At 39.1% G+C, this 72,089-nt stretch overlaps 3 protein-coding genes, 1 long non-coding RNA gene, 1 other non-coding gene and 1 pseudogene across 5 annotated transcripts; 3 read left to right on the forward strand and 3 right to left on the reverse strand.

Annotated features, from left to right (window-relative positions):
* The first annotated feature begins 15,379 nt into the window (after window positions 1–15,379).
* Window positions 15,380–17,600, forward strand: WTF1 (Ubiquitin carboxyl-terminal hydrolase family protein). The gene has a single exon (XM_028242773.2). It carries the CDS (start codon window positions 15,633–15,635, stop codon window positions 17,238–17,240), a length of 1,608 nt encoding a protein of 535 aa, XP_028098574.2. The 5' UTR covers window positions 15,380–15,632; the 3' UTR covers window positions 17,241–17,600.
* A 5,053-nt stretch (window positions 17,601–22,653) lies between these two features.
* LOC114298254 (uncharacterized) lies at window positions 22,654–27,737 on the forward strand. Its single transcript, XR_003641817.2, has 3 exons — window positions 22,654–24,878; window positions 25,612–25,723; window positions 25,892–27,737. It is a non-coding gene; the product is annotated as an uncharacterized LOC114298254 (long non-coding RNA).
* LOC114298257 (U6 spliceosomal RNA) lies at window positions 27,240–27,342 on the forward strand. Its single transcript, XR_003641820.2, has one exon. It is a non-coding gene; the product is annotated as a U6 spliceosomal RNA (small nuclear RNA).
* Window positions 27,738–28,155: 418 nt separating the features above from the next.
* Window positions 28,156–31,277, reverse strand: LOC114298244 (pentatricopeptide repeat-containing protein At4g01030, mitochondrial). The gene has a single exon (XM_028242774.2). It carries the CDS (start codon window positions 31,138–31,140, stop codon window positions 28,351–28,353), a length of 2,790 nt encoding a protein of 929 aa, XP_028098575.2. The 5' UTR covers window positions 31,141–31,277; the 3' UTR covers window positions 28,156–28,350.
* A 10,501-nt stretch (window positions 31,278–41,778) lies between these two features.
* Window positions 41,779–42,141, reverse strand: LOC145819454 (uncharacterized). The gene has a single exon (XM_082913452.1). The coding sequence runs from the start codon at window positions 42,139–42,141 to the stop codon at window positions 41,779–41,781; it is 363 nt and encodes a 120-aa protein (XP_082769578.1).
* A 21,001-nt stretch (window positions 42,142–63,142) lies between these two features.
* LOC145819455 (secreted RxLR effector protein 161 pseudogene) lies at window positions 63,143–63,811 on the reverse strand (annotated as a pseudogene).
* Between the last annotated feature and the right edge of the window lie 8,278 nt (window positions 63,812–72,089).

Below are 72,089 nucleotides of genomic sequence, written 5' to 3' on the forward strand. Positions count from 1 at the left end.
TTAATCCATCTTTACATCGTCCAGCAAAAACAATACTGGGGAGCCATAATTAACATCCATATTGAAATCAAAGAATACAAAATTAGTGAAGTCCTGTTGCCACCCAAATTACTGGCGTACTGGCAGCCCATTCCCATCACTGGCCTAGCTTGTGGCATTGCTCATATGAAAGCACTCCCGGTACTCTGCGATCTTTGCATTATTGACATCCATAACGATGTCAACCAACAACTTATGACGCATAGAGGGATGGAACTTTGTATAGAAAGATCATAACACAAATCAGTTAAAATTGTAAGACATATAAGGAAGGATTTGATTGACAAATGGAAATGAAGTGGTAGAATGTACCTTGTGTGGACCGGGGCTTAAATCAGGTTGCTGCATGAATTTGATGACGAACATCCCACAGTCAAATGTGCTACAAAAATAATTTCACATTAAATTTGTCATCAATGTCAGTAGGTTCGTTAAGTCAGTCATGCAACATACATATTAATGTGAGAGAGGGATTGTGGATTACTCGTCCAGTTGTTGTACTGGCCTCTCATCTAACATGCTGAGGTGGAAGCTACGCACGTCTGTAACATAATCATTTCCAAAGTGTAGTTGTAGCAAGTCGTGCATAGTTTGAAGCTGTTCCACAAGGTTGAAGTTGGTTTATGTAAAGGATGTTCAAGTTTGTTGTAATGTTGAGAAATGCACCAGAAAGACATACCAAAATTTTTGCCGCATTTAGCTTCCTTTTGTTCGGTCGATTGGATAGGAACGAGTCAAATAGGTAGGCTACACGGTCCACCATATCAATTTTAACGCACAACTAATGTACTCCTCTGTAATTAAAAAGCATGTAAATCTACACGCAAACACAAGGGCAGACCTTGTTTACAGGCCATGTAAACATGTAATGGCTTTCATATTTTCGTTTTAATATAACGAGATGAACATTGATATTACCCTCTGGCATGCATCAATCGCACCAGTGTATCTGTCATGTCCGAAAAATGATGTGACGATATTTTCATGGTGCAGAGGTTGCGTATCTTTATTTAGAATCAAAGTCTGCATGTGTAATGCATAAAGGTCATTGACGGAAACATTTGTCAAAATATGTCATACACAAAACACAACGTAGCTTTAAACATATATTTACCGATAGATATACGGGAAAGAACCAATCAGTATGCCTCCCGTCATTGTGTAAATCCCTCTGTCGATTAGTCAATTGCACCACCACCAAGTTGATTGGCTGGAACATTGTATGTAAGACACAAGGCAAGTTGATTAGAAAGGTTTCTGAGTTCAGGGGTACTGAAAAACGCAAATTCATATGTGCGCAACCAACACTTACAGTGACGGATAGCCACGACCCTGGTTTGAACGTGCGCATGTTATGTCGGGTACCAACTTCACATGTCTGTCCATGACGATTCATGGAAACAACAATGTCCCTACAAGCAATAATGATCCTTAGAACGATAGTTATTTCACAGTGGACTGTCATTTAAATTTGCAAGTACTAAATGAAATAATACATTTCATTTTTGCTATCGTCAAATACATAGTCAAGAAGTTTTTGTTCCTCCACCGATAACAACCCTTCGCTGTCCAACATCCTCAATGAGTCCTACAAAAATAAACAGCCAACTAACACTACACATTTCATAAAAAAATTGAAGCCTACATTACAAGGTCGGTAGTCATAAAAAAAAACGTGAAATGATGTATAAACTGTAAACCTCAGAGTTTTCCCAACTTGTGATGTTTGGTGTGGAGTTTGTTAGAAATGTGTACAAACATATGTCAGCAGTCATAACTGCAAACATGCAATTGTTTGACAGCTAGTACAATACAACACAGATGATTGTAAAATTAGTGATTCACATTATTGATGTGGGCATGAATTGGGTATTCAGAACTTGTGGGGCATTAAAGGCAGTATTTGTACCTTGTTCACCTTATTCACACCATCAACATCCACAGGTGAACTGATGTCGTCAACTCCACTATTTGTTTTGCTATCGATGCACAATTGCATATCCCCGACCTCAGTGGCTTGAACTCCACTTCCGCGCATTTTTCCTTTTCCTCTTCCTCTTCCTCTTCCCTTTGCACTTCCTCTAACGATTCCAGTTGCTCCCAATGGTTGGCCAAGCTTAGTAGGAGAAGTATGCACATCGCACGCCACGTTCTTGACGCCCACTGACTGAAGGTCAGGAGTGTATTTATCTTCAATTTCGTATGTTTCCCCCGACTGAAGGCCTCCGTTCTTCAGGTTGTCCCCACCTTCTTCGATGTTCAGCTTGTGCCCATCATGGAAATGACTTTTGTCCCTTGCCAAGGTTCCCTTCAAATTCTGTTGTTGGTGATCCACCCCTTGTACATCTGAAATATTACACTCCATTGGGTTAACTTCGTCAGATGGTTTGACCACGCCGTCGTCATGCGCCTCGACTCCAACAGCAGGGTCTATACCCTGTTTGTCCACGCCTGCTGGTTGTGGTTTACAGAATATACCTTCAATGAGGTGGTGTAGCATTTGCTTCAGTTCACTTAAATTGGTTTGTTCAGTGAACGGTTCATTGCAGCCCAAACTGAAACGTTGAAGCAGTTGCTTCAGCATTTCCTTCAGTTCAGCAACATTGGAGGAGAGGTTAATGATACACACATCGTTGCCTTCCACCTAATCATACATACACATTCGTGAACTTAGTTTTATAAATCATCTTCAAATGATGTGGCTTAACTGCGTCAAAATTGCGTAATGATTGGATAGATTACCTTGTCATTGTCAACAACTTGGTTGCCTTGGAAATGTCACAACATCTCCATTAAATCTGTTTGGTTGTGGAGAACTTGCTTCATCATTTCCTTCAGTTCGCGAATGTCGGACTCTAAATTGCTCATACGGGCATCATCGTACTGTCCTTTTTGTTGGTTCTTGACATGGCATGCATCCATGTCAGCATCATCGGCGTCGCTTTCGTCATTACTGTAATCAAACTCCACCTAATCATAGAAATGCATAAATGAATTCTGACATTGTATGTTGAAGACAAATGGGTTGATGGTGTGAAATGTGCACAGTGGTTGGAGTGTTTACCGCAATTGTTGGGAAATTTTGCTTCCTTCTGATACGTCGCAGCATCTCCTGTATTTGGGTATCACCCTAATCATGAAGCCAAGGCGTGGACTGCGTTGTAGCCGACGTACTTGTCGAGCTCAGACAAACACAATCAAGGCACAATAGCTGTGGACATTAAGGGGCACACCATAATTAATTTATTCTTCCCACAAAAATCAACTATATTCAGTAACAATGACATTCATTCTTCTCAATTTTGCAGCGGAACGCACATAGAATACCGATTTTGTTTACGATACTGTCAACTTTATAGGCACATATCATGCAATGTTTTTTGGGGAAAAAAAATGTACAGCAAACCAAGGACTTTATTGATGAAACCAAGAAAAAAAAGTTATGTACATGTTTGTATATATGAATGGCTGCAACCCAAAAGACCTTTCCCAGAATCAATACGTTTAGTTTGGTAATGATCCTATCAAGGTTTCTTCTGTATATTCTTCTTCAACTCTGCCTACAAATGTGTATAATATTTCCTGTGTCATTCTGTGTCTGATTGATTATTCCAAACCGATGAAGATCAATCAATTATGTTCCCCTCTTCGCAACGTAGGCAAATTGGTTCCTCTATTGAGGTCCGTCATACTTTTTGCCCTGTACTCTTTGTTCTTAAATTCATGACGGTGGTCGCAGAAAATATATTTCTGCGAGTACCATACTTAGTCAGGAAGAGTGTTATTTGTCGTACTCACAAAGTAGGTAACATTGTATGTCCCAATCAAGGCCAATTTGTTGAACCATGACAGAACAATGCATGAAACATATGAACCGGGGAATGGAAAAAACAATCGAGTTATTGGCATACCATTAGCAGGAAAACATATCCAGTTGCACCGCGATGACCTTTATACTTGCGAACACCATTGTGAAGGAATTGCAGTGTCAACTTTGCCCAATTACAAGCTCGCATACCATTCACGTCTTTTGCGGCATTAATGAACGATGGCTTCAAGGCGGTCATTGTAGTAGGACACAACATGGCCCCCAAGACGTACAGCGCAAATTTCCTCCGAAACTCGTCCTCCGCACCATTAGTCTCGGTTAGATAAAGTCTCAACTTGTTCAAAGGAATGACTCCGTTAATAACTCCAACCTCATCGTAGATATTGGGATATGTTTTTAATGACCCAGCCAACTACACGTTATCGCCTTCACACCGTATTCCCAATAAAACATTAACTGCCTTACAGGTGAGCCTGAGTTGAAGACCATGAACATTCAATGAACTACTGTCAAGATCGAAGTTCTATACCAACCATGCGCACAAGTCGTGATCTATACGTGTACACTTCATCCCCAGGAGGCCAACAAACCCAATGTCAATGACTGCCTGCTTTTGTGCTTCGTTGAACCGGTTAACTAGCTCAACAATTGACATCAATGATATGCAGAGTTGCCTTTTACCCTGCACATTTTTTACCCTTAAATTAATACAAAAATACGACCAACAATGTCAGCAAAGCAGGACCTAGCCAAATGCATTTACGAAAACATGAAGTACGTAATGACCTTTTCAGACTTCGGTGCACATGGTACTACTTTGGCGTGTTCCTTGGCGCTCGCCTTAGCCATTTCCGCAAACCTCTTTTTCTCAACAGAGGGGAGTGCCTTCCATCTTTCCCCAAGCTCTTTTCTATTCTTTAACCACGAAAGTGACAGACGTACAAGACAAGTAACAACTATGAGTCCAAAATAACTGTAACTACAACTTTATGCCAAACGCAATCCGCGTACATTGTTGGTAATTAAATAAGATTGCAAATACAAATAACAGTTGCAGGAAAAAGTCAGCGACAAAACGTAGATAGACTTTTACAATGAATTGAAATTTACGAAAACAATAAGAAGGTGACATTATTACATGCTACAATCCTACAAACGTGAAACAATCACAAGCCCACTACGACCATTCAATACAACGTGTGGATAGGAACCCAGCCATGTGTTTCCATCATAGTGTATTATAGAGAATACAGATTTCGACACTCACCATTTTTCGTCGAGTGTTGTCTGGCCCTTGCATTTCCTTCAATTGTTGCTGGCTGCATGCAAGCATCGTGAAGCTTATCATCACTAAATCTTAAATATGAATATATATATATATATATATGCAAGTATTTATGTCAAGCTGGCCCCGAAATTCGCATAACACACCTTTCGTACATCAGGGACTGAATCGACACCAATTTAAACATTTTCAGACATGCGGAACGAAACCAATTTCAAACATCACAAACTGAACTTCGACAAGACGCGTAGTTTCACTACAAAAAAATGTAATTCCAGATTGTCAAAATGAACAACTAGTACCTGTAACAAATGAATGGTGCAACTGGCCGTTTTCGACAAGAGCCAGTGATAGTGTCAGACATTTGGATATGTTGTTCAACAATTGTCTTCAATCTTTTTCTTCCCTTTTATGAAAAAGAAAATCATACAAATTAGATTAAAGGGAAAATTACAGGGGTGGTGTACACATTTTGTCCGTTGTCTAATTTGAATCGATGCACTTTAAACTTCCTTAATTCTGACACCCCATTTTAAATTTCCTGGACAATTTTGGTCAAATTGCTAATGCCGTTTGTGATTTTTATAACAAATATTGTGATGTCAATTGATTGAGATTATGTAAGTTCAATAAAGTTATAAGTTGACTACAACAAAAAGTACAGTTGCCACGTATATGCATATTTTCTGATAGAAAACAATGAAGAGTTGTAATCAAATGGACGTAATTGAAACAAAAGTTCACAATTGATGATGCAAAGCGAGGCCATTAAAAATTTGTGCAAAACAAATAATACAAACACAAAAATACATGGGCTGCTGTAAGAATTGATCCCAAAAAAAATTCAGCGTATTCCTTGGTGATGGATTTCGTTTGTTTACAAACATATGTACGAAACCAACTGGTAGCAAGTCTTGAAGGAGAAAACTAACATTGTTGGTGCGAGGTTACCAATATCCATCAGATGCAATGATGACAATTCCTGCAAAGTATTCCAATCAATATTTACAAGAACACAAACAAACGGCTGCAACATGTGGCTGTTAACCTGAAAATTTTACGTGAACATAGACAACAAAACGTAGAATTTCCCAACACATATATAGATTTTGAAACGGACAAAAGAAAGGACACACATCAAAATTTTGCATTTAGTTCACACAGCTTACAATTGAAATCATTATGTGTACAAGCGATAAATGCATAATTTCCCAAAAATTGAAGAGGACGACTACATTTTGTTTTTCATTTAGGGCTAAAGGACTACACGCACATACTTTTATGAAGGCTCGACTGCAAAGGACAAAGAAGCAACTTAACTATTTCATGACAGGGTTAAACAATCTGGACAGGATTCTGCTCTCACTGAAATTGGTGCTCATCCCAGGCACAAAAACCAGATAAAACCCCATCAAGTTAAGGGCTTCAATTTCCTACTGAGCAACTTGGTTGTAGAGAATCAAGGTGGTTACATCCTGGCCTACGCTCCATTACCTTGGGTTGCTTAGACAGTGGGCAGATCAGAGAAGTATACTTTTCCGGGCATACAAGCAAGTTTCTTCAATTATATGTGACAATGAAACAAGCAAGACTGTCGTTGCCTGCCAACAAATATTACTAACGTACCCATTCATTCTCATTTTGGACGAAGGTCATACTCCCACAAATGAAAGTACGCATTTCATGAACTCACTCAATAAAGTCCAGACAGCCCGCAACTCCTGAATGACAGCTACCTTTCTCTTCAAATGTAACTTCTATTCAACAGAAAGATGATAATTTCAAGAGAAAGGTAACCGTCATTCAAGAGTTGTGTGCAATGACAGGCAAGGCTGTCCATTTCTACGAATGAGATTTTCTCCATGAATTGCCTGGGCTTGTTGACTTTTCTGCATTTTTTCACCTCAGCCCTACAACAGTTCGTGAAGTTGAAGAACTGAACAACTTAGTTAAGAAGTTCAACATCACTTGGGATGGGAGCACACTCTATGTGCACGCACAGTTGAGATCTCTCCTAAAGAGTTCACCTACAGACACCTCAACCACAGAAACAGAGGGCATTGACGATGCCCGGATGGACCACATCTTAGAAAAGTTGGATATTAGAGAAGGACTGAAGGCAAACTTCTTCTTTAATCTTTTAGGCTTGTCCGAATCAAGTGGGCAGAAGGTATTGGTTTTCAGCCATCCTCTCCAGCCGCTTAAGTTGTTGGTAAGGCTAGCCATGAAAGTGAAGGGTTCGACTCTGGGAAAAGAATTGGGTGTGGGGAACGAATAGCTCTCTACAAAATTTGAAAATCGTCATCCTCATTTCAACTCTTTCAATTGGCTTTCCTATGTTTTAAGTTCAATACCGTCAACTATGCATGGACTTCAGCACTGAAACAAATAGTTGTTTCCTGTGTTACACGAACTCGGGTACGGGTGTCGGGTGCGGGTATGTATGTACAGGTCCGACTCATTAAATCTTACATTCAACGATACGCGGTGTGGGGAAAAAATATCATATTTTTTATCTAATATGTGACATAAAATGGTACTATATGTAACTTACAGTGTCAAAATGACATTTATAGTAATTTGACAATAATTTGCACATATAATAATTTTGTTATATACAATTATATAAGAAGTGTGCGTTGAAAAGTATCCGACACATATCCCATACCCTTATCCAACTCTTAGGTGTCCGACACGGGTATTTGATCTATTTTGAAGAGTCCGTGTAACACAGATTGTTTCTAAACATAAGTTCCGGCAATATAAAATCACCGAGTACTACAAAATTGAAAGCAGAATTCAACAAAGTGTGCTAGCCGTTGCGGAATCAAGATTAGTCATTGTTTGTTTATCGAGTTTCTTATTTTTGCTTTTTTGGGTACTCTAAAAAAAAATTTGTTTTTCCCGTGCCAACATTACACAAATTTTTTATTAAGCCTTCTTTGGTTATATATAACCTAACCTAACAAGTTGGCCATGTAAATGCAGAACACCTTTTATGCTTATTGCTAACTACTATGATACCTATGTTCAACTTACAACACTGATAGCAGAGGGAAGACTTCCTATTCGAAAGGGAGAAAATACAAAAATTGAGTACAGAACAGTTCCTATTGGGTCGATTTTGGGTAGCAGAGGGAAGAGTTCCTATTCGAATAGCACAAAATACCAAAATGGAGTACATAACAGTTCCTATTGGGTCGATTTCGGGTTGGGTGTGAAGGTATATGCGAATAAAAGAAGACAAACAAGGAGACAGAGAAAGAGAGAGCACGAAATAAAGGAAATACCAACAGGAGCAGACAAACTGACGGTGGTGCTCGATTAACCATTGCGGTTGTGCTCCAGCGACAAAAATCAACTTCAAAAAAGAATTTATGCATCCACTTCCATAGCTAGCCTTCCTGAGAACTTAAATGATTGATGTTCTCCAAACTCAAGTAAATAAGCTTTGTTCTTTCAATATGATTTTTGCCCTCAAATATTTTTGTCTGTAAAACCCTACAGCTACGGGGAAATGGAACAACGGAGAGACGGGGAGAGAGAAAGACAAACAGAGAGAGAGGGTCCAAGATGGAAGAGAGACGGACGGGCCGAGGGAACTTACACATTTTCTGAACACTTACAGCATTTTTGAAAATTTTATACTTTTTCTGACAACTTACACCTTTTTATGAAAAGTTACATCATTTATAAATTAATTTTGTTCATAAAAGTTACACCTTGGAACTTACACTTTTTGTAAAAACAAAAATTACACATTTTCTGATGTCCCTTAAAGCTTTTGTGGAAAAACATACGCCTTTTGTGAAAACTTGAATTACACATTTTGTGAAGTGACTTACACCTTTTGTGAAAAAACATATACCTTTTAAGAAAATTTACACATTTTGTGAAAGAAATTTTTTCATACAATTTACACATTTTTAAAACATTCACCTTTTCTGAAAACTTATATGTTGTAGTGAAATTATTTACACCATTCCTCAAAAGTTATACCTTTTGTAAAATATTTTTATTCCAAAAATTTACACATTTTGTTCGAACTTACACATTTTCTGAAAACGAACCTTACACCTTTTGCCAATTTACTTACATCTTTTGTGGAAAAACTTACACCATTTCTCAAAAATTACACCTTCTGTGAAATACCTTCTTTCCAAAAATATACATCTTTTGTTCAAACTTACACCTTTTCTTAAATCTTACACCTTTTGTTGAAAATAGTTACACCTTCTCTGAAAAGTTACTTCTTTTGTGAAATAAACTTTGCATAAAATTTACACATTTTGTGAATCGAAGACTTAGACTATTTTTGAAATCATTTACACCTTCTGTGAAAAACATAAAATTTTTTGAAAAGTTACACCTTTTGTGAAATAAATTTTTTCATAAAATTTACACCTTTTGCTAAAAACATACTTCTTTTCTAAAAGTTTACACCTTTTGGTGCAAATACTTACACATTTTTCTGAAAAGTTACTTCATTTGTGAGTTAATATTTTTCATAAAATTTACACCTTCTATTGGAAATCACACATTTTCTGAAAACAAAATTTACACCTTCTGTGACATTACTTGCATATTTTGTGAAAACATTTACACGTTATTTGAAAATTTACACCTTTTATGGAAAAATTTAGTTTCATAAAATTTATACCCTTTGTGAATCCTTACACCTTGTTTGAAAGTTTAAATCTTTTAGTGGAAGTACTTACACCATTTCTGAAAAGGTGTAAATATTTCCCCCAAAAGGTGTACACTTTCAGAAAAAATGTAAGTTTTTTAGAAAAAGGTGTAAATTTTATGAAAACATATTTTCATAAAAAAGTGTAAATTTTCAAAAACCGTGTAACTGTTTTCACAAAAGATGTAAGTTATGTCACAAAATGTGTAACTTTTGTTTTTAGAAAAGGTGTAAGTCATAATAAAAGGTATTTCACAACAGGAGTAACTTCTCAGAACGGGTGTAAGTTTTTAACAAAAGGTGAAAATTTTCAAAAAAGATGTAATTATTTTCACAAAGGATGTAAGTTATGTCACAGAAGGTGTAATTTTTGTTTTCAGAAAAGGTTTAAGTTCTAATAAGAGGTGTAAATTTTATGGAAAAAATTATTTCACAAATTGAGTAACTTTTCAGATAACGTGTAAGTATTTCCAACAAAATGTGTAAACTTTAAGAAAATGTGTAAGTTTTTAACAAAAAGGTATATATTTTATGAAATGTAATTTTCCATAAGATTTGTAAATTTTTGTAATGAAATTATTTTACAAATGAGGTAACTTTTCCGAAAAGGTGTAAGTATATGAGCGAAAATGTGTAAATTTTCAAAAATAAATTATTTCACAAAAAACTGTAACCTTCCAGAAATACTGGAAGTGTTTTCACAAAAGATGAAATTAACTCCACAAAACGTGTAAGTTCTGTTTTTTCGCAGAACGAGTAAGTTGCTAGAACGCAATCAAATTGTATTTGTGTTGTTCATGGTTTGATATCGATATAGACAGACAGAGACGAAGGGAGGGAGAGAGATGGACCGATATCGACAGACAGAGATCGAGATAGACATGGTTCGACTGAGAGAGACGGATCCAGATCGACATAGACAAACCAAGATCGATACAGACAGAAATCGACAAACAGAGAGAGAGAGAGACCGACATGGTTCGATAGAGAGAGACGGACCCAGATTGACACAGACAAACCAAGATCGATACAGCCAGAGATCGACAGAGAGAGAGAGAGAGACCGACATTGACAGAGAAGAGTCCGAGATGGACAAAGAGAGACCAAGATCGATAGAGACAGAAAAATCCTTTGATTTGCACCAGCGGCAGTGGCAATGTCAGTCGTCGGTGGGCAACGGTGGCCCGCGACGGTTGGGTGGTCGGTGGTGATAAAATTTTCAACGTATAGGTCATCGATAAAAGATAGAGCTTCTTTGGGAACTTATATCTTTTGTAAAAACGAAACATTCAACTTGATTGGCTCACAAAATTTACACCTATTCCTAAATTTTACACATTTTCTAAAAATTTACATATTTTCGTGGAAATATTTACAACTTCTTTGAAAAATTACACATTTTGTGAAAAAACCTTTTTCATAAAATTTATAGTTATTATTTCAAGTTACACCTTTAGTGAAAAACAAAACTTACATCTTTTCTAAGGTCATTTACACCTTCTTTGGAAAAACATACGTCATATTTGAAAAGGTTATACCCTTTGTCAAATAATTTCTTTTAACAAACTTTATCAACGCATATTTTCCATAAAACGTGTAAATTTTCAAAAAAGGTGTAATTGTCTTCACCAAAGATGTAACTCCTATTAAAAGGTGTAAATTTTTAAAAAAAAAAATTTCACAAAAGGAGTAACTTTTCAGAAGAGTTGTAAGTTTTTAAAATAAGGTATAAACTTGATGAAAACATATTTTCCATAGAATGTGTAAATTTTTAAAAAATGTGTAAGTTTTGCTGGTAGAAAATGTGTAATATCTCATAAAAAGTGTATATTTTATGGAAAAAGTTATTCACAAAAGCAGTAACCATTCAGAAAAAGTGTAAGTATTGCCACAAAAAGGTGTAACCATTCAGAAAAGGTTTATGTTTTTAACAATATGTATAAATTTTATGCAAATATTTTTTCCATGAAAGGTGTATATTTTCAAAAACTTGTATGTGGTTTCACAAAAGATGGAAGTTATGTCACAAATGGTGTAAGTTTTTTTTTTCACAAAAGGTGTAACTTCCCATTAAAGGTGTAAATTTTATGGAAAATATAATCCAGATTTCCATAAAAGGTGTAAACATTTTCAGAAAAGATGTAAGTTATGTCACAAAAAGTGTAAGTTCTAATAAAAGGTGTATATTTTCTGGAAAAAAATATTTCACAAACGGAGTAACTTCTCATAAAAGGTGTAATTATTTCCACTAAAAGATGTAAACTTTCAGAAAACATGTAGGTTTTTAACAAAATGTGTAAACTTTATGAAAACATATTTTCCATAGGTGCAAATTTTTTCACACAAAATGTAAGTTATTTGACAAAAAGTGTAAGTTCTGTTCTCAGAAAAGGTGTAAGTTCCAATGAAAGGTGTAAATTTTTTTAATAACATTCTTTACAAAAGTAGTAACTTTTCACAAAAGGTGTAAGTATTTCAACGAAAATGTGTAAATTTTACAAAATAAATTATTTCACAAATATGTAACCTTCCACAAATAGTATAAGTGTTTTCATAAGAGATGTAAGTAACTTCGCAAAACGTGTAAGTTCCCTTTTTTCACAAAACTTTTAAGTTCCTAAAATTCAATCAAACTGGATTTGTCTTGTTCAAATAATGGCAATGTGAGAGAGAAGGGCGTTTCGGAGGGCTTGGTCTTTCTCTCAGTAGAAGTCTGTTTTAGAGAAGACGAGTTTGGGAGGGCTTGGAATAGCGACTCCAAGTCCAAATCCAACCAAGTATGTCAATGTAAAAGAGAACCGTTTTTAATATAGAGCAAAGGACAAAGAGAGATAGAGAGATAGACTGAGATTGAATGGCATAGAGACCTAGATGGACAGTGGTCAACAGAGACAGCCAGACCGAGATTGACAGAGAGGGACCAAAATTGACAGAGATCGACAGAAAAGAGACCGACATGGACACAGACAGACCAAGATCGCTGGAGATAGACCGAGATAGACAGGGATCGACAGAGAGAGACCGACATCGACGGAGAATAGGCTGACATCGACAGAGAGAGACCAAGATCGATAGCGAGAGAGAAAAAAACCTTTGATTTGCGGCAGCGGTAGTGGCCGTAGCGGTCGCCATGGAAATGGTGATGTCAGACGACAGTGAGCACCGGAGGCCACCGACGCTTGAGTGGTCAGCGGGGGTCAGGATTGGTGGTGACTATTCTGTGTGCGTGTGAGAAAGAACAGAGAAAGTGTCGGTGGGAAATAGAGAAGTGGGGGGCCGATGGTAATAAAATTTCAAACCTTTAGTGACTAAACTGTTATTTGTCGATAAAATTTACACTAAACTAAATTTTACACTTTTTCTGAAACATTACACCTTTTCTGGAAAATTTTCTTAACTTATACCTTTTCGTCAAAATACTTACACCATTTTGTGAAAGTTTACACCCATTTCTGAAAGTTTATACCTTTTTTGTCAAAACACTTGTATCATTTTCTGAAGGTTTACACATTTTCCTGAAAGTTTATACCTTACACCATTTTGTGAAAGTTTACACCTTTTATAAAATTATTAATATATTATATTATTTAATTAATTTACCTACAAATGACCTGTTTAGCAGGTCACCAATGTGTAAACTTTCAAAAAATGTCGTATAACCCAATACATAAAAGGTGTAAATGCAAAATAGAAAGGGTGTAAATGCCTGGCATACCATATGCAAGGCACACCAAAGAAAAGTCCTAGAGAAAATGATTATATTGAATTTTAATATGTAAAATTTGAAGATGCAATTGATATAAAATGTAAATTACACTTTAACCACTTTATGTTTGGTCATTTTTTTATTTTGACTTTTAAAATTTGTTTTTTCTCACTTTGATCATTAATATTTCAATTTTTTTCTACTTTACTTTTAAAGTTAATTTCTATTCAAAATTAGACCCAAAAAAAAAAAATGGCATGTTAATTGACATATAACATAAAGGGATTGCCTTATTCCCAGCCCTATCGCTTCGCTACCATCGTCGACTCCTTTCCAGCCCCGTCATTGTCTCCTTTCTAGCCCATTACATTGTTGTCGTTGTCGTTTTCATTTTCGTTCCAACCCTTCATTCAGTCATCACCTTCATCATTTTAGCAACCATTCTCAATGACCCACCATACTGAGAACACCACCATCACACCTCCAAACCCTAGCAACCCATCACCATTGCAACTTAACCCGATTAACACCCCGCTGTGCGTAATTCGTAGAGAGAGAGATCTGTGTTTGAAGAAGATGATGGAAGTAGGGCTGGGCATAAGGTCATCTAATCCGCGAAAACTGCCCAACTTAAACTTACCGCCCCTATTCGGGCAATTTTGTATAATCATTAGGGTCAGATTCAGATTAAGATTTTCCTGTTTTGTGGGTTGCAGCTAGGTCGTTGGGTTTACCAGCACCCACACTCACCTGCCCGCATTTGTATACATTGTTTAGTTTATACATTTTTTGCAAAGTAAATGTGAGTCAATTGACTGTTTAAGGCCTCTGTTTATGGCATGTTTCCTTCTAAAAGTAAATTGGATAGATAGGATGTAATTTATTTGGGATCAATCATTTGGGAAATAAATGATTTCATGATAAGAAATATGTGATTTTATGGCCTAAAATAATATTTGAGGGAAAAAGTTCTAAAAAGAATATTTAAAAAATGGGAAAAAATTAGCCCAAAAATAAAATTTTAAAGGACATGCCTAATCTATAAACCGCTTGCACATTTGCGAACCTTATCCATACAAATCGCAATCTGCACTGCAAGCAGTTGCGGATTCAATTTTTCCTAAACCCCAAATATGTGGGCAGGTCCAAACTGCAAATCACACTGTCAAAAATCGATCCATGAGCATCCCTAGATAGAAGTGGTGTTGTGAGGGAGTGACGGGCTTGTGATGGCTAAAAGTCACGGCGGTATGGGCAACGATGGTTTATTTGCTACGATGATGGGACATGAGAGGTGTAAGGGGTGGTGACCAAAGAGGCTGGATAAGAGCAACGAAGGAAGGGGGTGTTGTGACGAGGAGAGAAAGAGTTGTGATCGGCGATGACTAGTTAGGCTTAAAGTTAGGTAGAGAAGATAAGGGTACTTTGGTATTATTCAAAATTTATGGTATGTATTGAGATAAAATCCAAAATTTCAGTTTGTATATGATGTAAATTGAGCAAAAATTAAGTAATGGTATATACTGCGACAATAGTGTTTAAATAGAATTTTTTAAAATAAAATAAGAATAATACTATATGTACTAATTAATATACTAATAGATAATGTGGTATAATTTTAAAAATTTTGAGTATTTATAATTTGCATAATAGGTGAGGCTAGTAATAATAACATAATACTAATTAGTACATTAATTAGTGCATATAATGCCACCGAAAAAATAAAGAATAATTTTAAAAATCTTAAAAATTCTATCAAAATTTCTACTAAATGGGAATAGATAGTAGAATTTTTTAAATTTTTGTTTGTAAAAATAAATAGTATAGGTGAAAGATACTCTTATTTTTTCGAACGTATGCCCTCCAAGTCCCTACGAAGAAGATAAGTTGATGTTTACAGGAAAAATCTGCTGGAAGGGTTTTTGCACATAAACCCTAATCACCTTCTTCTTCTACTCCCAAACCTCATTCAGGTAATTGTTCATCCTCATCTTCTCCAACTATTACATACATATCTATCTAATCTATGGTCACTTCTATCTATTTATAGTCCCTCTCTTGTATAATCCTACAAAGAGACTCAAAAATGGAGCCCAAACTGTTTTTACCTTCACCAAGAACATCACCATCTATTGCTTCTGTACCCTTCTTTCTCTCATACAAATCACCTCTTCTTGCAAACCCAAAGCTTTCTTCAAAAACCCGTATTTTCTTATCCACGAAAGCATCAGAGAAAACACAATTTCTGGGAAAAAGTTTGAATTTACAGAAGAAAATTGTTCCTCTGGGTAATGTAGAAAAAACCCATATTCGATCTGGGTTAATAAGAGCTGCTGTGAAGAGAAGAAAAGAGCTTCCCTTTGATAATGTTATTCAAAGGGACAAGAAGCTCAAATTGGTTCTGAAAATCCAGAAGATTCTAGTGAGTCAACCCGATCGGGTAATGTCGTTGCGTGATTTGGGTAGGTATAGAAGAGCTCTAGGGCTCCAGAAAAGGCGGCGATTCATCGCCTTGTTGAGAAAATTCCCTGCAATTTTTGAGATTGTGGAAGAAGGGGTTTACTCGCTTCAGTTCAAATTGACGCCTGAGGCAGAGAGGCTTTACTTGGAGGAGATGAGGATTAGGAATGAAATGGAGGGTTTGTTGGTGATTAAGTTGAGAAAATTGTTGATGATGTCATCGGAGAAGCGAATTCTTTTGGAAAAGATTGCCCATTTGAAGACTGATTTTGGGCTTCCTTTAGAATTCCGGGACACAATTTGTCACCGGTACCCACAGTATTTTAGGGTTGTATCGACTGGGCGAGGCCCAGCTCTAGAACTTACTCATTGGGACCCAGAGCTTGCTGTTTCAGCAGCTGAGCTAGCAGAGGAAGAAAATCAGACTAGGGAGTTGGAAGAGAAAGATTTGATAATAGATAGGCCATTGAAGTTCAATAGAGTGAAGTTACCGAGGGGTCTAAATCTTTCGAAAGGTGAGATGAGAAGGATTTGTCAGTTTAGAGACATGCCTTATATATCACCTTACTCTGATTTCTCTGCAATAAGGTCTGGTACATTGGAGAAAGAAAAGCATGCTTGTGGGGTGGTACATGAAATCTTGAGCCTCACTGTTGAGAAGAGAACACTTGTTGACCATCTGACTCATTTTCGAGAAGAGTTTAGGTTCTCTCAGCAGCTGAGGGGGATGTTGATAAGGCATCCCGATCTTTTCTATGTTTCGTTGAAAGGGGATAGGGATTCGGTCTTCCTCAGGGAAGCGTATCGTGATTCTCATTTGATAGAGAAGGATCGGTTGTTGCTCATCAAAGAGAAGCTTCGGTCACTTGTTGCTGTTCCACGATTTCCGAGAAGGGGAGGTTCCAAAACTGATGGAGATGGAGTGGAGGAAAGTGATGAGCGGGCAGAAGGAAGTGGTGGAGAGGATGAAGATGATTGGTCTGATATTGATGATGTAATAGATGATGCATTTGATGATGATGATGAGCAGGAGGACGGTGAAGATGGGGAGGATTACGAGGATGATTGGAGTGATGAAGATGATGATGAGGTGCCTCCGGACTTTGATGAAGATGGCGGAAATGTGAAGATTGGATTGAGCAAATCAACTAAAAAGGTAGGTAGCGTGACAGAGAATGAAGAAAAGGTGCTTCTTCCCATGTTTCCAGATGGTCGACCTAGAGAACGCTGGTGAAAGTGGTAGGAATTCGAAGAACGCCCTGGCTCCCCAGTTTTGGTATATACTCGAGCAAAAGGCCATTAACATTTTGCTGTTAGATTGTATTAGAAGAGGTGTTTTGTCCTCCTACATGAAAATGCAATTTCATACTTGGATTTTCTGCGTCGTTGTACATAAGTCCTGGATCTTCTCTCTCAGGTTTAAGGTGCTCAAGAATGAGACATTGTTGTCTACAAATATTCATGTCCTCTTGTTTTGATCTAACGAGATTGAATATGTTAGGTTCTTATCCATGACAACTCGAAACAAAACATGTGTGGCTGTTATATCTGTAAGCTTGTTTTGATATGCAATATAAATATGAGTTTGTCTTAATACAGCATATGCAGTAGAAATATCAATGTTTAGATTGTTTCTACTATCAAATTTTATTAAAAATGATTTCATTGGAACTGTGGCTGTTAGGATTGGATTGGTAATTAGTAATTGATCTGTTTTTTGTATAAACCGGCTGGACAACAGACCAAACTTCAAGGAAAAAAAAAATGATCTTAACTTTATAAATGTTAATTTACATCTTCCTATTGGCACCCTTTTCAGTTTGATCTCTTTTACTTGCAATCAAGCGTGCAATTGGCTTCTTCAAATCTCATCTCTAGCTTAAATCCTTATCTTTATCTTTATGGTATTTCTAGTCCTCCAACTCTACATTTTCTCGATTAATTTGTGATACCAGTTGATGGCTGCTTTATGTTCCACGCCTGTTGGCATAATGCAACACAGACATGTGACACACGGACACGTCAATTTTTAAAATGCAGGACATGACATGTTGAAGGCATGTTAAAATTTTATATTTTTACAATTTTATTATACATCATATATGAAAGTAATTTATTAAAAAATAACAAAAAATCTATAACCTATATAAAAGTGTGTAACAGTGGTATAACGCAGCTGCTTGCTTACTTTCCAAATCTTTTCTCTGCTTGGTTTCTAACCTTTTTCCTGCAGATTTTTGGTGAGACACATGGGATCGAAATCATCCACATATCTATAATCTATACCTATCCATAAGATACTATAAAAGCAAGAAAAAATTGCCTCTAACAGTAGTTGATCTAACGGAGGTGAGATGGCAACTTCACCCTTCTGGAAGATTGCCTCACAAGATTGCACCGTTTGGGGCTTCTTCGGCAAGCTCTGCAGAAGATGAAACTTCTCAAACAAGCCGGCTTGGACCTCTTGCCACCTGTGCTGATTCAGCTTTCTCCTGAGGCTTCCTCCATAAGCTCTTATATTTTAAGAGGTGTAATTGTTGCCTTGGTGCAAACTGTTATAAATCGGGTCAAGAAACAAACGAGGTATGCCATTTCTCAACTTCCATATTCCATTTTTTGTGCAATCCAATTCCTACTTCCATTATCCTATGCTTGATTGAAAATTGTCTTGGGCTCTCTATTTCTGAGTTTGGTTTGTGCTGATACATTTATGGTTTGCCATGAATTTCTTCTTCCTGTTACATCTTCTGTGCACCAACTGTTTGATGCAACGCCATGAGTTTGGTTTGTGATAATTTTCCCCAAAAAAAGGTAGCTACTGCTGAATGAAAACAGAGGGCTCAGTGTCATTAATCTGTATGTCAATTTATTTGCAACAATTGCAGTAGGTATGGGCTATTCAGTGAAGTGTTATATAGGCTCAGTTATACCTGGACAGAATTACGCACCAATATACTAGGAGTTCTACAAGTTTGCTAGAGATTATGTTTTCACGTATTTGAACATAAAATATTGGCTTTTGTCAGATGTTTGTGTTTGTTTTGATTGTTGACTATTGAGCATTTGGAAACAGTAAATGCTTTTACGGCTTTGGAATTTCTCGAAAATACTTATTTAAAAGAAATAAATAAATAATAGGATGAGTGTTGGTCACCATCTTACCCTGTTGGTGGTGAACATTCATGTACCTAGATAATGGTACGATGTTTAGTTCTCGTGCATTTACAATTGGGTTTCATTAATCTTCGATTTGCCATCTGCATAATTCTTCTACATTCTGAAACTGTAAAACCATTACAGTTGGTCATCAATGGGATAAGATTATATACCATTAAACCTTATAAATATAATATATATATATATATATATATATTTGATAGTACAAGACCAGGGATAATTTTTTATATACCATTAAAATTATATACCATAATATATGTTATGTTGAGGGCATTGTGAAATGTTGTAACTCTTCCTTTTCCTTTAAATATATATATTCAAAAGTGGTTGAGATCGAATTGATAATTGCTCATGTCTTGTAATCAATAGTACTATCTAGAAAGACATGTTGGCTGCCAAATTGTTGTGGCCTATAATTTCATGTTATATTTTTGTCTGGGCTAATCCTAAGTGAAAGGGTCAAGAAATATGTCATCAAAACTTCGAACTCTTAGGCCCATGCAAGATTTGAATTATAAATCTTTACATCATGAAACAAGCCTAATCATTTGATAGCACTTCACCAAGTTGGTGAGTAACGAAGCTGATAGCAGACTAGAAAGCTTCTCGCAGCCCAAGAAACAAACCAAGACAGAGTGGAAGCCGCTTTGGCCACCATCTGAGCTCATAGATGAATCCACATAGGCCAACATATTAGACCAGTAGCAAACAAAAGAAAAAACAGTTGATATGTGTAAGGTTGACTCCTAATATCAACTTATAGAACTCCACAGATCAATGCAGCAACTTGAATAAAAATAAAAAGAAGCCTAACTTTACTAGAATCAAGTTGATATTAATATCATATTATAGAATCAGGGTTCTAATTTTACTAGGGAGCTGAGATTAGACTAATGTAAGATAGAGAGGGTTAAGAAGAAGCCTGGGATGGGAAGAGCTGGATTGAAATTTGAAACTAAGAGCAGATTGGGTTCTTCTTCTGTTGACATGAATTATTTGGATATCCCTGCTGAAAATGAAATTCCAGGTATGACAGATTCAGTGATGTTAAATGCTGAAAAATAGCCTTGCTCAAATAGTTTTAACTCTTCACCCATGCAGCTGAGATTAGACTAATGTAACATAGAGAGGGTTAAGAAGAAGCCTGGGATGGGAAGAGCTGGATTGAAACTAAGAGCAGATTGGGTTCTTCTTCTGTTGACATGAATTATTTGGATGTGCCTGCTGAAAATGAAATTCCAGATATGACAGATTCAGTGATGTTAAATGCTGAAAAATAGCCTTGGTCAAATAGTTTTAACCCTTCACCATTGCATGGAATGGCCAGCCAATTCAGAATTTTGTGAAAAGTAATCCATATTTTTGGATGTGGAGAATTCACAAGGATCAACGATGCAAAATTAGTTGATGCACTCCAATATTGTTGTGGCAAGTTAGAACATTATGATCTTGTTGATGGAAGTATTGGGAAGATAAATACCACAGCAACTTATTAACCCACATGAAGCAAAAATCATTCAAATTGTTGTTTTCTCTGATTTGAAATGAGGTCATTTGGTTTACTGGAATCTATACTTGTCTTTTCAATGATAATAACCTCAATTCAGAATTATTAGAAATAAGATTATGTCATTTGCATTATTTTTTAGTTCTGTGATTCCATTGTATCTATAGAAAACTGTGATTGATGAATTGTCATGTAAGACTGCTGTGGAAAAAGGGGTAAGTTCACAGTCAAGATTGCCAACCAAATGGTGTTACTTTCAATTGAATTATATGACTATACAAAAACTGACTGATGAGGCTTTATGTGAAGAGAAGGTGTCAATCTTCACAATTTCTTTGTAATTCAACTTTGGCTTTGATTGCACTGTTGGTTGGTTCATCAAATGAACATTAAATGTCGTAGTATTTTGCAGTATGATTGCAATTGTACTCCAAACCAACCCCAGATAGTATTGCTAGGAGACTAGGGCAGAGGCTTCATGAGCATGAAAACAATAGACAAATGACGGTGCATGTTATTTTCTTGTGTTCTAGAACTATTTTCAGAAAAAAAACAGAGAGAAAATGGCCATATGAGTGCATCTTGTTGACTGATTGCATATCATTGACATACATAGGGTGGTTATGTTAAAGCATTATGCACGATATTTTCCAAGTAACTTTTCTTTATTAGCTTGGTTAGTCCGTTAATTTGAAGGATGATTCGTAGGTTGAAATAATTCCCAAAGGAAAAAATTAGTAGAAGGAAAATATGATGACTTTAAATACAATGATGCAACATAGAGGTACCTTACCTGCCAACAAAGTCGTGATCCTCATGTGCCCGCCAACAACATTGTGACCCTTACGCGCGTAGCGTGTGGGGATCAAACTAGTACATAGCATAACACTAATTACATTAAAATTTCATAACTTAAACATTAAGATATCATTCACGTAATTATTACATTCTAAATAATGCAAAATAATTATAGAAATTGTAATACACATGACATGATGATCTTATAAATATTTCAAGGCATATTTAGAATGCATAAGTTATGTTATCAAGAATGCAGGATATTGTTATTATGGAGGGATTCATTAGTATTCGGATGGTTCCCGAAGTGTTGGTAAAATGTCCAATATTAGAATTTGATTTTTTTAATTAAAACACGTTGAAGAAGTGTCGGATACATTTTTAGGAGTGTCCGAAGAGGGTCGGACACGACACGCGTTTTTCACAAAAGTGTCCATGCTTCGTAGTCAATGTTTATTTCACATTCAACATACACAACCATCAGAAGATACAAATGCACTGCATCTTGGAATTTTTTACAAGGTTTTTCCACAAACAAGGCTTAATGTTAAAGTCTAGAGATGAAGTGCAATCCTACTGTAACCACGGTGTTCTGTTGAGTGCTTAAATAGAAACCAATGAACAAAAAAAGAAATGCAACCTTCGAGAATACGTTTTGGTTGCCACTAAATTTGTTCCACCTTGGCTCTGTGATTCCGTTTACTATTGATGATCATGATGAAGTATTTATTCTATGAAACATCAGTGTCTTGGCATTTGGGGATATCCTGTTTTGCATTTGTTCTTGGAGACTTTTTCTACACGAGATAAGTTTGTTGATCGATCTCAAACGTGTTAGTGTGCATGGACAATGACAGTGATCGTCTAGAAGTTTCAAATTTTTGTCATGAAAATTAAAACAAATTAATGATAATTAGCATAAAGAGATATTTAAGCTTATTTTAACATCTGTTTCTCTACCCATTATTTTGGTTTTGATCAGGTCATGAACACATTATTGAGATCGCCATCTACTATCCCCACACGTGCGAGTAAACCACACACACACACAGACCATGAGATCAGTTAATATTGTTTTCAAACAGCCTATGTAAGAGCAAAATATAAACAATAGGCTATGTTAGATTTATCAGTGACAATTATATGCACCTTTTGGAAGTGATATTGGTTGTTGAACTCAGATGATGAATGTCTGACTGTCTAACTTTCACATCTGAGTTAGTTTAGCCATAGCTTTGATTTGTACTGAGTTTTGCATATTGGGTTGAGACCACCTAGATGATATGAGGCTAGAAATATATAACTAAGCTCTGTTTCAATTTTTATTTATTTATTTATTTTTTAATTTAATTTTTTTTTTTCTTTTTTTTTTTGGAGCCAAAAAAGTTGTGCCTGTTTGGGAATTAAGTTTTGAAGCTACTAAAAAAGCATTTGCCAAACTCAATCTAGAAGAATAGCCTGAAGAATGAAAGACTTTTTCAGATTTTATAGCACAATTAGTGATTCCTGCTCATAGTTTTCCTCATAATTCCAACCACTTTGTATCTCCTGTTGCATATTGCTGGCTTACTTGGAGCTCATGTCCAAAATCCAACTTCATTGTCTTATCTGCATTTTTTAATTTTTAATTTGTTTTTTACCAAGGTTAGGCAACGAGAGGACTTGAGCCATCGACACTCACATCAATGTGCGAATTATAATGCAATGTGAAGTTTAGGTAGGCTAATTGGGTATTATCCTATCTCTAAACCATTACATGTCTGTTACCTGCTTCCAAATCTTTCTTCATTTTTATATATATAATATATACACTTACAAGTCTTATCCTTAAAACTCTGTTTTCATAATTGTCTCAAGTGAAGAAGTCAAGCATCCAACCAAAGACGATCTTCAATACCGTTGTTTCTTTGCTAAACTCTCACGTCTGTTCATTGTTCAACATAGTTCTCAATGTCATAACGCGTTATGATTTGAAAAAAAGAGAAAGAAACAAAACCAATATTTGTGCATATTGTTCAGTTTGATTTAAATAAACCTCATTATGTGACAACTCATGCTGCCTTCCCCTAGTCACAAGAAGAAAAAAAAAAACAAAAAAAAAAAACATTTTCTTTCACATAAGGTTAGGGGTGAGACGCGGCGCAACTGTCTTGCAACATGTATGAAACAACACAACTCGTTTACTTTCTTTGATAATTTTTTTATTATTATTAGGGTATGATATTATGAATATTGTGATTAGACTACTGGGATATAGATCACGTGATCGATCCAAGTTGAGAAAAATCTCTCACTGATTGTTTAGATTAGGAACAAACTGGCAGGAATTGTTCTTTCACAAGGACTGAAAAATGTGATGGTTATGGATATGGTTTAGATGCCTTAAGCTGCTTTATTCCTTATTCACTAGAGTTGACTTGCAAAACGTCTTTCAGAGCCAATCTTTTTTCGTATGTTTGGATCAGATTAGGGGGACCCTTTTGGCAATCAAAAGGATATTGTGTTGCCACTCAAACCTCTCTCTCACACACACACACATTTTGTGTCCTATAAATAAGGCTCTTAGCCCCATCTTGAATGATCAAGCCAGCAAGAAATGTCTTCTGAGTTCAATGGATATATATAAGCTTCCAAGGCATTGGTTGTTCCCTCTCCCTCAAGGGCTTCTACTCTTGCTATATGCAGTGTGGTTGATACTTGATAGTTGATACATAATAAGGTTTGCTCATCATCAAACACTTGATCATGAACTATGGCAGACTAGAAGCACTTGGGGAGCTGGAAACAAACCTTGTCTTGCCTAAAAAATGCCAGTGCCACAGCGCCTAATCTTCCCGAGGCAACCTTTGCTCACTCTCCCTCAAGGGCTTCCACCACTTGGCTCTCCAAAAGTCGAAAAGGGTGGAACCCTTTAGGGATGGTAAACAGAAGTTGTTGCGATATTTTCTAGAGTCTCCAATCCATGCATGGCAACTCCATTGGAGTTTTTCTCCGTTTGTGGGTATGTAATGGTATATGCCTTCAATCTTCCCATGTCAGCCTCTGCTCACTCTCCCTCAAAGACTTCCAACATTTGGCTCTCCAAAAGCCGAAAGGGGATGGAGCTCTTTAGGGAGAGTGAACAGAAGTTGTCGTGATCTTTTCCAGAGTCTCGGTCCATGCACGACAACTCTACTGTTTCATTAGTTAAAAAGTGCTAGTGCTTCATCTTCCCGAGGCAGCCTTTGCTCACTCTCCCTCAAAGACTTCCACCACTTGGCTCTCCAAAAGCCGAAAGGGGGTGGAAATCTTTGGGGAGAATGAACGAAAGTTGTCACGTTCTTTTCCAGAGTGCCCAATCCATGTATGGTAACTCAATTGCAACCTTCCTGGATTTCTGGATATGTAATGGTATGTCCCTTCTACAGCAAAAATTTCTATTATCATCAAGTTCTGTTGGGAAAACTGAAAAATAAATGTGTTTTGCAAGTTCAATGAGAATTATCAATCTAGATTTGGGGTCAAGAAATTCTTGTTTTAAATAGCAATATTGAGAGACATTTCAATATTTGTTGTGGCATAATGTTATTGTGAGTATCAAACAATATCGAAAATTGAATATTGCAGTCATTAACTTTTTAAAATTATCAGCTGTAAAAAATGAGTTCAATAACTGATACGTATAAGGAATCGACAAATACTCATATAATTTTCATTCCAATTAATAAACCAGAGCATATCTATTTTAAAATTAGGGCTGATCGTGGATCGGGTTAGGTTAGGTGGCATTTCATTCGCCATCCATTTGAAATTAGGTAGATTTGAAAAAATCAATTCACATCTGTCCACCGGTTTTGGTGGATGTGGATTGAATGGGTTGGGTGGATTGGCGGATGGATATGATCGATTTGGCGGTTTGAGCTTTACAAAATTTGGACATTTTTTTTGAATTATAATTCATTACTTTTACAATTTCCAATAACTAGTGATTTGAAAAAATATATATTATTTGTGTATAATAGGCCATGGCACCATTTATACATATTTTTAAGGTAGTGTTTTTCATTTTCACAAAAATATATATTTTATTATCAATTTTTTTTTTTAATTTTTTTTTTTTGTTTTGAACTTCATCTACGAGCAGATTGGGTTCATGCAAGTGCAAGATGGTTGATCCGCCATCCGAATCGTATTAGCGAATTTTGAAATATTTCATCCATCTGCCAAAAGACATGCATTTACCCAAAATCAATCAGGTTGGATCGAATCAGTCATTATGTTTCTACTGTAATAATAATAATAATTCTATTATTGTCAAGTTCTATTGGGAAAATGAAAATAATTGTGTTTTGCAAGTTCCATATATAACTATCTATCTGGTTTTATTGATCAAGAAACTTAATTTTCAAACAAATTTTTTTCAGATTTCCTTCCTCGATGGATTTGGGACTTCTATTATCGTTTCTGTTGGTTTGAACTTGTTGATCACTGACCAATGTGCAAGAAAAACGAGGTTGGAGATCAAACCTGTTTCCAGATACATGCTAACCCATGAAGTATGGGTATATCAAAAAACAAGTTATACTCGTGCGGTGTATTTATCGCTGTATGGTACCTTTTGTGGTACTTCTGTATATATATCGGGTACACGAAATATGTATTTAAATTTGTTCTTCTTAATTTTTGACATAATCATACGTATCTAAGTATATATCTAAGTAGGGGTGCAACTCGGGCGGGGTTCGGAGGTTATCCAAGCCCAGCCCAAGTTGTGCTGAGACCTGCCCAAGCCCGAATTGTAACCCGAGGTTGTCTGCCCAAGCCTGACCCGAGTTAAACCCGAATTGCAAATGAATTTCAATTTTTTTTTTTTGCAACTACACTATGAAATTATTAAAATTTGACTCTATTTACAATTATTATTATTATTATTTTTTATAGAAAATCATTAATACCATTAAAACAAATAATTTTTATAATGTAAGAGAGATGCCACTATAGTAGTCCTTACAATTTATGAGTGAAAATAGAAAGAAAAAAAAGTAAGATTCTATGTTATTTATATATATAATATATATTCAATATGATTTAATAATATAAATTTCTTTAATATCATGTAATGGCTAATAGTTTATATGTATATTTAATATTTTTATATATCTATATATGTATAATTCGAGCTTCGGGTTGCTCGGGTTGTTTGACGTCTTTGTCCAAACCCGCTCAAATTTAATTCGGGCTTCTGAATTTTTGCCCAAGCCCGTACCGAATTTGAAAATATTTTGTCCAAGTCCTAACAAAATTCGGGTTGGGCTCTGGTTGTTCGGGTTGAGCCCGCCCAAGTTGGACCCCTATATCCAAGCCGTACTATATCTTAATTGAAATAATATTTTCTTCTATTATAGAGATAAAATTCATTTCACTAGATTTCTTTTTTATTTTTAGTTTTATGCTTAATATGATTTTAAAATTAAGTTATGGTTTATAAGTTATTTAATATATTGATATTTTTAATTTATATTTTTACTTTTAGCATTTAATGTTAATTGTAGGTTGGATCTTGACAAATTAAATCATTTAATCAATTTTTTGCATTACTCTAAATTAAGATTAAATATTTTTTTACAAACGTACAAAGCTGTATATATACTCTATTTTTTTTTTAATTTTACCATATTAATGTATCCGTATCATACCAGTAATAACACCCGTACTTGTGCTGTATAGATGTTAACTTTCATTGTCATATAGTGCTATGTTAGTTGTTAAGAATGGCTTTTCAGTGACACGATAAAATTATTTGAAATGATAGAGAAGATTAGTATGTTCTTGCGTCAAGATGACAAGCACATATCGAGAAATGGTTCAGTTTTTTTAATTTTGTTTTTTTTATGTCTCTCTGGCTTGTGTTCAACTTGTTGATGATGAACCCGTTTTTGTAAATAAATCATGTTTGAATGTATTTTAAGTTAAATTTCAAGTTAAGTTCGAACAATTTTATACTATGTTTGATTAGATTATATATATTATAAAAAATCAAGTTACCCAAACTCAACTCGATTAAAACTCGTTTGAGATATCTAAACACATTTTAAAACTTATTAAGTAATTTATTATTTCACTCAACTCAGATATATGCATTATAAAAAATAAAAATAAGACCAACCAGACTATTATATAGGATATAGATTTGATAGTCATCGCTCAATTATAATCACCTTGGATGGCACATAAAAAATAAAAATAATACCAACCAGGCTATTATATAGGATATAGATTTGATAGTCGTCGCTCAATTATAATCAACTTGGATGGCTCAGACCGCTTGTGTCGACAAACTCTGAGATCTATCATCAAGTTGTGCATCACCGCTGGAGCACCAAACTGCTTGAGCGGTGGCCACTCTTCTTTCACTTAGATCTAATCTTTTAAGTCAAATTGAATTGGATTTGCAAGATAACAAAGTCCATTTACAATTGAAAGAATTATTACATCCATCAAGTGTTTGTCAAATGGGATTGTCAAAATTAAGTCCTACACTATAGCCTGTTTGGTTTGGTTAGATGCCATTTGATTAAAATAGTCAATAAAAACAAAATAAGTAAAATTATTAATAAGATAAAATGTCACATTCAACTTATAATCATTTAATTTTTTCTCTCACAATCATCAAATCAACTACAAAAAATAAAAAAATAATAACTATTATTCTAAACAAAACTTTTTTAGTTAGGTTAAAATAGTCAAAAAGTCAAATAAGTAACTAAAAATACTGTAAGCTTTACAACAATCACCTCTTTTGTGGGGTTATCAATCCTTCCTATGCAGCAAAACAACACTATACACAATGCTTTGAAAAAAAACTGCCCAAAACACCTTCCTATTACCAGAAGTCATTGCAGGAACACTTCCCTTCTCTGAAATGGTGAAACCGGGCACCATCTCTGAAGAAAATTTCACGGCATCTTATCAAAGAAATATATTTCGCTACAGTATGACAGTCAGAACAAACTCTCGTGTTCTTAATCACCCGAATAGGCGCTCGCTTTCTCGTCTTGATTAGTCCATACGTAATGGCCAATTTCTCAGTATGGCTAAGCAACACCTTCTCCTTTTCCATGCGATCAATGTTCTGGTACACACATTTGATGTCAGGCACGTATCCCAATCTTTTCATTTGGGAAATCAGTTGATATAACTCGAAGTATATCTCTCCTTCATCCGGGTGAGCTTTTCCTCTGGTAGAGAACACGTGAACCATCTGATTGATTTGTATCCAGCTCCATACATGCCCAATTTTTGCCCCTGCTGTAACATCCATCATCAACTCTCTTACACAGTCCACATCTTCCCATCTGTTCAAAGTCGCGTACAAGTTCATCATCAGAACATAATTAGCAGGATTGTGTGGTTCTAATTTGAAAAGTCTCTTTGCTGCTATCTCTGCAAGCTCTAAATTTTCACGGATCCGACATGAACCAAGAAGAGCACCCCAAACCGTAGCATCTGGCACCATTGGCATCTTTTCAATGAAATCCCAAGCTTCATCAAGATACCCTGCCCTTCCAAGAAGATCAACCATGCACGAGTAATGCTCAATTGTGGGGATTATATTGTAATCTGCCTTCATGATGTCGAAATACTTCCATCCTTCATTGATTAGACCTGAATGCTTGCAACCAGAGAGGAGAGCAGTGAAGGTAATCGCATCAGGCTGAATACCTGCTGCACGCATTTCATCAAAAATTGAAATCGCCTCTTTTCCTTGGCTGTAAATGGCAAAACCCATGATCATGCAATTCCAAGAAGCCAAAGTTTTGCGTTGAATGGTTCGAAAAACCTTCTGGGCAGTATTTAGACTGCCACACTTACTGTACATGTCGATAAGAGCTGTAGTTACAAATACATCTTCCGTGAAGCTATTTCTAATTCCCATGCAGTGTATTTCTTTCCCATTCCATAGCGAAGACAGACCTGCACAGGCTCGAAGCAAGCTAGATATGGTGGCCGAGTTAGGTTTGATACCTTCTTGTTGCATTTGGATTGAAAACTCTAGTGCATCCTTATAGTTTCCTTTCTGTGCACAACCCGATATTATAGCGGTCCATGTGACAACATTAGGAATCAATCCTGAAACTTTAATCCGATGAATCATGGTCAGAGCGTCCTTATTGCGACCCCACATCGAATACCCAGAAACCAAACCATTATATGTCACTAAATCTGGTTTAATTCCTTCATTTTCCATCTGGTTCAACAATTTTACGGCATCTTCAAATTGGCCCTTGAAGGAATATCCTGAAATTAACGAATTCCAAGCGAAAAGGTTTCTATTCTTCATACCATTGAATACAGCTTGCGCATAGGTTAGATTATTATTCTTCACATACATGTCTAGCAGTGAAGTTCCAACATATACATCATAATCAAGCCCATTTCTTATCACATAGCTATGTATTTCCTTCCCAAGATTCAAGAAACTCAATTCACTAATTGCTTGAAGAACACTGGTGATGGAGCTGGAGTTAGGTTTGAAACCAGCCACTTGCATTCTCTGCAAAAGAATCAAGACTTCTAGGTATAACCCACGAAGGAAATGGCCTGACAAAAGGGAATTCCAGGTTACAATGTCCGGTTTCATAGCCCAACTCTCCATGTCATGAAATAGCTTCCATGCATCATTTAGATTACCAAGTGTAGTATAACAAGATATGATCATGTTCCATGAAGATAAGTTACGGTTTTCCATTGAATCAAAAACTGCCCTAGCAAGTTCAAGATTATTGTTTCTCGAGTACATGCTAATCAGTGAGTTACACATGAATACATTTGATTCCAATGCAAATCGAATGACATGCCCATGAATCTGCTTTCCTTCAACAATAGCATCCAATTTGCCACAGGCTTGCAAAACTTTAGCAACCGTAAAGCTATTAACTTTCACAAATGAAAATTGCATGTCTCGGAATAATTGTAGAGCCTCTACCCATCTCTCACTCCTCAAATTCACTAAAACTGCCTCATTCCACAGTAGAACTTCTTGATCAGGCATTTCATCAAACATCTGATCTGCATAATCTATGCCCCAACACCTCCCATAGAAATTCATCAATGCACACTTTGAATAGACATCCATTTCAAAACCTTTCTTAATCAAACATCCATGAACTTCCATACCCAACCATATATCCATTAAATTTGCACAAATTTTCAAAACGACAGTGAGAATTCTACAGTCAAAACTCACTCTTTTGTTATGCAACTCAACAAAAACCTCAAGAATTTCAAACGGATACCCCCCAAAACTCTTGAATTCCTCTACAAAAACATTCCAATGAAGATAATTTTGTGAAAAACCCACAAAGAAAACCGTCGCAGCCGAACGAAAATCACCAAAATTCAAGTAAGATGTGATCAAAGATTGAAAAATGGTGTCTGAATTCTTGTCTTTGACCATTTTTGTCATCTGGGCATGCATTTTTTTGACAGAATTCAAGGAATTGAGCTCGAGATAGCCATTTAAACAATGGAAACTTGAAGAAGAAGACGATGGAAGAGGAGTGGTGGATATGGTGGAATGGGTTCTGGCTCGCTTGTTGGTTTTGTTGTTGGCGGTGGTGAGGGAATTTTGGAGTGGTGGATTGAGGTGGTGCAATGGAGTGATTGCCTCCATGAATGTTTGGCAGTTATGAGTAGAAGTGAAGGTAGTTGTTGGGTTGTGAAGAAGTGAAAAGTGGCCATTGAAGTTGATTGTGTTGCTGTACTGAAAAGTATTGCTAGCAAGTACTCAGATTTTCAGTGGATAAGGTTTATCCACACACTCTCTCTCTCTCTCTCTTTTCTGTTAATGTAAATTGTAAATGTAAATTATAAATCACCACTACCACCCACTCCACCTACCACCTCCACTACCACCCACTCCACCTACCACCTCCACTTCACCTACTCCACTACACTACACCTACTCTCCACCCACTCTCATATATAAGGAGCCCCTCACCATTTGTAAATATAACACATACAATCAATCAATAATACATCATTATTTAACATGGTATCAGAGCAGGTTTAGAACCCAATATTTTCGCTTCACCGGCGGGCGGCAACCTCACCTTAGCCGTCCGCCGGACCTCAACCAATTTCGCTAAAGTTTTCTACACATACCTTCACTCCGCTGCATCTTCAACTCTCTCTCCATCGCTACGCGAGGTCAGTACATGAATGGCGGCCATGAAATTCAACCTCGACAAATCGATTAAAATCTCATCTCCCATAGCCTTCTCTGCTCTCCAAACTTCGTACCCATCATCATCTGGTTCGTTCAAACCGGACCTGATCGAACCGGCGATCAAACCCATCTCTTTCTGTGAGTTTCAGAGAATGGCAAAGCTTAAACTCTCTCCCTCTCTCTCACTTCCTCTCATTTTCTCTCTCTGTTATTTTTTCCCCATTACTTCTTCATTTTTCGATATGGGTTCCATCGGAGTAAACTACGGCCGCATCGCAGACAATCTTCCACCACCATCCCCAGTAGTTCAACTCCTCAAGTCGCAAGGCCTGAACCAGGTCAAGCTCTACGACTCCGACCCGGCGGTCCTCACAGCCCTCTCCGGTTCAGGCATTTCCGTTACCGTCGCTCTCCCCAACGAGCTCCTCTCCTCTGCCTCCTCCAGCCAATCATTCACCGACAAGTGGGTCCAAACCAACATCATCCCTTACCACCCCTCAACCCAAATCGAATCCATCGCCGTAGGAAATGAAGTCTTCGCCGACCCAAACAACACAACCCAATTCCTCGTACCTGCCATGAAAAACGTCTATTTACCACCCCTCAACCCAAATCGAATCCATCGCCGTAGGAAATGAAGTCTTCGCCGACCCAAACAACACAACCCAATTCCTCGTACCCGCCATGAAAAACGTCTATTTCTCAATATCATCAGACGCTTCCACGTTCCCCAGATCCATGGTCATCCCATTCATACTCGTCGTCCTCCTCATCGGACCCCTCGGACGTTTTCCCAGCAACATCTCCCACTCTTCTGTATATATCTATATCTATATGTATGTGTATCTCTCTTTCGCTCAAGCTCCTCCTGGCGACTCCAAATCGGGAGAGAAGATCTTCAGGACCAAGTGCACTTAGTGTCCGACCACATGAAGGACAGCTCCTTTTTCTTCCACCACATGAACCCTTTCTTTTCTTTTCTTTTCTTTTCTTTTCTTTATTCTCCACCCACACAACACAACCCTCGACTCTCACTCACTTTTCTTTTTTAATCACACCCATCCACGCCCAAATTTTATTATTTATTATAAAACTTCATTGGTGCTCTATTTTTTATTCAATATTATATATTCATCATCACCATACTTATCATTTCATCACCATCTTCATATTTTTTTTATTATTCGATTCCCTTACTTTTCAAAAAAAAAAAAAAAAAAAAAAAAAACTACAAACACACAAAAACACAATTCATCATTTGCACAATACACTCATTTTATTTCTATCGGGACTTCGCCCTGATCACCATTCTACACCCAAAAAAAAAAAAAAAAAAAAAAAACAAACCAAACCAAAACAAACAACCACAACCACACCAAAACAACCACACCCACCGTGGGATTTTTCTTCTCTACTCTGCCGCCGGTCTCTTCTTTTTGCCTCCGTCCTGGGCGGCCCTTGACGGTGTTGCCTCCGTGTTTTCCACTCCACTGGGCACGATCACTCCACCCTGCTCCTCCACTGCAGCATATGGCGGACCTCCAAATCGGAACATAACGGTGGTCTTCCGCTTCAGCTCCTTGTTTTCCGCCTTTAGCACACTTATCTCTGCTCGCGCATCCTTATACATGCGCTGGAGCAGAGCCAGTTGGGCGTTTAACTGCTGCACCTCATTTGTCCTACTCTGCAGCCGGTGTGACAAGTTTGTGACCGCCGTCATGGTCTCCACACATGACTTCAAAGTATACCGATTGGCCTCAATATCAGTTTGCACTGCCATTTTTTGCTCCACAGACCGCATCGGAAAGCTCAACGGCGCAAAACCAGAGGCGCTTGGTTGCGGTTCACGGGCCACTGCATCAGTTATCTCTCTTGTTGACTCGTTGAGGTCGGGAAAGAGAGTGAGCAGACCACGGGAAGACGAGGCCATTTTCTGGGCAACAGAGTGTTACAGAATATTACAGAGTTTCTCTCTCAGAACACGAAGAGTTTTTCAAATGTTTCTCTCAGTTTTTTTGTCTCAGCCTCAGCCTCAGCCTCAGCCTCAGCCTTCGTCTTGGTTAAATAGCCAAGGCAGACACGCGCATCATGCGCCGCTCAGCGCTCGACGACAAACTGGGCGCGCCTTTTGATGGCACGCCTTTTGATGGCACACCTTTTTATGGATTGGGCACGCCTTTTGATGGCACGCCTTTTGAAAGATTGGGCACGACTTTTGAGGGCTCGATATCTATCTCCATGTATATCTTTTGGGCAGCCTATATACACACTCATACAGTGTCTTCTATACCGGTCAGCTTTATCAATTCCTTTGTTTCAACCTCAAATAGGTTTCTCTCTTCACACCTATTTGCGTTTGACAGGGGGTTATACACAGTATCATGTATAAGTCGCTCGTGGCGCACTTCCTAAGTCGCCCCCTTGGTGCACCACCACAACCTGCTACAACGGTCCGACATGACCCAGTAAACTGTCCCGACATTGATTCCGGTCAGCTTGTACAACGGTCCGACATGACCCCGTAAACTGTCCTGACATTGATTCCGGTCAGCTTCTACAACGGTCCGACATGACCCCGTAAACTGTCTTCTACACCGGTCCAACATGACCCCGTAAACTGTCTGCTACAACGGTCCGACACGACCATACCGTGTCTTCTACAACGGTCTGACACAACCATACAGTGTCTCCTATCCCATTTTTAATTTTATTTGTCAGCTTATTTTTTCTGTTTTGTTACTCTCTCCAAACTCAAGTTGGCTAGTACCTATCCTCCTTAAGTTTGAGGGGGGCTGTTAATGTAAATTGTAAATGTAAATTGTAAATCACCACTACCACCCACTCCACCTACCACCTCCACTACCACCCACTCCACCTACCACCTCCACTTCACCTACTCCACTACACTACACCTACTCTCCACCCACTCTCCTATATAAGGAGCCCCTCACCATTTGTAAATATAACACATACAATCAATCAATAATACATCATTATTTAACATTTTCAATGTCATTCAGCCATGCATCGTTAAAAAAGGAATTTTTTCTCCTGTTTTTAATTTTAATTTTTTATTATAACAATGTTAGAAATTCATATTTTGATTTATTTTGATAATGAGAAAAAAAATAATTTACTGGTTGTCATATCATTTTTTTAATTTTTAATTTTTTTAAAAAAAATTATAAAAAAAAAATCAAGAAATTGACTTTTTCTCCGTAGTTGCTAAAACAAGTCTTTGCACTCACAAATACATCAACAATGATGTGAAAAGGGTAGTGGATCTCGTGTCTTTGAGTGTTTAACTAATAAAAAATTGACACTTATCAGATTATATCTATGAGGACATAATTTTTTAATGACAACACGTAGACGTGCCCCGGGTGGACGAACCATCACCGAAATCTCTTCTTTTTTTTGACAGGTCGTTTGGGTTTAATCTATTCTGCCGATATTCTCCAGCTAAGTACTAGTTTGGCAGGGTAGTCGGAAATTGACACACACAATATCATTATAAGTTGAATTGTGAAAAACTTATGAGGATCTTAAACATTTTATTTTTTATTATTACAAGCATGAATCAATTTCTAAAAGGTTTGTCAAAAGTTAAAAAATAGTTACATCTTACAAAATTTTTCATTCAATGATGAATCAAATACATTGTAAAAAAATAACAAAATTAAATGTCATGTTACATTTGATTTAATGTTTGGATGGAAAAGTTATTTATTTATGCTAAAATCAAACTGTTTTTCCAATTAGAATTTATTACTTTAGTAAATCAACTCACAACACAAACATTTAAAACTATAGAAACTCAAAAATACTAAAAATTAAATTACCAAAACAATCACAATTTATCCATTTTCAAAAAAATTTGAAATTAAATACTCATCTAAATTGGTGAAAGAGAAGATTCAATTAATTTAAAGTACTCATCTAAATTGGTGAAAGTGAATGATCAATTTATTTAAAGTAAAGCACGCAGAAATTAGTTGGATAATGGTGGAGTGAAACTTGAGTCATTTGGCAATAAGACTCTTTGGCTATAAAAAAGAGAAGAAAAAAAAAAAATATATATATATATATATATATAATTCTATAAAATAAAAAAAATAATAAAAAAAAAGTAACTAAACAAACAAATCATATAAACCATTCACGTTTTTTCATACAAGTTAAAAAAATTATTTTGAGACACACGTAACTTTTTCACTTATTAAAAAAAATTAAAAAGTAAAAAAACCAGTAATGAAAGTTGCACGATTATTTGCTACAGATGCTTGGATGAGTTGCACAGTACATACAAGACTAACAACTAAAGAAACAAATACATCACCAATATGAAAATCAAGTTTATACAGAACACATTTCCAACATATATTTACAGATAAACACCACACAATAATTTACATACCACCATGTTCAAAGCAGAGGAACATATAAAATTGTCCGGATACTACGATAAGGCAAAGCCCAGAATCACTTGAGAGGAAATAACAAGAGTGAATAAAAAAGATAAGGAAAATGACCGAGCTACGATCAGGATTGTATACAAAACTTCTGAGAAACATGTACCAATGGCATGCAAATAAATGATTACGGTAGATCTTCCAACCAAATAGTCTAAGCCAAATAGATGATTACGGTAGATCTACCAATGGCATGCACAAGAAAATGTTCTCATCCAAATTCCCTAATAGTGTATTTGGTTGGAGGATTTAGGAAGAGATTTGGAAAGAAAAAGAGAAAATATATGTGAAATTAGATAAAATATAGGTATGTTTAATTCACATTTCACCTACATTTCCATTTTTCTTTTCAAATTTCTACTCGAATCCCCCAACCAAACACAGCATAAGAAAACATGGAATATCATTTTTGACTAATATTTATCTGAGAGAACTTATTCGAAAAGTTGCAACAACTTTTAAGTAAGCAAGAAACAACTTCATGTTTGAATTTCACTTTTGTTTCGCAACAACTTGTCATAAAATAAAAAATGTTAAACAGTTGAAAGAGTGGCTTCATACTTCAGTGCAAGCACACTTGCTCAGGTGGTGGTGCTAAAGTCGAAGATTTCTGTCCAAAGTAGTCTTCATAACAAAAACAGAAGAACAATTCATTCAAGTTGAAAGAAGTAGTTGCTTCCCACTATTTTCATATGATTTTCTCTTTTTCGGGCAAAACTAATTTTTAAAAATTCAAAAATATCTTGTTGATACTTATTTTTGACAAACAAGTTTCTAGTTTATTATTAAAAAAATAAAAAATAAAAAAACTCAAAAAACAAGTTCTGAAAACTCAACCAAACAAACATAATCCTTTTAACCAAATGTGTGAGAATTGTTAGAAGATCTCCCAAGAAAATTGATTAGCAATGTGTCCCCTGACCATGTAAATGATATGATGGAACAACTCCTTATCATTTTTTATCTTGAGATATCAACCACAAATAATTTCAAAGTTACAACTCAAAACAAAACATGTGTGTGTGGCTGTTATATCTGTAAGCTTGTTTTGATATGCAATATAAATATGAGTTTGTGCGTACCAAATACCGCACTAAATGATTGTGGATCGGAGCTCCACACTTAATTGGACTATTCAGGGATCGAGGCCCTGCAGCAAGGAGCAAGGAGCAAGATAAGAGCTGCCGCGCCGGGGTTGGCAGGATAACCCCTCCAGTGTGGGAATGAGTAATCGGAGAAGAAGTAAACTGCTCCCTCAGTGTAGATAGCTGAGTTTCAGTAAGTAGGGTTCAGCTTAGATCAATTACCTCACCTGTGAAGTCAATGTAGTTTATATATATATATATATATATATCTCCTTGCTTGTTACTCAAGATGGTTTCATGGAGCTGTGGTGCTGCCATCTTTACTTTTAGCATTGCCCAAGGTAGGGGACCATATGGTAGTTGTCAAGGCGTGCATATACTCATTATATTCATGCTGATAATAAACCACATTCCTCTGGTTTAACTGCTTCCATGATTCTAAGTGTAGGGGACCAGCTGAGGTGGCAACTTGCACATGTATATACTCACAGCTTCTACGTTTCTCTGAGAGGTTCCCTCAGCTCGGTACCGTTGTGCCTTGGCTTGACCCTTTGTGAGACTATTATAGAGATGGGCTGGCCCATTCGGATATTTTTGTATGGACTCGGCCCACTTTGGTTCTGATGATGGGTTTGGCCCATCAGTTCAGCCCATAGATTGAGTCCTACAACTCAGCCCAGCCCAGTATCGCGGTTGGACTGACCTTTCCACTGCGAGTTGGGCCCAAGTGCTTGAGGACTTGGGTGGACTGTTGGTAATGGAGTTGGGCTTAGTTGGCTTGCCCACACTTTCATCTGATCCATTTGGATTTGGGTTTAGAAGATTGGACTGGCCCAAGGCTTGGATCCGACCCATTTCATATATATCACTTTCATTTGCCCCTTAGCTCGCGCTAAGGTTCCCCTTAGGGGGAGCTATTGTTCTGTACTCCAAGCGTTGCGTCGCTTCGAATCTGCCCCAATTCGGCCTTGGTGACGGTTCAATCCTGACACACACCCCCTGCATGTGTCCTTTCATGGTGACATGTGGTGGCGTGGTACTAATACGCAGAGGTAGTGCGCCGATTCCATGCTGATGGTCGTGATTTATGTACCTTCACGCTGGTTGGTTCAATAAATGCTCTAGATTCATCAGTCCAAATCCCCTCATCTGTTTTCAAAATTTTTCGAAAGTCCAAAACCCTTCCTGTTCCTCTGAGTTGGTCTTGTCGGTGCTCTGTCCAGACATTCTGCTACAATTCTCATTTCAGTGCCGCCTGCTTGTTACTGCTGTTCTAATCTCTGTAAGTTGCCCTGAGATTCTTCTTTTCTTGTCTTTTTTTATCTTGGTCGCCTTCGCTAGCCTTTGTGCCATTGTTTCCGGTGTTTGGTTTTACTTTCTGCCTAGTTTGAGCTTTTTTTTTTTTGTCCCATTAGGTCTATTTAATTGGGAAGTTTCGATCATTAGTTGATACCCTTGAGGCTATGGCCATGTTTCGCCAAGACTACAGCATCCTTGATGATGTGACCCTTTCACTGGCGAAGGTTGACGCTAAGTGCATGGGCACTAGGAGTACTGCTGCCTTCCCAGTTGCGGCCATTGTCAAGGGAGGGATTTGATTTCCCTTCGACCCGTTGTTGCGTCGGTTCTTGCACCAAGTTCAACTTACCCCTATGCAGGTATCTGTTAATCTGTTCCGAGTCGTCTGCTGTGTGTCCGCTCTTAACAAGCAATTGGGTTTGAATCTTGACATCTAGGACATTTTGGGTTACTACACTCTTTCACACAACAAGGATCACAGCACGTACTACCTTCGTGTTCGTTCGATTGATTACCATCTTGTGACTGGTTTACCTAATTCAGACAAACATAATGATGATTTTCTGCAAGTTGGTGGTAATTGGGAGTTCCTTGCTGGGACTGAGTTCCAGTCTGAACGGATGCCCCAGAAAGATGGCTACCCAGGTTCTAGTCCATCCTTCTAGTGTTTCTGCGTTCTTTGCCTTGGTTTGAATGTTGCTCTAATATTTCATTTCTTATCTACAAAGGCTTCTCGTTTTCAGCGCAAGCCGAACCGAGAGAATACTGAGGCTATCAAAGCTGTTTTGAGGTACAAAAAGAGGTCCACGCCCAAGCTATTAGATTACCAAGCGACCTATCGTTCCACCATCCCAAAGAAAGCAAGGCTTGCTGCGTCACTTCTGGATTCTGACACTAAGACTGATACATCCCTTACCTCTCTGGTTACGAATCGCAGCCAAAGCCAAGGTGTGCCATCTGAGAGGACACCTTCTCATGCCCCCAGTTTCGCAGGGGGTGGGTCCATTTCAAAAAGAAAGATACTGGTAGATTTGGAAGCGGAGGCTTTTGGCTCCTCTGATGCTTTGGAGGCTCCTTCAGTGAAGGCCGAAATGAAGAGCCTCATGGATGTGAAATTAGAGATAGGAGCTTCTGGAACTCATGTTACTGCTGCCAAACCCTTTCCTTCGGTTGCTGTAAGAGCGAAGAAGATGAGAAGGGAGACCGACAAGGCGGTAGTTAGAGAGGCTTCTAAGGATTCTATTGAGGATAAGCCATTTGAGAAGTGGGAGCCGCCAATGTTGCATCAAGGCAGGCCCATTTCTACTTCAGATTCGGTTATTGCTTCCAAAGATTTTACTTTTGACCTAACCAAGACCTTGTTAATGCCGGTGGACATGGTTGATCATAACGGGCCCCGCGATATTTTGGTTCTGAAGGGGACCCTTCAGATGATGACTGCTGTAAGTGTGTTGTTGTTGTTGTTGTTGTTTTTTTTTTGGTGTTATGCTACTGGTTTCTTTCCTTTAATACTTTGCTATTTGTCGTAGTGTATTTAGAGAATGCACCTGTCAATCACCAGAGCGGAAGAACTGGAGAAGGCCGTACTGGAGGCCGCTATGAATGTTGAGAAACTGACAGTGAGCCTGGAGACCGAGAAAAAAGGACGCATAACTGCCGAGAGGGAGGCGTTTCGTCTGAACAAGGTTGTTACCTCGGCTAAAAAGTCAAAGGAAGCTGCCATTGAGGTACAGGCCCAACTTGAAGGGAAAGTGGCAAAGCTGGAGGCTGTTATTGCGGTGATGGCCGCTGAACGTTCTACGTTGGAAGCTAAGTATTGGCAGCAAGGTTGGGATGAGGTTGGGGCTGCTTACAAAGAAGAGGTGCAGGTGTTGCGGGACAAGCTCTTTCTGAAGGGTTGGTCAAGTGCTCTGGCTGATGCTCAGGTTCCTGAAGGGTCTCCCTTATTTCAGGATGTCCCTGTTCCCTCGAGGTCCTTGGGTCCAAAGGCTGCTGCTACCCCTGCAATTCTTCTAGCTAAGTTTTCCCTGGAAACTGATCTGCAATCAAGACTCAGGAGAGTGATGTTTCCAATGAGGCAGTGAACGTTGAAGGGGGTGGAACTTTGGAGGCTAAAGCTGTGTGAGATGTGGTTAAAGAAGCTTCTACTTCCCAAGAAGTTAGAGTTGCCTCTACTTTTCCTCCCCAAGACGGCCTGGACAAGATTGTGGACGCTACTCCTGAGGTTCCTTCTGTTGATGAAAGCTAAAGTCTTCTTTGGAATGATTTGAAGTTTTTGCTTTTTCTCACTTTCTTTTGTTTTCATGTTATGTACTGTGACTTTGTCTTCCTGACGAGTTGTCCCCTCAAGGTTGCCAAGACAATTTTATTCTTTTTGGTTGCTATTTGTGAGGCCAGCTATGCCTTTGTTGGATGATGGAATTTTCCTTTTGATTTTGCGATCTGATGTTTTCTTGTTTTCATGTCTGAATGTTATCTATACTGTTTGTCCCCAGCCAAGCAGTGTTGGGACCTTCGAGCCGAATAGATGCTCGGTCTAGTTAATGAATATGTTTCATGGCTGTGCTTGGTTTTGTAATGAAAGAAGAGGGTCTTACTTAGATCCAGGTTGGTTCTAAAAAAATAGTTACTTGCCCCTACGTGGAGCAAAGTAAGATCGGTACTGAAGATTGTGCTCTTTAGGCAGAACTGCTTGAGTCTGTTGTAACTTTTATAGCACAAGTGTATTGGAAGTTTACTCATGAGATAGTTTAGCCAAGTTTGTTCCAACTCTATTTGTATACAGCAATACTGAAGTGTTGATGTGACGATACTTAAGAAATTATGTGGACTCGGAGATGCTTACTTAAAATATGTTAGTGCGGTTTCCACCAAGCAGTTCCACTTGGCTAAAGTCCAATTAGTTACCAAACATAATTCCACCAAGCAATTCCACTTGGCATGTTCGAGTGCTAAATAAAATTAAATCCCGTTCAGTCGTTCTGAAACTAAGTCCATTTGGGTTAAGACCAAAGCTAAGTTCGTTTGATAAACATCAAAACTAATTCCGTTTGATAAACATCAAAGCTATTTCCGTTTGGTAAACACCAAAGCGGATTACAAAAATTTGATAAATTTGAGAGAAGTAGGGAGGCATTTGCATTGGTCAAAAGATAAATGTCTTTACATTCTGATAGAGAAGTTAGGGGATAACTCTATTGATAGTATTTCTTGAGATTTGCTACATTCTAGGGCCGAGGTATGGCTCTGCCTTTGAGATCCTTTAGGTAGTAAGCTTCATTTCCAATAACACCTGTGACTTTGTACGGACCTTCCCAGTGAGGCCCAAGTTTTCCTTTGCCAGGCACCCTTTTGTGATCCATAACTTTCCTCAAAACCAGTTCTCCAGGTGTGAATTGCCTTGGGAAAACTTTTTGGTTGAAACTTTTGATGAGCTGTTGCTGATATGCTACAAGTCTAATCAGTGCTACTTCTCTTTGACCTTCTGCCATATCTAGTGCTTGTGCAATAGCTTCCTCATTACTTGTGCTTTCAAATAGTTTAGATCGGAGGGTTAGGAGACCAACTTCGAGTGGGATAATAGCCTCCATTCCATAAATTAGGAAGTAAGGTGTTTCCCCCGTTGAACGTCATGTTGTGGTTCGGTAAGCCCATAGTACGTGGGGTAACTCTTCAACCCATTTTCCTTTTGCATGTCCGAGCCACTTCTTTACTCCGTTGATGATGGTTTTGTTCGACGTTTCTGCCTGCCCATTACTTTGTGGGTAGCCTGGAGAAGAGTTCCGATATTCAATTCTGAGGTCGGAACAAAACTTTCTGAAAATCTTTCCATCAAACTGTGTCCCATTATCTGCAATCAGTACCCATGGGATGCCGAAACGAACCACGACACTCCTCATGACAAATTGCTTTGTGTCCGCTTATTTGATACTTGCCAGTGCTTCGACTTCAACCCATTTATTGAAATAGTTGGTTGCGGCGATGAAGAATTGCATGTTCCTAGTGCCTCATGCCAACGGTCTGACAATATCCAGACCCCATTGGGCAAAGGGCCATGGGCTGGTGAGTGGAGTGAGAGTTTTGGCTGGCTGATGAATTAGTGGAGCAAACATTTCACATTTGTCGCACTTCTGAATGTACTGCTGTGCATCTTGTTGTATTTGTGGCCACCAGTACCCATAAGTGAGGGCTCGGTGCGCCAGTGACCTTCCACCAATATGGCATCCACAAATCTCATCATGAATTTCGTAAAGAACATTTTCGACCAGATTTGGATGCACACATAAAAGATAAGGACCGAGGTAGGAGCGTCTGTATAGTTTTCCAGATGGTGAGACTCAGAACCGAGCTGACTTATGTCGGACTTTGTTGGCCTCATTTTTATCTTCAGTGAGAGTGCCAGATTTTAAAAAATGAGTATTGGGTCCATCCAGCTTGGCTCTAGGTTATAGCAGAGGATTGGGGATGAAATACTTGATTCGGGTATGAACTCAACCCAAACTTTTCTAGCGTCTTTGGCGTCTACCGATGAGTCGAGGCAGGCCAGAGCGTCAGCATGGTTGTTTCTGTCCCGACTGATTCGTTCCACTCGTATGGATCGAAATTTTTTGAGTAGATCCCTGGCCTTGCCTACATACATGGCCATTCTTTTATCTCGTGCTTCCTAGACCCCAGTAAGCTAGTTTACCACTAATTGAGAATCGTTGAAAACTAGGAGTTGCTCTGCACTGAAGTGTTTGGCACTGCGCAATCCAGCCAGCAATGCTTCATATTATGCCTCATTGTTAGAAGCCTTCCAACCAAGCCTAAGAGCTTGCTCCCAAATAAATCCTTCTAGTGATACAAGTATTACCCCCGCTCCCGAGCCTCGGTTATTGGATGATTTGTCGACATAGAGTTGCCAGATGTTTCCAATAAAGAGTTTTCATGCTTCTGAAGCGCATTGCTTTCCCAGTTCGGTGGTGCATAGCGCTTGTGCGGAACTGGAGTTCTCAGGCTCAGTACTTTGGATGGGAGCGAATTCTGCGACGAAATCTGCCAAAAGCTGGCCTTGATTGCTATCCTAGGTTGATATCGAATGTCAAACTCACCAAGTTCTACCGCCCATTTTGCTGTTCGGCCGGAGAAATCAGCTCGGCTGAAGATAGATCTGAAGGGGAATTCAGTGAGAACATTGATGGTGTGACCCTGGAAGTAATGTTACAGCTTTCTTGAGGTGATGAGCAGTGCATAAGCTAACTTTTCCAAGGGTAGATACCGTGTCTCGGCATCTAGTAGAGTCTTACTAACATAGTATACTGGCTTTTGTTCCTTGTTAACTTCTCGAATCAATATTGTGCTTACAGCGTGATCTGAGACTGCTAGATATAAGTGCAGCTCTTCACCTGGCTCTGGAGTGGACATGAGAGATGGTGTACTGAGGTATCTTTTGAGGCCTTGCAATGCTTCAGTGTATTCAGGACCCCATTCAAACGCAACCTTTTTCCTCAGTAACTGGAAGAAGGGCTTCATCCGCTCTGAAGACTTGCTGATGAACCGATTCAGGGCGGCTGCCATTCCAGCCACCTTCTGTAGCTCTTTAGCCTTTGTTGGCACTTCAAGATCTTGTATTGCTTTGATTTGATCCGGATTTGCCTCGATTCCTCTGTGAGTAACCATGTACCCAAGAACTTCTCTGTTCCTACCCCAAAAGCGCATTTCGAGGCATTAAGGCGAAGCTGATGGTTTTTCAGGATACCAAAAAATTCTCTTAAGTTTGCAAGATGGTTGGTAGCAAGCTTTCTTTTTACTACCATATCATCTATATAAGCTTCCATGGTTTTTCCAAGTTGGTCCTTGAACATTCGAGTGATCATTCGCTAGTAGGTTGCCCCAGCGTTCTTGAGGCCGAACGGCATTACTTTGTAGCAATAAGTGCCTCTTGGAGTGATAAACGCTGTCATCTCCTGATCTGGGCTGAATAGTGGCATCTGATGATAACCACTATAAGCGTCCAGAAAGCTCATATGCTCATGTCCTGCTGTTGAATCTACTAGTTAATCAATGAGAGGTAGAGGAAAACTGTCATTAGGACAAGCTCTGTTCAAGCAGGTGAAGTCAAGGCAGACTCTCCATTTCATGTTCTTCTTTTTTACTACAACTGTGTTGGACAGCTATTGTGGGTACTGAATTTCTCTAATCGCTCCCGATGCTAGGAGTTTTTTGACCTCGGCAATTACAACTTCAGTGTGTTCAACTGGGGATCTTTGACTTTTCTGCACGATAGGCCGAGCAGAAGGGTTGATGTTGAGTTTATAGCAACTAAATTCTAGGTTCAACCCTAGAGTATCATACGCTGACCATGCGAATACCTCCATATTTTCCCTCAGCAATTCCAGCAGCTGAAGTTTCTCATCAGCGCCTAGCGAGGTACCGATAAGCACGTACTTTTCTGGATCATCCTCCTTTACCAGGACTTTCTCCAAATCCTCTACTATCTTTTCCTCTGGGGCTCCCCCTACATCTTCCAAGACTGGCTGTTCGGCTACTTCCACTGTCCGCACCCGATTCTAAAGCTGTTTAGCCTTCATTGCTGCCATGAAGCAATGTTTGGACGCGACTTGGTCCCCTGAGATCTGCTCTACTCCGTGGTCCGTTAGGAAACGGATGAGCTAATGGTAAGTTGAAGGGACCACTTCCATTTGATGAATCCATGGACGGCCGAGCATGGCGTTATAAGAAGAAGGTGTATTAATAACTAGAAACTCTATCTGGAGGGCCTTCGTTCCAGCCACAACCGGCAACACTATCCTGCCAAGTGGCCACTTAGACTGTGAATTAAAGCCGACCAATGGAGCTTCTGTTGGGGTGAGGCACTACTTGGAGAGACCGAGCTTTCTGAACAAGTTGTAATATAATATATCTGTTGTACTGCCTTGATCTTCTAGGACACATTTCACGTCGAACCGTTTTCCAATTCCCACAGTTATAATCAGTGCATCAGTATGTGGGTGTTGAATGCCTTCTAAATCCTATATAGTAAATGAAACAGTGCACAAGGGGGACTTGGGTACTGTGCGTACCTTTTTCGACGCAAGCCCTACTGACATGACCTGCTGAATTTGCACAGCCTTAGCAATTTCTTCTTTCAGTGCCTCTTCGCGCTCCTAGGTTGTTGTTCCATGGATCACATTTATTACCAGCCGAGGAGGGTGCTCAACGTTCGGCTCTGGTGATGGGTTCCCCTGTTCGGCCATCGCTTTACCTTGATCAACGTAGTCTCAGAGGTGTCCAGCTGCTACCAAATCTTCCAAGTGTTGCTTCAGTGCTCTGCAATTCTGAGTCATATGCCCCCTGTCTTGGTGATAGGTGCATCTGAGCTTCTAATTACGCCGAGTTGGATCTCCTAACATTTTCGGCGGCCAAATAAAGAAGGGCTCTCTTTTGATCTTTTCCAAAATATGATAAATTGTTTCTTTGAATATGGTCACGATTGCTTCATGAGATTTGGAGTTATCCACCTCATTCACCGTGAGTCCCCGGTGTTTTCCTCGGTCCGTTCTCTTCTTGTGCTGAGTTGTTTGTTCTGTTGATGCTACCTCGATGGGGATCTGGTCATCTTCGAGGCGAGCGTACTGCTCAATCCTGGCACGCAAATCTTTCAGTGCTGTGGCCAGGCGCTTGGTAAGTGACTGTCTCAACTTATTTTTTAGGCACAGACCGTGTTTGAAAGACATAACAGCCATCTGCTCACTGCAAACGTTTTCCTCTAGGTCATTGTACTCTTCCCAATACCTCCTAGCATAATTGCGCAGCGTTTCTTCATGCTCCTTTCAGAGACCGAACAGTGTATCCGGCTCTTTCGGGATCTTAGTGTTGGAGACAAACTTGGCTACAAACTCTTCGAAGAACTGTTTCCAGTCATAAATTGATCCAGCGAGGAGTCGATCGAACCATCGAAGTCCAGATTCTCCCAAGCTGGACGGGAAGACTTTGCACATCAATGCTTCGTCTCGACTCTATAGGGACATCATATATCTGTAATGGTTGAAGTGCGTCAACGGGTCTGATTTCCCGTCGTACGACGTGAACTTTGGCGGAATGAATTTCTTGGGAGGTCTCATGGCCTCAATTTCTGGAGAGAATGAGGAGGAAACAAGCCTGTCCAACGCTCGGTGCTCTCTCTGGTGGACGGTACGGTCTAGGTGATCTCGATGTTGCTTATTTTGCTTGTTGCCAATCAGCCAAATACGAAGGTCTTGAGGAGGGTACTCTATCTGCTGGCTAATTGTCTGCTGGCTAACTGTCTTCTGCCTCTTAGCCCTTCTCCGACGTGAGTCGCGGGTGTGGCTGCTCGCCGCCTCACTTTGTATCAGGATTGGCTAGCTTCGCTACCTAGACTCATTTCTAGGGATCTTCTTCACCGGTGGTTCTCTGGACGAGCTTCTTTGTCTTAGGCGAGAGGGCTCTGTGTCAGTCCTCTTCTCCGTCGGATCACCCATCACCCTTTTGAGTTGCGCTTTCAACTCCTGTATCTTCATCCCCATGGAGTCTATGATTCTTTGTAATCCTTTTCCAGAAGAAAGTGATAAGACGAACCTCCAGCAAAGGACAATCGATGCTCAATAGATTCGGGGGTTCGGTTATTGTTTCCGGTTTGTTCTTCTAAAACTGTTGGGAATGCCAAGCCTTTATCCTTTGTCTTCTCCATCTATGGAGTCTGTGTCGAAGGTGGGATGTCCTTAATCCCCATCGCCGGAATCGAGTGCAGAACTCGGAGACAAAGTGATCCACGTTCACCGCACCAATTGTGCGTTCTAAATACCGCACTAGATGATTGTGGATCGAAGCTCCGCACTTGATTGGACTATCCAGGGATTGAGGCCCTGCAGCAAGGAGCAACGTAAGAGCTGCCTAGTCGGGGTTGGCCAGATAACCCCTCCGGTGTGGAAATGAGTAATCGGAGAAAAAGTAAAGTGCTCCCTTAGTGTAGAGAGCTGAGTTTCAGTAAATAAGGTTCAGCTTAGATCAGTTACCTCACCTGTGAAGTCAATATAGTTTATATATATATATATATCTCCTTGCTTGTTACCCAAGATGGTTTCATGGAGCTGTGGTGCTGCCAGCTTTACTTTTAGCATTGGCCAAGGTAAGGGACTATCTGGTAGTTGTCAAGGGGTGCATATACTAATTATAGTCATGCTAATAACAAATCACATTCCTCTGGTTTAACTGCTTCCGTGATTCTAGGTGTAGGGGACCGGCTGAGGTGGCAACTTGCACATGTATATACTCACAGCTTCCACGTTTCTCTGAGAGGTTCCCTCAGCTTGGTTCCGTTATGCCTCGGTTCGGCCCTTTGTGAGACTATTGTAGAGATGAGCTGGCCCATTTGGATATCTTTGTATGGACTCGGCCCACTTTGGTTCTGATGATGAGTTCGGCCCATAGATTGAGTCCTGCAGCTCGGCCTAGCCCAACATCGCGGCTGGACTGGCCTTTCCACTGCGAGTTGGGCCCAAGTGCTTGAGGACTTAGGTGGACTGTTGGTGATGGAGTTTGGTATAGTTGGCTTGCCCACAGTTTCATCTGACCCATTTGGATTTGGGTTTAGAAGATTGGACCGGCCCAAGGCTTGGATCCGACCCATTTCATATTTAGCCCATTCAGAGTTCGTCTTAATACGACATATGCAGTAGAAATATCAATGTTTAGATTGTTTCTACTATCAAATTTTATTAAAAATGATTTCATTGGAACTATGGCTGTTAGGATTGGATTGGTAATTACTAATTGTATGGGGAGCAAATATTCGTCACCGCCTGTACTCCTCGTGTCCAAGCTGCACTTCTCTCCGACTGACCTGAGAACTCAGAGATGTTGAGCTACCCGGCAGTGTGCAACTGGAAAACCCCTCCGACGGTCAAATTAACACACTTAGAGGGAGAGAAAAGAGAGGAGACAAAGTGGTAGGTGAGCTCTGATCACCAGATGTTCCAGACCTGTGCATGGAGGCGCAGCATCGTTTATATAGCTTTTGCGCGCGCTTCTGCGTCCATTCCTCTCTAGACACATGGACCTACTCTCCTCTTACGTTCCTCCACGTGTCAGCGCTAATACAGCTAAACATCAAATGACGAAACTGCCAAACGGTATTGATGCGTGCGGACAACGGAATCTTCTTCCTACAGTCCCGTCACGTCACGTAGTACTTACCGCCGAGCTATGCTTAACACGACGCCACGCCATCACCTTTTGACCATGTTACTTGTTCGGTTTCATCGGTAATTCCTGATCACAGACTCAATCGAGCTCCACAGTTACGACTGAGCTCCTGTTCGGTCGCATCTGGTCTTTTGAGGACGAATTCTGTCCGACTCGCACGGCGCACAACTCCGAGCCATACTAGTACCTCAAACTCACTTCACCGGATCGGGCTGATATCCCGTCCCAACACGTGCCACCCGCTTGACCGTGCTAAAACCTCGCTCAATCGTGTGGGCTTGTTTCTTCCGAGCACAGACTCAACCAGATTGCGTCTCTGGTCCTGCATGCTCCCAATATTTGACCGAGTAAAGACCCAGACTCCGATCCAAACTGGCTCGGCCCACTATTAAGTCATAAATCTCCCTCTCAATCTCTCTTTAATTCCGTCCGGGCTAGCATGAGCGGGATTACCTTCTTCGGCCGAGCTCATTCACCTGCTCGGTCATCCACTTCAAATCAGTTCACTATCTTCGACCGCGCTAACTTTCACGCTTGGTCCTACGACCTACTCTGTTGGCGCTTCGACTTTTCAGCCCGTCTTTTCAAGACTGATACTGGTCTCATCACAAACACATGTCTTTTGTCCATTGGCCTCGTACAGCCAGCCCAACTGTCCCACGCCGTCTCCTCGGATTCAAATTTTTAGCGCCCCTTCTCATTCCATATACATCGTCCTCATACCAACCATTCATCTCCACTGTTCACCATATCTACCATAGACGATCCAGAGCGAAAACACACCCAAGCCCTACCCCTTGCATTTTCTGCCCATTCTCAAGCATTTTCCTGGTAAACTTGATCTCGCCATTGCCATTGTGAAGCATTTCACCAATCGGAGCTTCGATTCGCACATTAACCGATAAGTTTTTTTCTCCATTTCTGTCATTCTCTTCTTCATGCTTTTCTAGTGTTGTTTGAACTTTAACTCCCGCACTAATTCGTTGAGGAAGATAAAAACACCCAAAAACCACCAAAAATTGAATAGGGTTAGGGATGTGCACTGCTTTCGTCGTTGAAAAGCTTCCATACTTCTGGTTCCTCGCACTGTTCATCATCCCATGTGATGAACATGATAGGATCTGGGCTTAGTTGTGCTAAAAAATGCCCCTTTGATTTGAAAATAAGGGTGGCCGAGTAAATCTGTTGTTTACGAAGTCGGATTAGAAAATCGAGTTATCGAGCGTATACGATCGTGCGACCGGGCTAATATTTGGCTCGCTCACGTGACCGGGCTAGGGTCTGCCAAACAATACAAATCGAGATAAGAAGTGACCAAGCTGAAATCAAGCTCATATGCGCGACCGCGCTATCACTTATACTTAGTTTTTAACTATAGAGTCCTAGGGGACCAGGCACACCAACACCAGGGCTCTCAAAGAATAAGCTGCCACAGTGCACAACTTTGCCAATCCAATTCAGCCAGTGTAGTTAAACTAGCCTTCCATGGGACAGTATCGCTATCTTGTAGACACGCAGTTGCTTTGGCCGCGTTTTGCAAGGAGTACGGCATACCGGCCGATGTACACTTAGAGCTCGGTGAATGGGACATTAACCCATGGAGAAGATTAAAACCTTGCCCCTTCACCGTACTGAGTATAGTTGAGGGAGGACTGCGTTTTCCCGTGCAATCCCTAATCTACGAATTTTTGAGATGCACCGGGCTAGCTTCCACACAAGTATCGACAAACACATACAGAATAATAAATGGTGTTGTAGAGCTAAATCATTGGCTAGGTTTGAATTTAGGATTGGCCGAGATCTTGCGCCAATACATACTCGATCATACAAAAGATGGCTATAACTATTATTTAAAAATAAAACCAGGCAGAGAAAAAATACTGACCGACACAACAGACAAAGATATGCACGATGACGATTTCTTCTGGGTGTCTGGAAATTATGAGATCGCTGAAGTGCCTGGCTGGTACGTTAGTAAAGATTTTGGTTCTTCATGTAAGTCGAGCTTCCTAATTAATTAACTGTCGATATTCATCGTACCGAGTTAATCACCTGCTTTTTACAGCTATTGAAGAGTTGCAGGCCAACTACCTTTATCCCAACGAAGAGGCAATCAGGGCCGCGTTGAGATACCGGCACTACGATTGCCACGAGCTCCTCGGCTACATACCGAGATACTGATATTCAACACCCAAGAAGAGCAAGGTTACTAACATCCTTCGGGCGCCTTCATCACCTCCCGATCCCACACTTCCAGATGTATCTGTAGTTCGATTGACCGAAGAACAAGAGATGGAAAAGAAAAGTCGAATTACGAACTTGATCACAGCCACCTCCACTGAGATACTGAGCAATCCTCCTCCTACCTCCACTGCCGATCAAACATCTGGGATCGTGATTGCTCTAGCATCAACCACCACAGCGCAAGCCAGCAAGGAAACGCGCTGAGCTAGCAAAAGGCCTCGCTCCGCCGATCCAACGGTCGAGCTCGTGGCTGAGTTGCGTACTGAGCAGCCGGCGGAGGATTCTAAGCTAACACCCCCATTGAGGTCGGAGTTAAAACACCGAGGTAAAGACATCCAGGTCAATGTTTCGATTAAGGGGGACAATGAGCACCTCCTAGCCTACGATCTGTCGAAAGCACTACTTCTGCCAAGTGACATAACCGACAATGACCACGTGCTTAACACCCTCCTTGTGAAGTCTGCGGTCAAATCTATGACCAAGGTAAGAGTTTAAGAAATTTTTCCAAGTGTTTCCACAGTTGGTTTCTTATTTGAACTAACTTTCCTCTGCTCTCTTGCAGGTAATCCGGAAACAACATCTTGTCATGGACCGGATTCATAGGCTCCGACAGAAAGTAACCGATGTCTCTAATGTGGCCAAACATCTGGAGACCGAGCTGGGGCGGTCCAAGTCCTCCCTAGAGATGGCCAACGCAAATAACTCCCGACTACTCGACCAACTTAGCTGCACTAAGCAGGAAGGAGACACTCTCCGTGCTGAGCTGGAAAAATTAAAGAAGGCAAGGCAAAATGATGTAGACGAGACCAATAATCTCGGCTTCAAGGAGGCTGAGGAGAGCTATACTAAACAGGTTGAAGCCCCCAAGGACATCTTCTTCAAGTCCTGTTGGAAGGCAGCTTGTGAGAAGCTCGGCCAAGGATTTGAAACCAGGGTGTTCACCTCTCCTTCCTCTACCTTCCTACCAGTCTATATAGTGCCTTATGTGAATGACGTCTTCAACTCGTTGCAAAAGAAGGCTGAGAAAGAAGGTGAGGTAGAAGCCGAGCAAGGAGGGGGTCTAAATAAAACCAGCCAAAAAGAGCACGGTGATGCGGCTACCGTGGTTGACCTGGAGGAGACCGGTGCTGGAGTTGGAGATGTCTTTTTAGATCTCTCAATTAATGAAAATTTTTTCAACTCTGAACTTGGAAATGTATCTCTTCTTCCATTCGTGCAACATTGTCAAACAGAGCATTCACCGAGTGAGCCGAGCAGAACATCCTAGCCGAAAATTAAAAGTTGAACAAGTCATTAGCTTTTTAGCCGGGCAAAATTATCTCAGCTAAAAGTTCTGAGTTGGACAATTCACCAACTCTTTTAGGTGGGCAAATTCTCTTCGGATAAAAGTTTGGAGTTGAACAATTGATCAATTATTTTAGCCAGGAAAACTCTCTTTGGCTAAAAGTTCGGAGTTGAAAACTCTCTTTGGCTAAGAGTTGCCTGGCTCTTTTAGCCAGGCAACTCTCCTCGACTAAAAGTTTGGAGTTGAATAATTTATCAACTCTTTAGCCGAGCAACTCTCTTCGGCTAAAAGCATTGAGTTGAACAATTCATGAACTCTTTTAGTCAGGCAAACTCTCTTCAGCTAAAAGTTCAGAGTTGAACAATTCATCAGCTCTTTTAGCCGGGCAACTCTCCTCAACTAAAAGTTTAGAGTAGAACAATTTACCAACTCTTAGCTAGGCAACTCTCCTCGGCTAAAAGCGTAGAGTTGAACAATCCATCAAACTTTTTAGCTAGGCAAGCTCTCATTGGCTAAAAGTTTTGAGTTGAACAATTCATCAACTTTTTTAACCAGGAAAAATCATCTAGGTTAAAAGGATTGAGTTGAACAATTCATCAACCCCAACAGTTGGGTAAAGACACCTCGGCCAGGAGAAAGTTGCCCCTTGTTCATTGCAATCCATTAACTATGACAAAATTTATAAGTTCAGTAATTCATTTATAGTACATATGGCTTTCATAAATTCACATAGTGACTGAGAGAATTATATCGGTAAATGGAGCGGAATGCTTGTCCTCCTCAAGCAAAAAATCACATTAAAGATTGAAAATAAAAATAATACAACTTCAAATTGGCCGCGTTCCATGACCGGGGTATGGCTTTGCCGTCCAAGTCCTCTAGATGGTATGTCCCTTTGCCCGTCAGACTGGTTATCTTGTAAGGCCCTTCCCAGTTTGCCCCTAACTTCCCTTCGCTCGGCACTAAAGTGTTTCCCATCACCTTCCTCAGAACCCAATCGCCGACCTTGAATTGTCTGGGGTGAACTGTTTTGTTATTCTTTTTGGACAGTTCTTGTTGGTATGCTACGACATAGATCAGCGCCTTTTCTCGGCGTTCTTTTGCAAGGTCTAACTCTAGGGCGATGGCTTCAGAGTTTACGTCTGGCTCAAAATTTTCGCTGCGGATGGTGGGTATGCCGAACTCTAGTAGGATGACCGCCTCCATGCCATATGCCAAAGCGAAAAGCGTCTCTCTAGTTGAGCGTCTCGGAGTTGTTCGGTAGGCCCAGAGGACATTTGGAAGTTCCTCGGCCTATTTGCCTTTGGCTTTCTCTAGCCTTTTCTTCAGTCCATCTAGAATGGTTTTGTTTGAAGCTTCAACTTGGCTGTTTGACTGAGGATAGGCCGGTGTTGAATTGTAAAACTCTATTTTTAGCTCCTCAAAGAATCCTCTGAACAACCTTCCGTCAAATTGGGTGCTATTGTCGGAGATTAAAGCTTTGGGGACTCCAAACCATGTTATCACATTCTGCCAGACGAATTTCTTCACGTCCTTTTCTTTGATTGTTTCCAGGGGCTCAGCTTCGATCCACTTGGTGAAGTAATCTATCACCGCGATAAAGAATTTACGGTTGCCAAGTGCGGTAGGGAGTGGCCCCACTATGTCAAGTCCCCACATTGTGAACGACCAAGGACTCGTGAGAGAAAGAAGCTCTTTGGCTGGTTGGTGAATCTAGTGGGCAAATTTCTGGCATTTTTCACATTTTCTCACATACTTCTGGGCGTCGGCCTGCATGCATGGCCACCAATACCCTTGAGAAATAGCACGGTAGGCCAGAGATCTTCCCCCGTATGGCTTCCGCACATTCCTTCGTGGATTTCAAATAGAAAGGCTTCAACTTTGTTTGGATGGACACATTTCAAGTAAGGTCCTATGAAAGACTTTTTATACAAAGCACCGGACGGAGAGAGTCAAAACCGCTCAGACTTCACCCGGACTTTATGTGTCTCTTTTTTATCGGTCGGCAAGATTCGTTCTTTTAGAAACAGAATAATGGGGTGCATCTCAGAAAGACCTAGCTCGGCGTAGAGGACTTCAGTCTTCTCTGGTTCTTCTATATTGCGTCTAGGAAGGAATTCAATCAAGAAAGGGTTGGGGGTTGATTTGTCCGCCATGGAAGCCAGACTAGCCAACTCGTTTGCCTAGCTATTATCTTCTCGGCCTATTTGTTGGACTCTTATGGTTCGAAACTTATTGATCTGCTCTCTCACCAGAGTTTGGTATTTGGCCATTCTATCATCTTTGGCTTCATATTCTTCAGACACTTGGTTTACAACGAGTTGGGAGTCGCTGTAGACCATTATCTCGGATGCTTACAATTGGAGAGTGCTTTTTAGTCTGGCTAGCAGTGCTTCGTAGTCAGCCTCATTGTTTGATGCTAGAAACCCAAGCATGATGAAATGTTCAATGGTCAGTCCGTCTGGTGAGATCAAAACTGCGCCTAGCCCGGCTCCATGTCTGTTTGAAGCGCTATTGGCAAAAAGTTTCCACATTTCGCCGATAAAAACTTCCAACATTCTGCGGGGTCTTGGGACTTTTGGAGATTCAAGTGTTCTGAGTTGCTCGACTGCTCAACTATTTCCGCGTCAATCGCACTGGTGATGATTGTAACTTGCATGCCTTTATTCCCCTCTGGCGATGTGGTGTTGGATCTAACAGGTTGTTTTTCAAGTGACAGGTCTCTGCTCGAGTGTGCCATTTCCATGTCGTCTTCCATATTCAGTTCGTTAGAAGGGTTGATAAGGGTCAAAATGGGAGTTGGTTGTGCAATTGTCTCGACACTTACCCCCATCAGCTCGGTTGCGTCGGTGAGGTCCACCGGGAAAACCAGGTGAGTCCCTGGTGAGAATTCTGCAATGAAGTTGACCAATTCCTGGGCCTTGATGTCGGTTCGGGGAGAAAACTTGACGTCGAATTGTCCCAACTCGACGGCCCACTTCAAGATTCGACTAGAGGAGTTCGCTTGCTCGAACAAGGCTTTCAAAGGGAACTCGGTAAGCACCATGGTCATGTGGGCATGAAAATAATGTGCCAACTTCCTTGAGACCATCATTACTGCTAAGACAGGTTTCTCAAGTGGCAAATATCTCGACTCCGCCAGGAGCAAGGTCTTGCTCACCTAGAAGATCGGTAGATGTTGGATGTTTTCCGCCCAAACAAGCACTGCGCTTACAATATGTTGAGAAACGACCAGATAAAGATTGAGTTCCTCACCGTGTTTCGGCGTGACTAAGAGTGGAGCAGAAGATAGATACGTCTTTAGCTCGGCTAAGGCCCTGTCACATTCTTCGTCCTATGTAAACTTGGACTTCAAGGTTCAGCGCGACTGCCATCCTGACAAGATGTTGCACGTCCTTTGCTGAGTTTGGCTGCTTCAATTCTTGTATGACTTTGATTTGAGAGGGATCCGCCTTAATCCCACAGTTAGTGATTGAAAAACCCAAGAACTTCCCTGACCCTACGCCAAAGGCGCACTTTGATGCATTTAAACGCAACTTGTGTTGCTTGAGAATAGTGAACATCTCCACCAAGTCAGCTAAGTGGTTGGTCTTATATTTGCTCTTCACGACCATGTTGTCGATATAGGCTTACATCGTTCAGCCGAGCAAATAAGTGAACATCTTCGTGACCATCCTCTAGAAGGTTTCTCTAGTGTTCTTTAGCCCGAAGGGCATAACCCTATAACAGAACAAGCCTCTTGGGGTCGTGAAAGAAGTGATTTCTTGGTTGGGCTCGTGCATGGAAATCTGGTGGTAGCCGCGGTAAGCGTCCAGGAAACTAAGCTGGTTGTGCCCGACAATTAGGTCCACCAGTTGGTCGATTCTAGGCAAAGGGAAACTGTCTTTAGGGCAAGCTCAGTTGACTGTCTTGCAGTCGACACAAACTTGCCATTTTCCATTCTTCTTTGGTACCACGACCATGTTGGAGACCCACCGAGGGTAGTATGCCTCCTGGATAGCCCTTGCTTCAAGCAAGTTCTTAACCTTCTCCGTCATTACCTCGGCGTGATGAAACGCCGATCTTTGCAGCCTTTAAACTAAAGGCCGGGCATCCAGAAAGATGTTGAGTTAGTAACAGATAAAGTTCAGATTGATACTAGGCATATCGTAAGGCGTCTATGTAAACACTTCGATGTTTGTCGCCAAGAAATTAACAATCTCCAACCGTTCATGGGCGGTCAGGCTGGATCCCAACAGAAAGAACTTCTCAGGATCGTTTTCGTCGATCCTTGCTTCCACTAAGTCTTCAATAGCCTTCTTATCAGCGCTGGTGCCCACATCATCCAGGACGCTTTGATCTTCCGGCCCCTCAATCATCTGTACGAAGCCTTTGGCAACTTGACTTTCGTTCATGGCCACAAAACACTGCTTGGCCATGACTTGATCACCCCACACTTCTTATATCTTCTTAACAACAGAGGAAAACCTCATGACTTGGTGGTAAGTAGATGCCACCGCCTGCGTGGCATGAAGCCATCCTCTGCCCAGAATCAGGTTATACGTGAAGGGCACCTTCAGCACCCAGAATTCCACTTGCTTGATGACAAACCCACTTTGACCAGTAGGATGATCTTTCTTACTAGCCACTTTGGCAGCGAGTTGAAGCCGACCAGTGATGAGGTTGCTGGGACCAAGTCCTTATCGTTTAGCTTGAGTTGCTTGAAGGCGTCGTAATACATTATTTCAACCGAGCTGCCTTGGTCGATCAAAATGCGCCTAACGTTGAAGTCCTTCATATGGAGCGTGACTACTAACGCGTCATTGTGCGGCGTTTGAATGCGCTCGAGATCTCTGCTTGAAAAGCTGAGTACATCGGTTATCTTGGTTTTGCCTTTTTTGACGGCTGGTTGGATCGACATAACTTCTCTCATATGCTCTGCTTTTTTGATCATCTCCTAGAGCTCACATACCCGCGCTAGCTTGACTATTCCATGGATCATATTGACTACGCCTTGGACGAGTGCTTCTAAGGCAGCCAAACCATCAATATAGCGATCTAGGTGGCCAGCAACCACTAATTCCTCTAGGTGCTGCTTCAAAGGGATGCAATCTTTTATGCGGTGGTTGCGCTTATCATAGTAGCTGCAGCAGTATCTTGGATTGAAGCCCCTCTACGCATCACCCAACTTAGCTAAAAACTGGACATATGCCTTGTCGCAGATTTCACTAAGGATATGGTAGATTGGGATCTTAAAAATTGTGGTGATACCTGTTCGGGCGTTTAGTTTTCCCTTCGCATCTTTCGCGACGTCATGGGGATAGTTAGCTCTGTCATTGCGATGACCATCACCCTGATTATTGCGGTTTGTACCATTGTCTGATTCTCTTTCGTGGTTGCTCGGAAAATTTTCCTCATGTCCAACTGCGTAAACCTTTCTGGCCACTCTTTTGTCCGTTGTCACCAGATTCGCCTTCGCGATGGCCGCGGCAGTATCATCCTCTACTCGGATATGCTCGTTGATGCATTGCATTAGTAGTTCCATGGTTGTTGGTTGGTTCATGGTAAGCGAGTCTCTCAGTCTATGTTCGACCAGGAGACCGCGCTTGTATTGGGTGATTACCAAGTTGGTCGGGCAATCAAGGATTTCGTTGAAGGTTTCTCCGTATTTGGCGTTGTACGCTTTAAGTGATTCGCCCCATTCCATCTTGAAGGTGGTCGACTTCATAGGGAGTTTTTGTGTTAGTTTTGAATCGGGCCACAAACGCTTCTGCCAACTGCTGCCACCTTTCAATACTTTCCTTCGACAGCCTTTCGAACCATTTCAGGCCCAACTCACCCAAACTTGATGGAAAAATAAGGCACATAAGTGCGTCGTTCCGCTTGTAGCGAGCCATAACCTACCGAAAATGGCTCATGTGCATGTATGGATCGGTTTTTCAGTTATAGAGCATAAACTTTGGCTGGTGAAAGCCCGCAGGGAGCGGTGTGGTCTCTATCTTGAGGGAGAAAGGGGTGTGCTCAGACTCACCAAGTCTCTATCCAAAGGGACATGTACAGCTGGGCGTGGTGGCGGCATTACGACTTTTTCACTGGCGCAACCTCTGTGGGACAGCCACTGTAATGCCGACACCTTTTGCGCCTCCCGCCGGCTCGCTCGTTCTTTCAAGACTTCCCTCAAGTCCTCCGAACGGGTGGAGTAAGAGTATCTTGACGTCGTCGACAGACATGAGGGACAGTAGTTGCTATCTCGTGTGCACAACTTCTCCACTGGTGGGTCAAAGTCACCAACCCCATAGCTCCTGATGATTGAAAGAGAAGGCGTCCTTTGCTGGTTCTAGCTGCCTGAGCGATGGAGTTGGGTGCGCTCACTGTGATTTCTCACTCTAGCAACCCTCTTCTTTTTGACTTACTGCTTTAGCACCTCCATCTCTGCCGCCATCCTCCGAATGATGGTGTCTTAGTCTCTCAGTTTGTGCTCCAGGCATTGAGTGTACGACTCTCTTTGCCGCCAGTGTCCGTTTGGACTTTGAGAGTAATCGGTGTTCCTAGCGCGCTTATCTCGTGTATCTCTAGGGAGCCCTCTAGATAAAGTCTCTAGGCCCGCCATGTTCGAAACGGTGGGGGGTCTGTCTCTCCTCCGGACCGACTCTGGGGTGATGCCATCGACGATGGACAGTGGAATTTCATCGTTGTTCGCCATGAAAGATAATCAGACGAGCTTGGAGAACAAGGTTTTGTCTGGCAAAGCTTCTCACAGACGGCGCCAATCGTACAGGGAGCAAATATTCATCGCCGCCCATACTCCTCGTGTCCAAACTGCGCTTCCCTTCGACTGACCTAAGAATACAGAGATGGTGAGCTACCCGGCGGATTGCTGCCGGAAAACCCCTCCGATGGTCATATTATCACACTTAGAGAGAGAAAGAAAAGAGAGAAGCCAAAGTGGTAGGTGAGCTCTGATCACCATATGTTCCAGACCTGTGCATGGAGGCTCATCATCGTTTATATAGCTTCTGCGCGCATTTCTGCGTCCATTCCCCTCTAAACGCGTAGACCTGCTCTCCTCTTACATTCTCCCACATGTCAGCGCTAATACAGCTAAACGCCAAATGACGAAACAACCAAACGGTATTGATACGCACGGACAACAGAATCTTCTTCCTGTAGTCTCGTCACGCTGCGTAGAACTTACCGCCGAGCTATGCTTAACGCGGCACCACACCATCACCTTATGACCGTGTTACTTGTCCGGTCTTATCGGTAATTCTTGATATTGACTCAGCCAAGCTCCACAGTCAAGACCAAGCTCCCGTTCGGTGGCATCTGGTCTTTCGATGACGAACCCCGTTTGACTTGCACGGCGCACATCTCTGAGTTGCACTAATACCTCAAACTCACTTCACCAGACTGAGCTGATATCTCGTCCCAACATGTGCCATGCACTTGACTATGCTAAAAACTTGCTCGATCATATGGGCTTGTTTCTTTCGAGCACGGACTCAATCGGACTGCGTCTCCTGTCTTGCATGCAAATGATATTTGACCGAGTAAAGACTCAAACTCCAGTCCAAACTGGCTCGGCCCACTATCAAGTCATAAATCTCCCTCTCAGTAATTGATCTATTTTTGTATAAACCGGCTAGACAATAGACCAAACTTCAAGGGGAAAAAAAAAAAACTAATCTTAACTTCATAAATGTTAATTTACATCTTCCTATTGGCACCCTTTTTAGTTTGATCTCTTTTAATTGCAATCAAGCGTTTAATTGGCTTCATCAAATCTCACCTCTAACTTAAATTCTTATCTTTATCTTTATGGTATTTTCAGTCCTCCAACTCTACATTTTCTAAGTTAATTTGTGATACCAGTTGATGGTTGCTCTATGTTCCACACAACAAAACTTAGCCAGCCTGCTGGTATAATGCAATGCAGACACGACATGACACGCGGACACATCAGTTTTCAAAATACAGGGCACAACATGCTTGTGACACATTAAAATTTTATATTTTTACAATTTTATTATACATCATATATAAAATTAATTTATTAAAAAGAAAAGAAAAATATATAACATAATACTAATTATGTTAAAATTTCATAACTTAAATATCAAAATATTTTTCACGTAACTATTACATTCTAAATAATGCAAAAATAATTATAAAACATTGTAATACACATGATGTATTCATCTAATACATAAGTTATGTTATCCAGAATACAGGATATTGTTATTATGAGGGGATTCATAATATTGGACTTGTTCAGATGGTTCCCAAAGTGTTGGTAAAATGTCCACTATTATAATTTGATTTTTTTTAATTATAGCACACTGAAAAAGTGTCGGATATGTTTTTAGGAGTGTCCAAAGAGGGTTGGTTAGACACGACACACGTTTTTCACAAAAGTGTCCATGCTTTTTAGTCAATGTTTATTGCACATTCAACATACACAAGCATCAGAAGATACAAATGCACTTCATCTTGGCATTTCTTACAAGGTCTCTCCACAAACAAGGATTAATCTTAAGGTCTAGAGATTAAATGTTATCCTACTGTAACCACAGTGTTCTGTTGAGTGCTTAAATAGAAACCAAAAAACAAAAAAAGAAATGGAACCTTTGAGAATATGCTATGGTTGCCACTAAATTTGTTCCACCTTGGCTTGGTGATTCCACTTACTATTGATGATCATGATGAACTATTTATTCTATGAAACATCAGTTTCTTGGCATTTGGGGATATCCTGTTTTTCATTTGTTCTTGGGGACTATTTCTGCATGAGATAAGTTTGTTGATCGATTGCAAACGTGTTAGCCTGCATGGACAATGACAGTGATCATCAAGAAGTTTGAAATTTTTATCATGAAAAATTAAATCAAAATAATGATAATTAGCGTAAAGAAGGTATTTAAGCTTATTTTAACATTTGTTTCTCTACCATTATTTTGGTTTTGATCAGGTCATGAACACATAACTGAGATTGGCATCTACTATCTCCACAAACGCACGTACACACACATACACAGAGACCATTAGATCAGTTAAGATTGTTTTCAAATAGCCTATGTAAGAGCAAAATGTTGGAGCAATTCGTCTTGAATTCTTCAATTGGTGGTATTTGGGTTTTCAAAACTTGGCGATGAACTTGTCTATGTAGAACAGAAATATGATGCTTCAAGTCGTGTTACGTAGTCGCTTTTCTAAAAACAATATTTGCACCCTCCAAAAGGTGTACAGGGGGTTATAACAAATTCGCCTACAGAATACATTGAAGCCTGATCTGAAGATCAAGTCTATTGGCGTCTGCACTGACAACAATAGATCAGAATACTCTTGATATAATCAAGAAAACCAAGACATTGATAATCAAATATGCAGAACTTGATTACCAGTAAGAAAAGTAAAAATCTACTTCAGAAACTCTTGATCGAAAACTCAAAATCAAAAGGGAGAGAGAGAGAGAGAATTGTAGGAATGCTTCTAAATTTTTTTTGGATGGAATGAAATGGCTGATTTCGCAGCCTATTTATAGGCCTTGATGTACCTGATCGAATGGTCATGTCCCTTGATCGCATCCGATCAGATCTGATCGTTGGATCAACGATCCATGGTGTAGATCATTCTTACACCGAATAAATGCCTTGAATAATCACACCTGATCACGATCGGGTGTCATCTCATCTATACGATCGCGCTCATCTCCAATCAATGGCTATGATCAAATCATTCCAGATCGGACATACAACCGTTCAACCAGTTGGTTGACTCACTGCAAATGGATGCCACGTCACTTCCACGTAGAGCTGACTATATTCCATACCACCCATGCCACGTTGGATCCACGTCATCACTCCAACCTATCCAATGCAAATACGAAAGCGCCTTCATGGCGCCTTGCGCCGATGCGTCCGTGCTAAGTGCAAAATGTGCCATCAAACGCCACACAGCCCACTGCCTACACCACGCGTGTGCGTGTACGTGTGCATGTGCGTGTGTGGATAGTGCGAAGCACCATCCTTGCGGTGTGGGTGTATGCAGACTAGCTTTCACCTCACAATTCCATATTCAAAGGATTATTCCATGTAGCACTTTATTAAGTGTTCCATGTTTTCCTCTCTTTCTGATGTGGGACAAAGCCTCAAGTTTATTTCATGCTTTCCAAAGAAAAACATGAAAGGCTTTGAAAGCACCCAAAAATAAACTATAAATTTTAAAAACCATTTTGAATATTCCCCAACATTCCCCCACCATTTTCAAAATACCAGATGATGACTCTTGGTTCACTTGGTAGCCTTATGCATAGATGAAGATATCTTACGATTTAAATCATTCACTTAGTAAAGACATCTCAAAGTTAGTCAAGATGGCATATTAGACTTGACTTTGAACTAGTGATCTTATACAACTAACTGGACATGTCTCATGCACAGTATAGGTTACCTCAAGTATTCAAACAAACCGACACGTGGATTGGCCTTTTGTTTATATCCTGTTTCATGAGCGCTCTAGAGTCAAGCCCTTGGACTCATAAGAAGCGGCATCACCTCCTACACTCACATAGGTAAGCTTACTAAGAGTACCCCTGTAATTTACAGTACCCTAACAACTCAGTTGAAAGCTTATTACGAGTTTGTTAACTTATCCTCTTCTTTTTACATTACAGGTACCAAGTATTTCAACCTTGGGATGAAAATAAAATAAAACAAAATGCTTGCAATCACGACATATGGTGTACTTGGGCACATTGAACTCAAGACTTGATGTTTCTTCAAGTGTTGAGTCGAGTTTCCACCTAGAGTGATTATGTTAAGTGGGCTTAAGACCCATTCCCTTTGATGTTTTCCACAACAAATCCCTTGCAAGTCCCTTTGTTAAGGGTCATCCAAGTTTTCACTTGACTTTACATAACTAATGGTAATCACACCTTCTGTGATTAGCTGCCTAACATAGCTATGTCTCAGTCCTATATGCCTGAACTTTCCATTATAGGCATGGCTATAGGCTCGTGATAGAGTTGCTTCACTATCACAATGCAAAGATATTGGTGGTATAGGTTTTGGCCATATCTTAATTTCTAATAAGAGATTTCTTAGCCACTCTGCCTCTTTGCTACAAGATGCTAATGCTACAAACTCAAACGCCATGGTTGAGTCTGTTATGCATGTTTGCTTTTTAGAACCCCAAGAGATAGCTCTTCTTCCAAGAGTAAAAATCCAACCACTTATGGACGAGTGATCTTCACGGTCAGTTATCCAACTAGCATTTGTGAATCCTTCTAGCACTGCTGGATAGCCATTATAGACTATTCCATAGTCTATGGTTTTCATTAAGTACCTAAGTACTCGGTTAATAGCATGCCAATACACATTGCTGGGACTACTAGTGTATCTACTAAGTTTTTTCACTGCAAATGCAATATCAGGTCTAGTGCAAGTCATGGCATACATCAGGCTACCTATTACTCTTGAGTATTCTATCTGATCAACAACTCTTCTAGTATTAGGATACAATTTCAAATTTGAATCAAAAGGTGTAGACATGGGTGTACAATTATATTGTTTAAATTTCTGAAGAATTTTCTCAATATAGTGCGACTAGGTTAGAATCAAATTATTGTCCTCTCGTTTGATCTTAATACCCAGAATTACATCAGCCAAGCCCATGTCTTTCATATTGAAGCTAGACGACAAAAAACTTTTAGTATTTTCATTGACATCATTGTCAGTACCAAAAATAAGCATGCCATCTACATATAGACATATGATTACACCTGTATTGCCAGTAAACTTACTGTATACACACTTATCAGATTCATGTATCCTAAAACCATTTGACATTATTACTTTGTCAAATTTCTCATGCCACTGTTTTGGAGCTTGTTTCAGTCTATATAGTGACTTCACAAGTTTACACACTTTGTGTTCTTGACCCTGTACAACAAATCCTTCCAGTTGTTGCATGTAGATTTCCTCATCTAACTTTCTTTCAGCTACTCCATTTTGTTGTGGTGTGTAGGGTGCAGACTTCTCATGAATAATACTAACATTTTCACAATATTCTAGAAAATGGTATTCACCGCCTCTATCAGACCTAAGTCTCTTTATTTTGACATTACACTAATTTTCTACTTCTGTCTTAAAAATCTTGAATTTATCAAGCACCTCATCTTTTGAATGCAAAAGATAGATATGATAGTACTTAGAAAAATCATCAATGAATGTTACAAAATATTTCTTTCCACATCTAGTGGGGGTACTATGCATGTCACATACATCACTATGTACAAATTCGAGCAGAGATGTGATTTTATCTACTTTAGGAAAAGGAATGCCAGTAATTTTAGATTGCACACAAAATTTGCATTTTTCAAAACATATCAATGTCATACTTAAGAATTAAATCTAAATTAACCATATCATCCATTTTCCCAGTATTAACATGACCTGAACGAGCATGCCATAAAGAAAGAGAATCAACAATATAAGCAGAAACATATGTATTATTGATAACATTAAGTTTGAACATTCCTCGATACATATAGCTTTTCCCAACAAAAATCTCACCTTTAGACAGGACAAATTTGTCCGACTCAAATACTAACTTGAAACCATATTTGTTAAGCAGGCTTCCAGATACAAGATTTTTCCTAACATGAGGTACATGATAAACATCACTAAGACTTAAGACTTTTCTAGATGTGAACTCTAAATCCACTGTCCCTTTGCCTTTGATAACAGTAGTTGAAGAATTGCCTATGTAGAGAACTGTTCCATCACTCACTTGTTCATAAGTAGTGAAACGACTCTTGTCATTGCAGACATTCCTTGTTGCTCTTGAGTCAATCCACTAGTCACCAGCATCTTCGAGCATGTTCACCTCGGATATAACAACCCCAAACTTGTTCTTGGCATTTAATGCTTCTGGTTTCTTCTTGTATGACCGGCATTCATTTCTGAAGTGCCTTGACTTGCCACAGTGCCAGCAAGCACCTTTCCGCTTCTTAACATCTTTCTTGGGTTGGGGCTCACGCTTACGTTTCTTTTTGTTAAACCTTCTGCCAACATCCACTGTGTGGATCTCGGAAGTTTGAGCCAATTGGTTATCTTTACCTTCAAAAAGCCTTGACTCTTCCTCAACTCGAAGGTGTCAAGCCAATTCCTCTAAAGTAAGATCTTCCTTTTTGTGTTTCAGAGTTTTTTTAAAATCCTTCCAAGAAGATGGTAGTTTCTCTATTATAAATGAAATTACAATATATTCATCCATGTTCAAATTCTTTTGTCAAAACTGATTCAGAATATGTTGGATCTCATAGAATTGTTCCATAATGGGATTTGTATCAATCATAGTAAAATGCATAAAATTACTAACAAGAAATTTCTTACTGGTGGCATCCTCAGTGTGACGCCTCAAATTTTTTTTTTCTGGAACATCATAAAATTTAAATAACAAATAACTTGCTAAATAAAATTTTAACAACAAATTAGGAAATTTTAAATTATCACATAGTCTAAGTTTAACAACAAAAATAAAATTACAAGTTCATATTCAACGTCACAACATTTTTAAATACTAATACAAGAGATAATAAAATTTTATTTTGATAAAGTCTTGACTTTAAGTTAGCCAATGTTCAATATTAACAGCTGCTTCAAATTCAGCCTCAGTCCCTTCTTCGATATAATCTGGCATGAAACGCCAGGGCAACAAAATATATGCCATGAGTTATGCAACACAGTAAGAAAATATAACCAACCTACCATTCTTTTTAAGAAAAAATAATCAAACCATAATAATTAAAATAATAATAATAATTAATAGCATGATAAAGGTAACAACCATCATAATAATTTTGACAATTTTAATAATTTAGGTGATGCTCAAAATCTCACCCAAGAGATTTCCTTACCAACCACTAAGCCATGACCACGACTAATTTGGAAACCCCCCTTGGTCAAATATTCAAGAACTACCAAAGATGCCCACGCCCGGAGTTATATACCTAAGCAGTGGCATCCGTGGTCTACTACAAGAGAACGGTCTGCCAGGGGTACGTAACTTCCCCGCGTGCCACCCGCACATCCACCCTTATTCCAAAACCGAATACCGATAAGGGTTCAAATAAGCCCCGTGCCATCTTAGGGTTTTGTGACACAATTTACGTAAAAATTATTAAAAACCAGGGCTCACCCTGAACAACCGGTATTAACCCTCTATCATTAACTTTATGTATACCATTAATCTTTTCGGTTAGTTTTTATATTAATCACAAATTATTCAAATTTCAATCACTAATAATGTTATACCAACTCATTAAAATTTTCAAAATAACATATTACACATGTCACACAATAATAATTCAATGTACAAAATATAAATAAACAATTAATTTAAACCATGGTATGAATATAATAACTTAGATACAAAGAAAATAAACCATAATCACACACATGCATGAATTTTTAATTTACAAAATTAGACTAGTACAATATTAAATAAACCACAATACACCCATATATGGATTACTAATTTACAATATTTGATGAATTAGACCAACACAATAATTGATTTTTATCCAAATAAATGATTGAAGTGATGATCTTAAACCTGTCCAGAAAATTTCAGATTGTACCTTAGGTAATAAAAATTATAAATAAATTATTTATACAATTCTAAAATTCATGTAAATGTACAGAATATTCAATAAAGATGTTTAGGTCATTTTTCAAAAATAATTTCCCAAACATTAGTTATAAATAATTCTGTAAAATTTCCAAAAATTTTATGACACAGATTTATTACATTTTCTTAAATTAATTCCATACTTAAATTCATAGATCAACTCCATAATCTAAAAATTTATTATGAAACTAAACTTCTCAAATTTCATCTTTTAGTTAGAAATTACCAGATTTGGCTTAATATAGAATTTTTTTTTATAAATTTTCAAACATATAGTAAAATCTGTCTTATAGTTTCAGATTTAATTAAAAATTTGTATAAATTCGTACAAAACTCAATAATTGTTGCCAAAATTCCTGGATGAACTAGACATCATTCTCAACAATTTTGTAGAATAAATAATCTTGAAATTTTGGGTATAAAATTGTCTAAAAATTCATATAAATTTTCTGACAGATTCAATGATCAAATAAAATCTTCAATCCTCTCTTTAATAGTATAAACTACACATGCAAACATATTTCCACAATAATACCATAACTTTAAAACTATTAATATCTTCAAATATTTGATATACACATCACAAAATTTATATACATATATATATATATAAATTTCTATCTATAAGTTAGTCATTTTATCATATGAATATAATCTGAAAATTTCAACAATTAAACAAAATGAAAGGGTTGAAAAGGTTTTCTTACTTAGTTGTAGGATTGAAATGGGATAGTGAAATGGTAGAAAAATATGCAACATTCTTAACCTCCTCCTCTTGTTAACTCACTCCACTTCGCAAATTTTCTTTTCTTCGGTTTCCTTTAGATTCTCTAATCAAAGAGTAGCATGCGCATATATATAAACATGCTGAGGCTGAGGCTGAGGCTGTTCCCTTTTCTCTCTCTCTCTCTCTCTCTCTCTCTCTCTTTCTTCTCATCATTTTGTAGTCACTTTGTATCTTCTAAATCCAAGAAGTATGATGAGGTGAGGGTTCCTACATTTACATGCAAACAAATAGGTGGTATTATTCTGCCACCGAGAATTCGATTCAGATTTATTTTTTTTTTGTGTGTGTGTGTATTTGTATGGGTTTCTCAAAATTGATATACTAAAATTTTTAACTAAGGTATTTAATAAGAATAATTATCATGTTAAATCCTAATTAAAATAATTTATAAACAATAAATATTGAATACCCACAAAATTATTATTCTTAATAATGTCTTTGTTAGTGATTTAATTAGATTAATTTAAAACTAACTTATACACTAATATATTTCAGACAAACTCCAGATAAAATTTATTAATTAATTAATTAATTTTTATTTTTAGAATAATTAAATGCGGGTTTTCACACTCGGTGTGATACTTTGACTGTAATCTGTCCCAAAGTTGTTTTGCTGTTTCCAGATGTTAATACACATTGAACAAAGAGTTTGACAGCGCATTCAGAATGTGTCCTTAGCAAATGTAGTAGTCATTCTCCCATTTGGTCATGGTACGGGTTTGCTCCATAGTCTCGTCTTCTTACTCTACCGGATAGGGGGTAGTCAGCACATAGACTACTTTGAAAGTGTTGAGCAAAAAGTGCATCTTCTTTTGCCAACGTTGGAAATTTCCTCCATCAAAACGGTCAAGCTTCATGAAATCTTGAGTCATTTTCTAAATAGACATCACCATATCTAAATATTGTTTTTAGATTGTTGGAACAATTCGTCTTGAATTCTTCAATTGGTGGTATTCGGGTCTTTCAAAACTTGGCGATGGACTTGTTCATGTAGAACAGAAATATGATGCTTCAACTAGCGTTACTTAGTCGCTTTCCTAAAGACAATATTTGCACCCATCAAAAGGTGTGCAGGGGTTATAGCAAATTCGCCTCCAGGATACAATGAAGCCTGATCTAAAGATCAAGTCTATCGGCATCTGCACTGACGACAATAGATCAAAATACTCTTAATATAATCAAGAAAACCAAGACACTGATAATCAAATCTGCAGAACTTGATTACCAGTAAGAAAAGTAGAAATTTGCTTAAGAAACTCTTGATCAAAAACTCAAAATAAGAGAAAGAGAGAGAAAGAGAAAGAGAGAATTGTAGGAATGCTTCTGAATTTTTTTTGGATGGAATGAAATGACTGATTTTGCAGCCTATTCATGGGCCTTGATCGAATGGTCATGTCCCTTGATCGCATCTAATTAGATTTGATCGTTGGATCAACGATCTACAGTGCAGATCATTTTCACACCGAATAGATATCTTGACTAATCACACCTGATCACGATCGGGTGTCATCTTATCCGTACGATCGCGCGCATCTCTAATCAACTGCTATGTTCAAATTGCTCTAGATCGGACATACAACCGTTCGATCGGTTGGTTAACTCACTGCCAACGAACGCCACGTCACTGCCACCTGAAGCTAATTGTATTCCACGTCACCCATGCCACGTTGGATCCACGTCATCGCTCCAACCTGTCCGATGCAAGTAGGAAAACACCCTTATGGCGCCTTGCGCCATCAAACGCCACACAGCCCACTGCCTACGCCACACGCGCATGTGTAGATGGTGCGAAGCACCATCCTTGCGGTGTGGGTGCATGCACGCTAACTTTTACCTCACAATTCTATATTCAAAGGAATATTCTATGTAATACTTTATTAAGTGCTCTATGTTTTCCTCTCTTCCTGATGTAGGACAAAGCCCTAAGCTTATTTCATGCTTTCCAAAAAAAAAAACATGGAAGGTTTTGAAAACACTCAAAAATAAAAAATAAATTTTAAAAACCGTTTTGAAAATTCCCCAACACAAAATATAAATAATAGGCTATGTTAGATTTATCAGTGACAATTATATGCACCTTTTGGAAGTGATATTGGTTGTTGAACTCAAATGATGAATGTGTGACTTTCTAACTTTCACATATGGATTAGTTTAGCCATAGCTTTGATTTGTACTGAGTTTTGCATTTTGGGTTGAGATCACCTTGATGATATGAGGCTAGAAATATTTAACTAAGTTTTGTTTCAATTTTTTAATTTTTAATTTTTTTTATTTACCCTGTTTGGCAATGGCTTAAATAGCTTCTTTTCTTTTTTCTCTTTTTTTTTTTGAGCCAAAAAAGTTGTGCCTGTTTGGGAATTAAGTTTTAAAGCTACTTAAAAAGCATTTGCCAAACTCAACCTGAAAGAATAGGCTGAAGAATGAAAGACTTTTTCAGATTTTTATAGCACAATTGATGATTCCTGCTCATAGTTTTCCTTATAATTTTAACCACTTTGTATCTCCTGTTGCATATGGCTTACTTGGAGCTCATGTCCAAAATCCAACTTCATAGTCTTAGCGGCATTTTTGTATTTTTAATTTGTTTTTTACCAAGGCTACGCAACGAGAGGACTTGAGCCATTGACACTCACATCAATGTGCGAATTAAAATGCAATGTGAAGTTTAGGTAGGCTAATTGGGTAGTATACCTATCTCTAAACCATTACATGTCTGTTACCTGCTTCCAAATCTTTCTTCATTTATATATATATATATATATATACACACACTTACAAATCTTATCCTGAAAGATTACATAATTGTCTCAAGTGAAGAAGTCAAGCATGCAAACAAAGAAGATCTTCAATACCACTGTTTCTTTGTTAAACTCTCAACTCTGTTCATTGTTCAACATAGTTCTCAATGTCATAACGCGTTATGATTTGAAAAAAAGAGAAAGAAACAAAACTAATATTTGTGCATATTGTACAATTTGATTTAAATAAACCTCATTATGTGACAACTCATGCTGCCTTCCCTTGGTCAAAAAAAAAAAAATAGTTTCTTTCACATAAGGTTAGGGGTGAGAAGCGGCGCAACTCGGTCTTGCAGCATGCATGAAACAACACAACTCGGTTACTTTTACTGATAATTATTTTTATTATTAGGGTATGATATTACGAATATTGTGATTGGACTACTGGGATATAGATCACATGATCGATCCAAGTTGGGAAAAATCTCTCACTGATTGTGGAGATTGCGAACAAACTGGTAGGAATTTTTCTCTCTCAAGGACTGAAAAATGTGATGGTTATGGCTATGGTTGAGATGCCTTAAGCTGCTTTATTCCTTGTTCACTAGAGTTGACTTGCAAAATGTGTTTGAGAGCCAATCTTTTTTTTGTATGTTTGGATCAGATCAAGGGCACCTTTTTGGGAATCAAAACGATATCGTTGTGCCACTCAAACCTCTCTCTCTCTCTCTCTCTCTCTCTCGCTCTCTCTCTCACACACACACACACATATTTTGTGTCCTATAAATAAGGCTCTTAGCCCCATCTTGAATGATCAAGCCGGCAAGAAATGTCTTCTGAGTTCAATGGATATGTAAAAGCTTCCATGGCATTGGTTGTTCCCTCTCCCTCGAGGGCTTCTAATCTTGCTATATGTAGTATGGTTGATACTTGATAGTTGATACATAATAAGGTTTGCTCATCATCAAACACTTGAGCATGAACTATGGCAGACTAGAAGCACTTGGGAAGCTGGAAACAAACCTTTTCTTGCCTAAAAAATGTCGGTGGCACAGTGCCTAATCTTCCCGAGGCAACCTTTGCTCACTCTCCCTCAGGGGCTGCCACCACTTGGCTCTCCAAAAGCCGAAAAGGGGTGGAACCATTACAAAAAATTAAAGTTTTAGAGACCAAAATTTAGGAACAAAATTATTTTTAGGGACTAAATATTTTTGTTGCAAAAAGTGCCGTTATTATATTTTTAGCAACAAAAATAAGACATTAGTGATGAATTATTATCCTTTTGGAACCAAATTTTGTCTCAAAAAAATAAACCATTTTGAGATCAAATTAATCTGTCCCTAAAAGTCTATTTATTAGTAATATTTTCAAAATTTTGTCGCTAAAGGCCTTGTTTTAGACTTTTCGGGACGACCTTGTAGTGACTATCCTCATAACGATAGAAATTGGTTCCTAAATATCTTTTGCAACAAAATTTTCACTTTTAGAGACCTAAACATTTGGTCTCTAAAACTCTTATTTGTTGTAGTGAATCCTTGAGAGAAGGTAAACAGAAGTTGTTGCGATCTTTTCTAGAGTCTCCAATCCATGCGTGGCAACTCCATTGGAGTTTTC

The sequence above is a fragment of the Camellia sinensis genome, chromosome 2, assembly GCF_055761805.1.
Source record: "Camellia sinensis isolate YWXY chromosome 2, ASM5576180v1, whole genome shotgun sequence".
NCBI lineage: Eukaryota > Viridiplantae > Streptophyta > Magnoliopsida > Ericales > Theaceae > Camellia > Camellia sinensis.

Excerpts from the sequence above, each read along its gene's own strand:
- WTF1 (XM_028242773.2), top strand. The coding sequence starts at position 15,633 with ATGGAGCCCAAACTGTTTTTACCTTCACCAAGAACATCACCATCTATT.
- LOC114298244 (XM_028242774.2), bottom strand. The coding sequence starts at position 31,140 with ATGGAGGCAATCACTCCATTGCACCACCTCAATCCACCACTCCAAAAT.
- LOC145819454 (XM_082913452.1), bottom strand. The coding sequence starts at position 42,141 with ATGGAGGCTATTATCCCACTCGAAGTTGGTCTCCTAACCCTCCGATCT.